Consider the following 66,571-nt stretch of genomic DNA (forward strand, 5'->3'; position numbering starts at 1 on the left):
GGTAAAGATATGTAACAAAGAAGTGGACAAAACTTGGAACAGTGCCATCATTTTGTCTAGCAGCAGTCTGTTAGTGCTACATGCCACCACTATAGGTGTATGAGGTATCACCTACACCAATTAGTACAAGTAAAAATAATTGTATTTGTTATTCAAAATTAATGACCATACTTTGCAATTATGTATCAAGATGATGGGTTTTCAAACTGCAATTCTTGTTTTTCCGAATCCCTTACTCCATTGATGTATATTTCATTGAAAGTGTTATTCTGAAGGAACATTTGTCTCATAGCAAAAACGATATGATATATATACAAATGTGAATACTGTAAATAAAGTTCGCTCAAAAGAGCATAGTTCTCATCAAAATCCCTATGCATGTATGACAGTAAATACTTGAGAAAAACGATTACATACATGAAGCTGTGGAATACTTGGCCTCAAAGAACAGACTTCTACTCAGCAACGTTTATACTATGCCACATTAATCTTTATTCATTAAAAAAATTCGAAGAAACCATCCAAACAAGTCCAAGTTTTTCAAAAACACCCTTCCATAAACAACAAAGTGTTGTTTATGGCCACAATTATCCATTAAACACATTCGAATAGTTCACCCAGCTTAAAGGGTTTTGTACAATTGAAATGTCAAATCAGGTTCTTTGTGACGAACTGCACATTACAGTCAATATACAGTGCCCCTTCAACCAGCCAGCCGTTGTCCTTAATATCCCTGACAGCCATGTCAAATAGGGGGCCAATCATTCGGTTTTCATTCTGTTCAGGTTTTACCAAAGCCTCGGGAGGGAAAAGTTCTAAGTGCTCCGCTGTATCAAACTCAACTTTTCGTTGGAATACGGTGTTTCTGGGGTCTAGTGCAGTGATGATTTCAACCGCAATTTTGGGTTTCGCAGGCCACTCCAGTATTGCATCATACTCTCCTTTCTTAAAGACCATCCATAGTGCAATTCTATCTGTCCCTTTGTTGTAAAAGAAGAGACGAAACTGGGCTTTGTAGTTGCTACTGTACACAAATTTGGAATTTATATCATCCCCTAACTTTTGATCACTGGTGTCAAGAAAATCGGGAATCGACCAAATAACATTGCCATCACGGTTGCCTACAGGAAGGTTGCGAAGCCTCTCAGAAGAATGTGCTAAGGCGGCGTCTGCCTCTGCGTTCCTGTGCTCTAACCAGACAAGCCTTTGGGAAGAACTGGCAAGTGCATTGCGCAACTCTTCCTCTTCCATAGAAAAATCATGGAGGCGAAGTTTTAACTCTGTGAGACGTCGCTCAAGACACTTAACTTGTTCAGAAATATCTATGTTGTCACTGAAAGAAAAAATACATTTGTCCATCAGCTGATAAAAGGTTCACTGGTAAGATGATATTGTTCATATGAAAATCGAACTACCATGTCATACCGAATTTTAGGTGTCCACGCCAATTCTGCAAAAGCATAGATATAAACTGAAAATATTTCTTAATTTTTTTTATTAAACTTATGCCGTTTTAAGCTGCAATTTTTTTTACAAATCTTAACCTTGATAACATGTTCTACAACTTGATAACATGTTCTACAAGAAGCAATGTACCCTATAGGGAATATAACATCACCAATATGGGTGCAACTGTCTATCAAATATCATATGCTTAGCTAAAATTCCTTGTAAAATGCATAATAAGCACACAAAAAAATTAATCTGACTATTTGATGATCAATCTTTGCCTGCTATCTGTAATGCGTAACGGCAGTTGTCATGTGCTTTTTCATAATGAGTACGCTTCCCATACTAATTTTCTTTCAATCCCATTATCTTGAATGGTTGGAATCAATGGCCCGTTTAATATACAGTGTATAATACATTTTCTGAAGGCTGATATTGTTATAAACGAAAGTCTTATTCCTTAGCAATCAACAGATAACAAACACCCGTTTGCATTAAATAAAAATATATGTACCGAAGTTTTTCTTTTTTAAATAATATCTAAATGACTTTGTTAATTAAAGAGAGACATGTACATTACACCAAGAACCTGCTTGTGAAGATTAATAGGGTATGACATATAAACATATTACTAGAGACATGAGGAATCTGGTGTCATTTATATATTAAGGGCATTGTTAATTGATCCGTGTTGTTTTGTCGGATAACTTATTTTCGACACCTTGGTTCAGCAAAAAAGTATAACTCACAACAATTATGACATGACACGTTATCATCTACGAGAGTTGATGTTTTGAATTTACGAAATGTTCGCTTTGCGTGTATAAGCTTTTACATAAGTTGCTCTTTAGCTACGATGCCAGTTTTCCCGATTATAAAAACAGATGTTTAGTCAATAATAGACTAAATGCTTATTGATACAAGTGAAGATAAAGCTACATGTATCATGTAACATGGCCCTATGAGGCATAAACTACAGTCCCTTAATGGAAAGGACAGAGACATGCTGATTGTGGTCTCTCGTTTCCGCTTAATACTCTTTAAACGTGGAGTGACAGTACGACGCTAATATAGTAACCGTGAGATCCAGATGCTCCTGATGCTCAGTTTCTTACCTCATGTCGAATGGGATGTCAAAAGTCTGTAGCCTCGACCCTGCACTTTAATTCGATGTCTTATATCTAATAAAGCTCTAGACAGACTTCACCTCATGCCGATTGTGCTTCAGTTAGTCTTTCGCCAGTCTGCTTGTAAAGTTAATACTGTCCCTGCCCGTTTGCCACCCTTCATATTAATCAATAGAAAGGGACTAGTTTGCATATTGTCTGCAGGGTGTTGTTCGGAAAGTGCACGGTACATTCATTGTATATGTATATATGTCTGAACGGATGAATTTCGTCTTTGTGGTAGTGTAACATATAAGTTACACTACCACAATTATTTGGATTGTGGTTAACCCCTTGTATTCCCGTTCTTATACCGACGGCAGTCACTTGACAATATCTTCAGATCTTAGAATTGTTTTTTAAAATAGTCTTAAAAGAGTCATGTGGCTTCTTTAGACTTGATTTAAGTATAAGTTAAATTGCTATGCATGGTAACGATTTAGGATTAGACAGCGTGTCATACTGATGACACCGAGGGATCTTGCGCTCTTTTGATTAATTTTTACTAAGCTATATTTATGACAAATCTGTGAATATTATGCACGAACTGTATATGATTTTGTTTGATTTTTAAGTAGAAAACATTTGCCGCTGGAGATAAAGTCTTTTCATACTGGCTTGATCCTGTTTCATGGGTCCTAATTTGCATACAATATTTTCCGTCATACGCGTATTTATACATTTATTTATATATGGTTAAAAACGGTTAGCTTTTCCTTTTATAAATTTCAAGTGAGACCATAAAAAGGGATAACGGATCTGTTTAAAATTCTGAGTCACAAAGTCAAAATTCCACACAAAGCTTATCTTAACTCTCGTACTTGGTTAATAAATAGTTTGAAGGGTGTGAAATGTAAATCTGTGACCCTTCAACATGACAAATTGCAGCTGCAACTAAAATCCACATAAATTGAAACGTGTGTGTTAGGGTTTGATTTTTGGTAACGTACCTGTTTCGATTTATGAGACATCTAAATTTTTCTTTAAATAATTAACAGATTAAGTGGACAAAAAACTTTAAAATCTCTTTCTTGAAATGCTTAAGACAGTAAAAAATACAATCATTTATTTAGGTGAGATCTGGGTGTAATAAGTAGGGCCTACTATAGAAATAGTATACATTAACAGTGAGACACAAAATGGTCCCCATTGCCAGAGAATGGATCTTAAAAGTTTGTTAAACGTACTTCAGAATAAGATTTAATTAAGTATTTAATACTATTTGATTTCCAGTGCTACAAGTAGCAGTAGCTCTGGATATTTCGAACGCATCTTATATCATCTTTATATACATGAAGCTGTGGACTACCTGGTCTCAAAGAACAGACTTCTATACAGCAACGTTTATACTGTGCTGCATTAGGCACCAAATTAATCCTCGTTTATTTAAAAAAAAAGACCATCCAAACAAATCAAAGTTTGTCAAAAACACCCTTCCATAAACAACAAACTGTTGTTTATGGCCACAATTATCCATTAAACACATTCGAATAGTTCGTCCAGCTTAAAGGGTTTTGTAAAATTGTGCATCAATGTCAGATCAGGTTCTTTGTGACGAACTGCACATTACAGTCAGTATACAGTGCCCCTTCAACCAGTCCTCAATATCCCTGACAGTCATATCGAATAGGGGGCCAATTATTCGGTTCTCATTCTGTTCAGGTTGGACCAAAGCCTCAGGTGGGAACAGTGCCAAGGGCTCCGCTGTATCAAACTTGGCTTTTCGTTGGAATACGGTGTTTCTGGGGTCTAGCGCGGTGATTTCAGCCCCATTTAGTGGTGCAGCCTATTACGGTCACGTCTTATAATTAGGATCTGTAACTGTAATGGCACTGTAGTTGACTGTACTTACTTTGCATTGCCAGGGTTCAAGGGAAAGAGCCAAAAGGAAAATGATACTTTATCAGTATAGAAATATAACATTGGTAAAAAAATGATTATAAAAACATTATCCTTGCCAATATTACATGTACAGGTAATTCAGATACTTGTATCGTTCCCAAACCCAGAGGAAAAACAGATTAAAGGATTAGAAAAATCACGTTACCTTTCTCTGGAATAATAAACCTGATAAAATTGAAGGAAACATCATTATAAGCGACAATAAGGCTGGGGGCTTGAAGACGGTAAGTGTCAGGCACTTCATAAAATCGTCGGAAATTCCATGGGAGAGAAGAAGTTATGTTTCAAAATAAAAAATTGAAAAATATTGTAACTTAATATGTAGACACTAAGAGACTTATAGCATGTGGTACAGAATATTTTTCAAAAAACTTAAAGAACATAAAAATAGATTCTTGGAAGATGCTTTAGCAGCCTGGAAAGAATTCTGGTGTGTTATTATAATGGTCAGAAAATGAAGGACTTTGGTAACATACCACTCTTTCTTAACAGAGATATACTTGTTGGAAATAAACCTATTTATAAATATCTAATCAAATAAATAAATAGTATGATAAAAACATTCTATTTAATAATAATATAGTGCTGGACTCAGGAGAATTTTATGACTTTAAAGCGTCCAGGGATTTCCTTATCAAATTTTATCGAATATCGTAAAATCAGCTTGGCTATTAAAAATGATTTGGTGGCGTTCCTGAAAAATTGGGAAAATGGGCACGCTCATATTAGCCGAGCACATACTGATACTAGAATTGTTCTAGAGTTATAAAGCTTTATTATAGAACTTAAAGTTAAGTAAGTGTTTTTGAGACATCGAAAGGTATGAATCAATGAAAGGAGACGTAAGACTTGGATGAAAATGAATATCCTGAGAGTTTAGATGTGTCACAGTCTCCCAATAGGGGGCGTTGTCATAGCTTATCACAGCCACCTGTCCGAGAACAACAAACTCAATTCACCGACGCCGTGGATCCAGCTCAAAACAATGTTTTCCTCAAAACTTAAAGTCATAAAATGATGTTTTAAACGCTGCCAAACGAATTGTGTACACAGGTTTATTTCGAGGACTGGAGATTGTTTAATTTTTTCATGATCCCGGTACCTTCCAGTACTGCATCAAAACGGTGGCAGTTCTAAAACTTGGTTGGGACTGACGATCTCTTATTCATCACAATAACAAATACTTTCTCATCACTGCATATATTTGAAAACGAAACTATTCACTGTTATATCAATTATAAACAGCTTAACATTACAACGTCTTATTGAAGTGGCTCCCGCTTATATCTTTCTTATGGTAGATAAATATTGAACAATATTCTTACAGCCATACAGAAAAGCCAGGGTCGTTTTTAAGTATTTAACATAATGTGTACGTTTATTGAATATAATGTGTACGTCTATCAATATTGAGTTATAGAATAGTGAAGTACAAGTTGAATCTATAACTTTCAGCTCTTCCAACCGTCTTTTTTTCCACAAACCTCTTTTAAAAAAGTAAACAGTTTGAAATGAAATTTTCCACACAGAAGAGCAACAGACAAATTGCACACCCCCCTTTCGAAATGTTCGTCAGTTTTTTATTATATGTATCAAATCAAGCAGTTTTATTTTTAAGTAATAAAAATAATGAAGTTGTTGGTGGTGTTTAGGAATTTTTGCCCTTAATAATTGGGTAATGTGATAAAATTTACTAGTTGGTATTTGATATGAAGGCAATAATGATATACATGTGAAGGCGAGATATATCGAAATTTTATTACTGTAAAGAGATTTTCTTTCTTTTTCTTATACATTGTCGTTTTCATCTGAAATTGCGTCTTCCGCCAGAGAAATAAATGTTCTGGCGACGAGAGCGATTAAAGTACAAACGCAACGCCTTTATTACTTATTACTCCTAAGCCGGTGTTTGACAACCTGTGGCGATAAGAGTGGAACGCAGTCACAGGCTGGTGTCCTGTATTATATCCCGACACGTTTCCGTATACTATTTTACCTGCACATCGATCGATCGATCGATTTTTTTGCTTACAAGTCGAGATAATATTTGAAACGCAATTTGACCTGTCTGATAAAATTGGTGCAACCACTTCACTGTTGGCAAGAATTGGGATTGGATATATCTGGAAAGCATGAACCTTCTAAAATTTTGAACAAATCTTTATTGTCACCATTTATGATTCTCATGTGTAAAGCCCTACAATGGCATCGCACAGGTGACTTTGTGACGCAGTTTGAAATAAAAGGCCTATAATAGCGCAGAATTACGGAACGCTCTGCATTCTTTTTTTTTAGGTCACCACCATTATCATATGATTTGTCGTTATTGACTCAATACTATGTCGATAAGCACAGGCGTCATACATGGTGGTCCAAAAAGAGGTTCCCTTTTTTAATAAGTGACATTTTCAATTGAAAGAAAAACTTCACATTTTTTTTGCTTAGACTTGTCTTAAAGACATTTAAGTTTTGTTTGGTATAACTTTGGGCATTCTCCAGACCTATCCGCTTTGGGTTGCCTTCTAGCGAATACCTAAAAGACAGTGTCTATGCCAACAATCCGTAAACTAATTATGCTCTAAAAACAATATTCAAATGGAGATCAGAATTCTCCATGACATGCTGAACTGTGTCATAACAAACTTCAAAATTATAGTTTACGAGGAAAAAAACTTAACAACACACAAGTTACACACAAGGTCTATAAACTTGCAACCTTTAATTTCAGTAGAAAATGATACTTTAGAGTAAATGGAAACATAATTTTGGACCACCCTCTATAAAATCCACGTATCAGGTGTTTACAGAGTAGAAACAAAATGGAGTTGGAGGGAAAATTTTGCTACATTAACTGCCCATTTTACCCTAAAGGCTACTCCAAACGTGGGACATTTAATCCTTATATGAACGAGTAAGGTAGGAAGGATTACAATTATAATTCTTTTCATAGATATGGTCATGCTAAAGTGTGTGGAATTCGTTTCAGAAGTTTCACATAAAATTAATAGATGGCGCATCATCTGTATAAAATGGCGGGGTGTGCATATAACGTCCTTTTTCTTAAAGAGTTATTTTAAATACAGACCTCCGGTAAAGGCATAATGTACATTGTTTTCCGCAGGAAAACCCATGTTTCTAGGAATATGCACATATAGTTTTATCAAATTCAAGTTCAAAATATATGTTTATTCGATTAAAAAAGGAATTATATAATTTCCACAACAGGGAAGTAAACTATTGCCGCATTCAGAATATACCAATACAATAACTCTGTATTAGTTACAGTATGTAGGGAAGGGTTTAGTTTGTCATATATATATATTCACTAACATTTCTTGAAATAAACATGGCACGTCAAACCCAATTATACAGGTCTCGAAGTAGTTAAATTTAATTACAGGTAACTAGTGTCCCAGATTTGATAAAACTATCCTGGACAGAATGACACTAATTAGAATTCGGGCCACTATTTGAAGATACATAATGTTTTTTTTTTAATTTTGAATAGTACACTTAACGTACAGTGTTCCTTCAACTATACATCCACGTTCCAAAACGTCGCTGGTCTGTATGGTGACCAAATCTATCTTGGGGTTTTCCTCTGACACCGGCTGCTGTAGACCGACGATCTGGCTCAAATCAGCATCTTTAAGATCAAGTTCCTTTTCGAATTTCAATGGTTGGTCGAAAGCTGTGATGATACCAATACGGATATCGGGTCGAAACGGCCATTCCAGCGCCCCGTCGTGCTCACCTTTTTGGACTCGCAGAGAGAATGGTAGGCGCTGGCCTTGGTCACCTTCAAAGTGAACATTCAGGCGAACTGCATAGCCTTGGGCGCTTGTCTTCAGCAGAGGGGACTCCATGAACACGCGTTTTCTCGATGTTCGTACAAAGTCTTCAATCTTCCAAACTATGGTGCCTTTGTCGCTGCCCAGTTCTAGGTCCCAAAGCTGTCTGTTACGTCTTAAAATTTCTTTGTCTTGTTCTTTACTTATGCGTTCAAGGAAATGGATGTAAGCCTGGTCATTCTCCTGTTGCCGATTATACCTTTGGGTGATGAGTGGTAGCACAGTGTTTACGCTACCGATGTTCCTTAGTATCAGTAATACCAGGAAAAACACATCATCCCCGTTATTTGTATAATTGATAAATAATTAATTAAATACATAAATACATACCTCATGTCAAATGTGACACCACTAGTCTTTCTCTTGTCTTTCTCAGGAATAAATTGATAGGAGCTCGCAGTGGGCTATACCAGTCTTATCTTAGCAGTTGGCATTGGCCAAAATATTACTATTCTCATGAGGCATACAGGGTATAGGCGGCGCTCTGAGCATGTTACCAATACAGACTAATACTGTGTAGGATTTGTCCGTCAGATTATAGTAGGTTAACTGGTAAGTTAATTTCGTTCAAATGAAAATCGAACTACCATGTTATACCAAATGTAAGACATGTACGGCACTTCTCCAAAGACATCCTGTATAAACTGACTTTATATTAAAATTGTTGGGGTTTTAAGCTGCAATTCTTGTTTTACAAATTTTAAACTTGATAACATGTTCTGTTTCAAAGAAAACTTAAACTAAAAGAAGTAATGTGCCCTATGAGATTATAATATCACCATTATGGGTACAACTGCCTTAGCTAAAATTCTTGATTAAACACTTTATAAGCGCACAAAACATTTAATTGTCACTATCTCATAATCACTCACTGCTGTCTATCTGTAATGAAGTTTCCATGTACTTTCTTATAAAAAGTAAGCTTGCTGAGCTAATTTTATTTCATTTTCCTTATCTTGAAATTGTTGGAATCACTGACCCGGTTAATGTATACATTTTTCAATGGAATAAGGATATAACATTAGTATAAACAAAAAGGTTATTCCTTGGCAATGAACAGGCTATAAGCACCTTCTCGCGATTAAATAAAAAATCTATATACCGAAGCTCTTCTATTTTGAATATATAGAAAAATTATGTACTTTACGGAAGACATGTGTACATTACACCAGGTACCTGCTGTTGAAGATTTAGAGGGTTTGGGATATAAATACAAAATAAGCTTCCAATTTGTGTATTTTGATAAATATATATCATTAGTCGCACATGTTTTCTGAAGAAGATGCCCCGTTCCAGCCATTCTGGCGGTCTGACGCAAATCCTTTAAGTTGCTCTTTAGCCACACAATACAAGTTTTCCATGTTATAAAAACAGATAGGCAATAATAGTTTAATGTTTTGATTAAATGAAGATCAAGGTATCATCTTACACCCCACTACTCTTGTTGGATGAGACATTAACTGCACGTGCTTTTTTAACAGAAGCAAAAAAACTCATAAGAATAGTACAATAGAACAACTAGTTATACTATCACGAAAGTGATTGCAGGTCTTCACTTGAGGTGGCTTGCTCTGAGAAAAATCCTCGTTAAGATTTGGTATATTAATGAAAGCATTGTAAAGAATGGGACTCGACGCGCACCCTTGTTTTACTCCCGCGCCAAACTCTCGTCCACTGCACAACGCTTTAGAACAGCTGGTGAATAATTGTTATGTGGCTGGCTGAGTTAGTTTTATGCCCATATTCATTAAATCTCTTTCATTAAATGCAATTATGATGACAAGAATAAAGTAAAAGTTACCATAAATACCATAATGACATAATAGTAAATAAATTTAACTTATTATGAAAAAAGCAACAAAATAGTGTAACTCTATGTTGTTTGCCACAGGACGAAGGCACGGAATATTATTTTAGGTACATGGTTACCGGGTATACTGTATGTTTACTTGTGCTGCTATAAGCCTATCTCTAGTCTTCCTATGTAGTAAGTGTATGCAGTATCCCAGCAGGCATAGTGACGGATCAATGTTGAAAACGAGTTGGGACGTTGAATTGCCGTTGATCTACCTAAATTCAACGTAAAATCAACGTTGATCCAGCCACGTCAAAACACCGTCATAATGTGACGTTGACTCAACGTTGTATTTTGGTCATTGACTCAACGTTGTTGTTTGGTCGTCGTGATGCAAGACATGAATTGTAATTTAAAATATTAATGTTTGAAAACGTGATACTATGTTTATCAAAACTGTAACGAACTTTACAAAGTATTAAAAAAGGTGCTTTAAAGAAAAAGAGATATTTTTAGTGTCTTTAGTGAACTAGTGAATTTTCTTTACTTGTTATTCAGAAATACATTCCAATACACTTCCTTGCAAGGTCAGCTAACACTAGGATGAATAAGTCCCTGTAAATGTGATGGTGTGAAGTTAACAAAACAATGTTGACAGTTCACGGTATTCACGGTACCCTGTTATAGATAGACAGGTTGAGGTGACCCTGACTTTCTTATATATATATATATATATATATATATATATATATATATATATATATATATATATATATATATATATATCTAAACCTTGGAAATCCTAACTTAAAGGCCATACATATATACCCTACATATATTCAGCTACAAACATGCCCTACTACTAAACACATCCAGGCTAAAAGGGTGTACCATGCTTAGGTGCAAAACATGCTTAAGAGCTAAATGCGTTGAAAAAATGAGACAAAGCAGGCACTTGGATGTTTTTACAGTGTACGTTATAATTGTGTACCTGTGTTTTGTACCAAAAATAAAAACATTTCGGGTCATTTTAATGTCTTTTCATGCAAGAATGTTGTCTAACAACTGGGGTTGATACAACGTTGTTATCTGACGTTGATCCAACTTTCAAATCCAACGTTTATCCAACGTCTTATCAACGTTTTGGTTCAACGTTGTTTCAACGTTAAAACAACATAATTTGCCCGCTGGGATACTTTTTCAATAAGCATTGGCGAAAGGTATGGCCCTCTTCCCTTGACAATTAGCTACAATTAATGGTGCTCCACTAATTAGTGGCACTCTCGTTTACCAATATCGCTTGCAAGTTGCACAAATAATTTGAAGGTATATGTGCCCTAACCTGGATTTTCAAACCAAATCTAATTTTCCACGAGAATAAACAGCAATTTTCCCTTACTCGCTAACCGTTACTTCACCCAACGTCCGTGCACTTGATCAGATGCTTTATACCATTATTAGATAATTTAGTTCTGAAGGTCCTTTAACCGCCATGTTATAGGGAGACTACAGTCATGGTTATGTTGACAGACTAACCGGGCTCTATTTGACGCCTTTGTTCCACTTTTTCTCGATATATGGACTGTTCATATGGGCGGTATAATGTTAAGATTGCTCAGTACACAGAAATCATCCCGACACAACAACCACTACATGTCTGTGCCCACTTTCTTACCTCATGGTTAATGTGATTCGTCTAGCTTCCCTGGCTAGCCTTCCGCAAGTCTTTCTGCGGAACACGTGATTGCACGTTTTACCTCGGTCCTATAGCAAGTACACTTTGGTCAATACAGTTCGCGAGGGCCTGCGGTTATTGGAAGATTGGAGTTGAAGTCACCGCACCTGAAACTGAAACAATCTCCTCCTTTTCTATTATACAATCTTGCAGCACAAGTATTTATAAAGACGCTGGTTTTTAACTGATTTATTTTTACAAATCTGTCATGAAAAATCGCTTAGGTCCCTTTCTAAAGAAGCAGCATAAGATAAGAAGCTCACCGTGCCCACACCCAAGTTCCTATGCATGTGAAAAGTAAATACTGGGTCGGTATATTGGTAAAAACAGTAACATAGCAGTGAACTATCTTGCCTTTAAGGGAACTGATTTATATTAGGAAAAGTTTATGTTTGCGAAAAACGCACCGAAGGAACCGTCCGAAGAAATCAGAGCTTGCCAAAAAGTTTTGTAGTGGATTAAATCGGTTTTACATGGTCTACTTTAACGCTGGCATTCAAACTTTTCACTACAATAAATAATGCATAAAGTGTGCCCCTGTGTGAACAAAACGTATTTTTGCAATCAGTAAGACTTTTGTAAATCCTATTAATAACAATCTGACTATGGATTACAATTTGGTATTCTTTCAGGATTATTGATAAATTAAAGAGCATTTTGTTCAAGACCTTCTAAGTGGCTAGATAGATGCAGTGCATATTTGAACTGGCCACAAACAATGTATATAAGGTAGAACAAATGTGTACATCCAAATCTACTCTTTCCCATTTATTGCAATGGATTGATCACAGCTTTAGTTTGTTTGCTCATCTATGTTAAGGTCAGATGCTAATTACCTTTACCTTCTCTCGTATAGATACTAGTATCAAACCAAACTGGAAATATTAATATGAATAATTTGGTAGGTAACCGTAGGTTGGTTGCCTGTGTCGTGCAATTCCTACACTGAGTATTAATTTCTTTTTAACAATACATTACACACCCTTTTGATCCATAACTTCGTCAATTTAAAATAAGTTGTTCAACTTGGACAGAATTATAGTAATTTACAACAGTCTTGGCTTTGCATCTGTTTAATATGCATTTATGATTTAACAACTTAAATATTTGAAGCCAATGTGTGATCTGTCTTCAATCTCTCAGTAAGGATATGCATATACATATGATCGACTTACGTGTGTAACATATATGTGTGTTACAACACCAAATCATTACGTTTATTTTCCTACTTTGATTATAACTGAGTTACAAAAAGTGATTGATCATACTTGGCAATGTCAACAATTCAAACAAACTAAGTTTGCAAAGTAATATATGTCTCTGAGAAGCTTTCAATCAACCATATTAGGATGCCGTTATTGCTGCCCAGTTTTAGGTACCAATGTTGTCTGTCCTCTACGCCTTGTTCTTAAAGTTTACTGTCCGGTGATGAAGCATAAGTCGGCCGTGAATGTCACTTTGTATTATGTATAGCATGGAGCTAACGCCAGCGTTGTTCCTTAGTATCAGTTGTACTAGGTAAAACAAATTGTCCTCGATGCTGAATGGCTCACTGAAATGGAAATAGTATCATAGTAAACTTCCTATTTCCATAGTCAAATACACAAATACTGAGGCAATATACCTTATTTGTATATTGAAAAATGCATATTTTTCCCTTGCTGAAAAGGGCAAAGACATGGTTTTAATCAATACTTGTTTCCTCCTTACTCAGAAACTAGGTGTGAAAGTACCACGCACAGTATGGTGCAAGATCATGTTGCTCACTTTTACCTCATGTCAAATGTGTTGTCACTTGCCTATCTCTAGTCTTTCTCATGAGTAGATAAGAGCAGGCAGCGGGCTATAATACTCTATCTGCACGTTGTACACCCGTGAAAGGCACATACAAGGTACATACATTGTATATCTATGTACGTATGAATGGATGTGGCGGTATTACAAATATAAGGAAAATAATGCTGTGATTTACCACAATTATTTTGATTGTGGTTAACCGCTTATTTTCCCGTTGATAATAATGTAGTATTTTTTCTACACGGTTCTCATCCTGACGGCAATAACTTGTCAACATCTTCATATCTTAGAATTGTTTAAAGAGTCACATGTATTAGTTAGGACATTTCTCTAACGTTGGGGTAAATATAAGTTAAATTGCTATGTGTGGTTTCGATCTAGGATTAGGCAACATGTCATATTGATGTCACTGAGGGATCTTGCGCTCTTATGATTAATTTTTACTTAGCTATAGTTATGACAAATGTGTATATGTGTGTTTGATTTTTAAATTGACTTCAGCCTTAAGTAGGAAAATTTGTCTGCTGGAGTCTTTTCAGCCATGTTTATGTTTGAATTTTAACTTTCTTGTCCATTTCAAATGATGGGTTTATAGATGCCAAATTTATAGTTAGTGAACCTTTTTTTTTTATAAAAAGCAGCATTATACCAAAGCAAAGTTAGCAATGCACATCAAGACAAAATTAGAACACACTGATAATATAAAGAATATGCAGATACATTATTGTTCAAACATATGCACTTTTCTTTAATTTCATTTTTGAAATCCTTTCCCCAATTCCTTATCTAAGATAATGTTGTTGAACACATATCACTATATGCCAGTATATATAATCAATATTTCATGTAATCAAGGGATAAACTAGAGTTATTACTTAATGCTACAACTATTAGTTTAAACAATGCAATACTGAAATCAGAGTGCTTTTACAAATTTAATGTGAAAACACTGTAAATATTTATCACGATTATAGAAGACAGATAATAGACAATTCAGGAGTCCAGGACAATGAAAATCCAAGTTTAACAGGAAACCTCCAAATAAACTATTATAAAATATTGACATGCAAAAAGTTCTTAAATTTCTTGGAACTTGACACAATAATGAGAGGTTATTCTGAAGGAACATTTGTCTCATAGCAAAAACGATATGATATAGCAAATGTGAATAATAGGTTATCGCTAATAAATGACAGTAGCATATGTACACAGTGTTGTAACTTTTTAAGCAGGCTTAACCCAATAACAAAAATACCATTAATATTAATGATCCAAAGTGTTTCATCAAGTGCTCCTCTAAATGTTTTAGTATCCGAGTAAATCAGGCCCGTAATAAAAGGGGTAGTTGAAAAACGCCCTTTTTGTTGGAAAAAGATCCGCTCCAGTTAAAATTTTATCTAGGTACACTATAGTTTTATGGTAAAAAAAAGAGTCCCCTTTTTGAAACTGCTGGACACGTGCCTGATAAATATTCACAGCATCGTAAATGTGATTTGCACAAAGTGTCTGACTTAATTATACAATTCATTTGAACATACGCCTAACAAAATGCAATGCTGCATAATACTATTTCAAAACACTAAACCATCACCTCAGATATATGTACCAAACAACAACAAAAATCTGAATATACAGTTTCATCTAACTTAATATAACATACACTTTGATAAATAGTAAGTAAACAAACACATAAAGTCACTTAAAGTAATCCATAAAGTCACTTTATACTATCATTCAGGTCTTTGTGTGAATCAAACCAAACATTTTCCTTAAATTTAGTTTGAGTCACACAAAACCACAGCAATAATACAGTTGTGATAATGATATTCATCGTAAGATGTTAAGTAGATCGATGGATTAGTTTGGGGGTAGGGGACAGTTAACTAGTGTCCTAGATTTGATAATACAACCCTGGACAGAATGTTACTAATTAAAATTGGACTCACTTGTTTAAGTACTTAAATGCTTTTTTTTAATAGTGCTCTTATGTTTAAGAAAGTATCTTTTAACTTTGAATAGTGCATTCAATCCACAGTGTTCCTTCAACTAAACACCCACGTTCCAATATGTCACTGGTCTGTATGGCGACCAAATCTATCTTGGGGTTTTCCTCTGACACCGGCTGCTGTAGCCCCACGATCTGGCTCAAGTCAGCCTCTTTAAAATCAAGTTCCTTTTCGAATTTCAATGGTTGGTCGAAAGCTGTGATGATACCAATACGGATAACGGGTCGAAACGGCCATTCCAGCGCCCCGTCGTGCTCACCTTTTTGGACTCGCAGAGAGAATGACAGGCGCTGGCCTTGGTCACCTTCAAAGTGAACATTCAGGCGAACTGCATAGCCTTGGGGGCTTGTCTTTAACAGAGGGGACTCCATGAACACGCGTTTTCTCGATGTTCGTACAAAGTCTTCAATCTTCCAAACTATGGTGCCTTTGTCGCTGCCCAGTTCTAGGTCCCAAAGCCGTCTGTTACGTCGTAAAATTTCTTCATCTTGTATTTGGCTTCTACGGACAAGTGAATAGATGGAAGTTGCCTGTTGAAGAAGTATCAGACGGTCGTACATCTGATCGCAGATGGCTCTTTGGGTAGCGCATAGCAGTAGTAGTAGTAGGAAACACACATAGTCCTCGGAACTGAATGGGTCACTGGAATGGGTATCGCAGTTTATATAACCGATAACATTTTCAATAATTTTGATAGCTACGTTTTCCGTTGTTCATGTACACTAACACAATAGAACCATTTTAAAAAAGTACATAGCACGTCTCTTGGCACGAAAGGGTTGAAAGCACCAAATGAAGTTTGATTCAAATGTGGTTTTACGGCATCAAAACGATAATATTAGATCTTATCAGCAGTAACAAGAGCGTTCCGTAAAAAATGTATTTTAGAAAATGCTGTCTTGGGGTAATGCTAAGAAGTTGCCAAGGAAATATCCAATTTTTGGATGTCGAGGAATATCTTTCCTCAGTCTGAAGATTCTTGCTCTTCATTCTAGCCTGACAGTTAACCGTTAGCTCACATGGTTACTGAACTCACTGTAAAATGTACCAACTTCAGTATTAACATCAGAAATGTATTCTACAACCCCTAAAACATAAGAAAAGACATATGACACACTATATTGGTTTCTAAAATATGAGAGAACCTCCTTAAGCTTACTTACCTCATGCCGATTTGCCACTGTTATGACTTTCTCTAGACCTCGACTTCCTTCATTCAAGTTTTTCAATGCGATTAATGATAGAGCTCCTAAATGCTCAATTAAATGAGCCCAAGTGATCACATGACACAGCAAGCTCAGCGTTGACTCTAAAGGTCAACAAGTCTAATGTAAGTAATATTGACAGCCACGAGTCAAATGCCGGGAAGGTGTTACAGACTGACTGAATTGATTGACATGACCTCGTCCTGCTTAAGCGGAGAATGTATAAGTAGGCTATGTAAGAAATTGAAGGTAGAAGAAGAAATGTAGATAAGGTAGTTGGGAAATGACAAAAAAGAATATGAAAGGACATGAAAGTTGTTTAGTTCTTACCTCACGTCAGTAAGATAAAGCCAATACCATCGTGACCCTGTATATATACAGTGTATATCACTGTATAGATGGTATACAATCTCCCCTCATACCAGGCCTGCTACGTGTGTTACAGAATGTGGAAATAGGCCTACATATATTATACATTTTGAGAACTTGGTTTTCTACACGGTTCTTATCCCGGCGGCAATCACTTTTCAATATCTTCAGATTTTAAAATTGTTATGAGGGTCAAGCAGCTTCTTTAGAGCATTCCTTTAATTACTATGCCTGGTTACGATCTAGGATTAAGCAACACGTCACTGAGAGATCTTGCGCTCCTAAAATTAGTTTTTACTAAGCAATATTTATGCCAAATCTGTGAAAATTACGCACCATCCAAAACAAAGTGCAAATTTATATAGAGCCATCCGAAGAAAGTCCGAATTTATATAGCCTGTTCTAACGCAGGCTTTCAAAAATTCAATACAAAAATATGCATAAATTGTCCCCCCCCCCCCCCCACTTAGATAAAACATTTATTTAATTCTTTTTGCAAATTCTCATTGCATTCATTTTTCCATTAATAACAAACTGTGAATATAGGTTAAAAATAGGTTTTTCATATTTGGTCCAAATTATTTATAAATTAAGAAATATTTTGTTCAAAGAGTTCTAAAGTAATCGTTACGGTATGATTGTTATCCAATTCCAATTGAAAATGCCATTTTGCGACTAGATAACTTCAGTGTATATTTGGACTATCATATGGCTACATACACTGCATTTCCTTATGATTATTAAGCAAGAACAATTGTGCATATTCCAACTAAGGAAGATCTTTATTCGCTAAGGCTCCTTCCCGCTGATTGTGACAGCTTAATTGTTGCTTTCTTTTCTATTGATCTATCACTATGTCGCCTTGCAGTTCAAATCACAAAAACTGAATGTCGGCCCGTAGCCAGCAATTTCAGAAGGGGAGTTCTTTTTCTGAAGAAGTGGACCTTTTTCCATAAAAACCTCATGTACCTAGATCAAATATTACCCAATGTGGACCTTTTCCCAGCAAAAGGGGAATTCATTCGAACCCCCCGAACCCCCCTCCCTGGCTACGGGTCGGAATGTTGCCCCTTTTTCAGGTTGTGTCAGTACAACACATGCAGTATGACCCACTTTAACACGTACTGTTTACTTATGATGTAAAATATTGTAAATTAGTCTTCTAATAATGGTAAAACACGATTTTTATTTCATGTTCCTTTCAAGATAAAAAGTATGGTTAACATGGTTTGAAATTAGGTTGCACGTAAACTTCTATGCCATCAAACCGGCGGCTTCTTATCATATATATTTATTAAGCTGGTAAAGATACTTTACAAAGAAGTGGACAAAACTTGGAACAGTGTCATCATTTTGACTGGCAGCAGTCTGTTAGTGCTACATGCCACCACTATAGGTGTATGAGGTATCACCTACACAAATTATTACAAGTGAAAATAATTGTATTTGTTATTCAAAATTAATGACCATACTTTGCAATTATGTATCAAGATGATGGGTTTTCAAACTGCAATTCTTGTTTTTCCGAATCCCTTACTCCATTGATGTTGTATATTTAATTGAATGTGAAGGAACATTTGTCTCATAGCAAATATCGATATGATATAGCAAATATGAATACTGTAAATAAAGTTCGCTCACACTTTTTATTCATTAAAAAGACATCAAAACGTCAAAAGAACCATCTAAACAAGCCCAAGCTTGTATAAACACCCTTCTGTTGGTTATGGCCACAGTTATCCATTAAACACATTCGAATATTTCGTCCAGCCTAGGGTTTTATAAAAATTGTGCATAAATGTCAAATTAAGTTCTTTGTGATGAACTGCACATTACAGTTAATATACAGTTCCCCTTCAACCAGCCAGCCGTTGTCCTTTATATCCCTGACAGCCACGTCGAATAGGGGGCCAATCATTCGGTTCTCATTCTGTTCAGGTTGGACCAAAGTTTCAGGTGGGAACAGTGCCAAGTGCTCCGCTGTATCAAACTCGACTTTTCGTTGGAATACGGTGTTTCTGGGGTGTAGCGCGGTGATGATTTCAACCCCAATCTTGGGTTTGGCAGGCCACTCCAGTATTGCATCATACTCTCCTTTCTTAATGACCATCCATAGTGCCATTCTATCTGTCCCTTTGTTGTAAAAGAAGAGACGAAACTGGGCTTTGTAGTTGCTATGGTAGACAAATTCGGAATTTATATCATCCCCTAACTTTTGATCACTGGTGTCAAGAAAATTGGGAATCGACCAAAGAACTTTGCCATCACGGTTGCCTACAGGAAGGTTGTGAAGCCTCTCAGAAGAACGAGCTAAGAAGGCGTCTGCCTCTGCGTTCCTGTGCTCTAACCAGACAAGCCTCTGGGAAGAACTGGCAAGTGCACAGCGCAACTCTTCCTCTTCCATAGAAAAACCATGGAGGCGAAGTTTTAACTCTCTGAGACGTTGCACAAGATATTTAACTTGTTCAGAAATATCTATGTTGTCACTGAAGAAAAAAAATTGTTCATCAGATTATAGTAGGTTAACTGGTTAGATAATATTGTTAAAATGAAAATCGAACTACCATGTTACACCCAATTTAAGGTGTCCACGCCAGTTCTTCAAAAGCATAGATATAAACTGAAAATATTTCGTAATTTTCATCGAACTATATATTGCAGTTTTAAGCTGCAATTAATTTTTGCAAATCTTAAACTTGATAACATGTTCTGCAACTCGAAAAAGCAATGTACCCTGTGGGAAATATAATATCACCAATATAGGTGCAACTGTCTATCAAATATCATATTCTTAGCTAAAATTCTTTGTAAAATGCATAATAATCGCACAATAAATTTAATGTCACTATTTGATGATCATTCACTGCTTATCTATCTGTAATGCGTAAGGGCAGTTGCCATGCACTCTTTTATAATAAGTACACTTCTTATGCTGATTTTATTTCAAGAATTCAATTATCTTGCAGTGGTTGTAATTAATGACCCGGTTAATGTATATATTTCCTAACGGATTAAAGATAATACAGGCAAAAACGAAAGTATTATTCCTTGATAATGAACAGGTAATAAACACCTGTTCGCATTAAATAAGTTATACTGAAGTTATTCTCTTTTAAATAATATATAGATGATTTTTTTCGTTAAAGAGAGACATGTACATTACATCAAGAACCTGCTTGTGAAGATTAATTGGGTATGACATTAAACATACTGCTAGAGACATGAGGTATTTGGTGTCATTTATATATTAAGGACATTGTTAATTGATCCGTGCTATTTTGGTGGATATTTATATTCTGTTGTACAGATTATGCTATATTACCTTGATAATTAATACAGCTTTCTACTTCCACGCTACATTTTCCACAGTCTTCCTAATTGAAGAATGTTTGAAAGTCAGTATTTAAATCAAGAAGCACAATTTGTGTTAATCTTTCTCAATTGTGCGTCTTGGTTTGTGGAAAATGGTCACTTCACATGTATCCGTTCTTATCATTATCTTCTCCTATCACAATAATTGACTAGCTAGATAGTGAAGTTTTGAGATAAGTTTTCAGATAAATTGACCAAATAATCCGCTCACAATAAGTACTATAGTGGTTAAAGGTCTTCACATGAGGTGGCTTGCTCTGAGAAAATTCTTGTTAAGATCTGGTATATCCGAAGAAAGCATTGTAGAGAATGGGACTCGACGCCCAATTTTGCTTTACTCCCGCGCCTGAAATTATTGACCAAAGCGAATTGTATCGTGGTGCATTTCCCTATGGCATGAACTCCTAGGAATAAGTGTACCCTGGGAATGCATGTCCTGTCTCCCATTCCCATTCCTTTTGTCGTGACACACAATTTCCTGGGATTAATGTCCCGCGGACACCTATTACTTACTATATATTCAGTATTAGTCAATCATTATTGAAATCATTATTGACATTATTGTTCTTTTTTTTGCTGGATCAATACATTGAAATATAATAAAGTTTATGCCCCTTTCCACAATCAAGCAACGATTTAGCTGTTTCACGTTCATTTAATTGCAAGTTGACAGTCAATTGTTAACAGGGTAAAATTAACTTAATTGTTATTTAGATAAATCTATTCGAAATAGAAGATCCAGAAAACATGGGTTGCAGCTTTAAAACCCAGCGGCATTGAATCAATTTACATCTGTGAGGTGATCATTTGTATATAAAAGTACATGGAAATGGGGGTGGGACAACCTCTTTGATCAATGAATAAAAAGTTTAAGGTTCTGTATTAAACCTGATACAGATAAAAGCTGCATGAAGTTGTTTACTGCCTTAAAAAAACTGAAAGATTGGATTTGCTTGGTAAAAAGCTGAAAAAAATATGTGAGCTGGGTGATAGTCACTGTTTTATTTGCTGCCTTCTCAAGATAAATAAATTAAATAGGGGTAAGATCTGTCCCTGTCATTTGCTGTATTTATCCACAGTTGCACGCCCATATACCATAAAATAAACGTGTAAGTTCAAATTCTTTCCCTGTAAAAGTCCTGTAAAAGTTCGTTAAAATGTACAGATTCCTTTGTTAAAAAGTACATTCCCTGTCTTGCTTTTTCCAAATCTTTCATGGTGTTATCACTCCAGGTAAGACTATTGTTCAATTGGACCTCTTTACGAAAAACACTTTTTGTCATTCAAAAGTATATCTGCGATCAACAGACCAATCTTTTATTCATTTCTTTTGAATCAAACAATCCCCTTTTTGAAAATAGATATGTAGCGCTGTTATAACCTCAATCTCAATCTTGTATGGTTTATATGATTCTATAACTTTTGAACAAGGTAGCAAGAAAAATGGGAATCGTCTAAAGAATAATGCCGACACGGTTGACAAATAAAAGGTTGTTAAGCCCCTCAGTAGCATTTGCTTAAGTGGCGTCTGCCCCTTCGTTCTTGTACGCTAAGAAGTCTAGCACAGTGATTTATTAAGTCTGTAAGCTGCATTTTTGTTTTCAAATCTTTTAAAAGCTCTTAGATCCCATCTGAAGAAGCAACATGAGATAAGAAGCTTATCACCCAAGTTCCTATGCAAGTGTAAAAAGTATATACTGGGTCACTATATTGGTTAAAAAAAGGTTACATAGCAATGGACTAGCTAGCCTGAAGAAACTGATTTACATTCAGCAACGTAAAACTGTGCTGCATAAGACAACACGTAAAGGGCATCGAAGGCACCATCCTAAAAAATCATCCAAGCTTGTTTTTAACTATTTGAAAATAGTCGTCGGACATCAGCTTTACATAGTCTATTCTAACGCTGACATTCATATTTTTCATTTCAATAAATAATACATACATTGTGTGACCCAATGTTAAATAAACATTCTTTTTGAAATCAGAAAGGCTGTTGTTCATAAAACCATCCTTCCATTAGTAACAAACTCTGACTATGGATAACAAATAGGTATTTCAAATTCTGTCGGGATTATCAATAGATTAAAAAGCATGTTCAAGAAGTTTTTAAGTGATCGTTATGGTATAATTGTTTCCCAGTTTCAACATGCGACTACATGCAGATGCAGTGCATACTTGGACTGGCCACATATAATGTATTTCTATATGTCCAATGGGATTGATACACGTAGAACAAATGTGCAAATTCCCCTCAGGCAGATTCTAAATCTGCTCTCTCACAGTTTCATTGCCATAGGACCGAGGTCAACGCTATATGACTGCAATGAAGTATGATTCCACGATATATGACTATGAATAAAAGCTATCGATAGACCAATTATATTGGATTTTAGCGAAAAACGGGGCTTTGCTATGAGAAAATTCACCGGGAAAATTCTTGGGGCAACATAAGGCCTTCAACGGACCGTAATCAGTTGAGAAACCTTTATCACCATTTTTTTCCATTTTAACGGGGAAGTATGCTCGTTTACGGGCGTAATAGTTACATGGTTATGCACAGGCGAATCAGAACTCTAGGTACACTGCGATAACTTGATTTCATGCCATATTTTGGCATTTTCTCGCCCCACTTTCCTAAATTTCTTACTGTCGCCTTTCAGGAAGGAAACATACAGGGTACATAAACACTTAATTTGATATGATTCATGAACTGTAATAATTTTTTTAATGTCCTGAATGCCAATAAATGGATGCAAGCAAATTGAAATTGCCAACAAGCGTTCATTAAAATCTCACCTCATTTTCACTTAAACAACAACTCCGGCGTTCAGAAAAACTGCAAACCGACCAAAAACCACAGAACTTGTGCTGCATATACTCTGCACGTTGACCAGCGCCATATTAAAGTGGATACATGTCATGTCAGTCGTGTCATGTATTGATTATTCCTCCATACGTCATTAGCAATAAGGTATTCAATTGGCTCATGAAATTATATACTCCCTGATTGGCTGAACCTATATAATAAGGGCGGAGTCAGATATATTTTCTGTCCAGCCTCCATTTTTGACCCATCAATGAAAACTTTAAAATATGACCGTCTCCCGGAAGTCGACCTAAATCCGCCCCTGTTATATTAGCTTTTTTCCAATAACAAAACAAACCAGCTCACAAATAAAATGGGACATGTGCATGAATGGAACACCGCATGAACAATCGTAACATCTGTACTATTAACTGGAGCAACGAGTTATTCAATTGTCCGAACCTATCATCAATATATGTACATACATGTATATTGGCTCTTTTCCAATAGCAAAACAATTGATCATAACAATCTGTCTTCAATCTATGAGTCAGAATGTGCATGTACATACATTTATGATCGACATACGTGTTTTACATACATGTGTTACATCTCTACTGTGGTCCTCAAATCAAAGTCGGAACCTTGGTCCTAAATTTTTCCAAGGCTAAATAACTTTGTATTTATGCGTGGTACTATTAACTTATAAACTGTTTAATTTCATAAATTACATATAATAAAAAGTTCCCCTGATGAGCTTTCCGACAAAACGGCAGTTTAGTAAAAATGGTTATTCTAATTCATTATTTTATGATAATAATAATTACAGTATTATTATTCAGCTCCTCGATAAAAGAGTAGAGCACTGTTTTAATGAAAAAGTTAATATCTTTATGGGAAGAGGGCTAAAATTTGCCGATGGAGCTGTGAACCAACATTTCAGTATACATATATGTATACAATATATGGAACGCATTCATACATGATGTCTTATTTGTCAAATACAACACGGCCGAGACTATTGTTCTACGCGCCATTCGGGTTTTAATTTACTGTAACTACACATTACAGCCGCGCAGAGATTTTCATATCCCGAAATGACTGTTACTATTTTATTGTTGAGCAACTGAAATTACCTTATATATATCAATATCCGTAAAGATTCATATGGTCATAGAGTCAAAAATGATACATGTGTGATTCTAGGTAAATTCCCCTAAACTCATTTATATTTTCATATCATTTTACCTCAAAGTTATATTGTTCATTCTCTCTCTCTCTCTCTCTCTCTCTCTCTCTCTCTCTCTCTACCTCTCTCTCTCTCTCTCTCTCTATATATATATATATATATATATATATATATATAATTTATTTTGGGGGAGATGTTGTAGATAATTATGTATGCTTGATTTTTGTCAAACAAAGAAAATGCGCCACCCGTGCACTTGACAGTAAATCATAACCTCTACTTATCACATTTCTATTCTGAAATAAATAATGAGGCTAATGGCTGCTTGTTTCTATTTTCAGCTAAATAAGATCGTCTTTATGGACCGGTAATAAGGAGCATCTGTCAGACATTATGAAAGTGCAAGGAAGATCCATCTATACACTCCACGGAACACCCAGCCAACCGTCCACGTGGGTTTTCAACTACAAACATTACTTTCATACCCATGCTTTAGTCAGAGGTGTTTTTCTGTGTCTGAAATATAAAATCAACCGCCATTATAGGGATTTGTCGTGGTGCATGCACGTGGTAAAATAGTTTTGGTATGAATATATCAGGTTGAGAGTCATTTTTATCTATTGAGAAAAAGCACAATTGCTGATCATTTTAAGCGATCTATTCCTCTGTTTCCTCGAGCGTCTGGCTCGGGTAATTAAGTTTTAAATGGTTGTAATATGCCAAATTTAATAGTATGAAATGAAATGATACGGGTACATTGTAACGGTATCGTTCATGTAAAACATTTAATAGTTATTTATCAACCCGTAGATCTTTACACTTAAGTATAATTTAAGTCTTGTTCCCTTGACATTAGATGACTACATATTTTATTGCTACTGTATGAACTAATGTTTACTCAAAGCAAAGTGATCTATGTCAAAAAAAAAAAAAAAAAAAAAAAAAAAAAAAAAAAAAAAAGAAATAACCTCTCTACCTTAATGCCGCGCCAACAGCGAACATTGTGTTTAAATAAAGAAGGTGCTGGTCTGTATCATTTGATTCGAGTCAATTGCTTTCCTGATATTGTAAATTATATGATTTTTTAGGTCATGCCCATACACTGATCTAGCTTGAACGTTCACTTTATCAATAATAAGCACCGCTGTATTGGAAAAAAACTGTGGTGTGGACCAACAAAACGTAAAGAAAACAAAGTAGAAAGCATGCTAACACACAATAAGACAAGGTTGCGTGAGCACCATTGCGCTGGAAAACATGAGATGAAGTCAAAATACAATACCCACCAAGGCATGTTCACACATAATATTATCACGCTGGAAAAATACTGTGACTTCGAAAATATAGTTCTTTGATGCGTGGACACGTGAGCACTCGAATTCTCAAAACATGAAAACATTCGCACGGAAAGGTCACAATCTGGCACTTCAATTGTGGTGGCAGAAAGGTGTAATGAACTATAACTCTCAAGGCCTAATCGATTTTAATGAATACACCAAGAATACATTATCGTTTTTTACTTATGTCAATTTCATATACCTATTGTCTCTTACATTTTGTGTATATACTATAGGGTTAAATGTTACATTGATATGAATCGTGACCGTTTTAACTTTCCCACGTCACGTAAGCACCTTTTACATCTTAACCCAGGTGACATCGAAAAAAATCCTACGCCGGATTTAGACATCGGTATTTAAATCAATGCAGTACTACCATACTTAAGTAGTATCTTACCATTTAGTGCTATGACAGTATTATCCGTAAATTGTTAGATCTTGCAATCCACTTCCTTATGTCGATTTTTTTTCCACTGGACCATTTAATTCTAAAACTCTTATCAAATAGAAAGGTAAAAGGCGACTAATGTGCATTTAAAAATATTTAAAAGAATTTTAAAGTCAAGTGCTTCAAAGCTCGAGTCTAGTCCTTTCAACTTTCCATTTGATAAGAGTTAACTACTTTGATGGATTAGTTTATTTAAAACTTCGAACTGATACACTTGATAAACACACAGTGCTCAAAATTTGTCACGTGCTTGGACTGTATAGTATTTCATCATAAGTAAATAAATTAGATATATTAAAACAAAAACAAATCTTTAAGGAGGGATTTCAAAATTCATAAATAAGGGCCCATCCCTATTGAAACTATCATTCTTCGCAGATCGTACCAACTTTGAATGTATTTACATTAACATGCCTCCTCGTTCCCAACGTACCCGTATAATTATCAATTAACCTTATTGCATTCAGCGAGAGTCGCAGCGGAGTTTGATCGAATGTCGCAGAATGTCGATGGACGTAGTTTCATTGGGAATGTGTCGTTCTTACTTAAAAGAGCATATTATTTTGTGCTCTTCAATAATAATGATAATAAAATGAAAAGACTAGAGCAGCATATTTTTGGAACACATAACTTTATTCACAAATTCGTAAATGGAAATTATTACAGTTTTCCAAATATATGAAATACAAAGTTCAAGGTTGTAAACGTTCTTTAAAACAAAACTTCCACTTTGAATTATGTAAAAGCTTGCTTAAACAATCATTGCATTTCTTAAATTTCAGTCTCCATTTATTATAAATCATACATTTTCATGTTTATGTTTGAATTGTCACTTTCTTGTCCATTTCAAATGATGGGTTGAATGCCAAATTTATAGTTAGTGAACCTTTTTTTCAAAGCAGCATTACATCAAAGCAAAGTGAACAATGCACACCCAGACAAAATGAGAACACACTGATAATATAATGAATATCCAGTTACATTATTTTTAAACACTTTTTTTAGATTTCATTTTTGTAACCTTTTTTTTAGATTTTTTTTTCTTTTTCTTAAGAGGTTTGCTTCCCCCATTTCCTTATCTAGGATAATGTTGTTAAACACATACCACTATGTACCAGTATATATAATCAACATTTCATGTAATTAAGGGATAAACTAAAGTTATACCTAATATAACAACGTTAAGTTTAAACTAAGCAATACTAAATCAGAGTGCTTTTAGTAGTTTACAAATGAGAAAACTGGTTATATTTCGCCATTTGTGCACAGCCTGTTTACCTAAGTAATTTCTTTCTTCATAGGGTTCTAAAAAGCAACTTCATCTCCTGGTGTACATAAACCTTCTGTACCCAGTTATGACTTAGTCTTAGTGCTTTTGCCAACACATACTATATCATTGAACTTGACATGCCACATTCCTTACTATTTTTTTAAAGGTGAGTAATACATTTTAACATAATATTATAACTTTAATCACACTGAAATAATGAAAAAAAAAACTTATTTACAATATCTTGTTTCTGGGAGATGATGCACACTAGGCGATATGGATATCGAGCTCAAGAATGCTTTTCAAAGCATCTCTCTCCATGAAACCGCATTACAAAGGACCCAAGTCAGCCCTTTTAAAATAGCAATATATGGAGCCATGTGCTTCGATTTCCCTAAAGTCTATACTCTGAATACAAAGCACTTTGTCCATTCCCAATTTTTGATAACATGCATATCAAGACAAACAAAAAGACCACTGTAAATATTTATCAGGATTATAGAAGATAAAGAAAAGACAATTCAGGAATCCAGGACAATGAAAATCCAAGTTTAACTGGAAACCTCCAAATATACTAATATAAGATAATGATATGAAAAAACTTCTTACATTTCTTCTTGTTACCTGACACAATAATGAGGTTAAAGAAATAAATAGATTATCACAAAAAGTAGCATACTGAGTGTTATAACTTATGAAGTAGGCTTAACCTAGGAACAAAAATATTCCTCCATGTCAGATTAATGATCCAATGTGTCAAAGTGCTTCATCAAGTGCTTTAAATAACTTAATATCCAAATAAATCAGGCCAGCAATAAAAAGGGGGGGTTGGGGGGGGCAGCAAATGAAATGTCTTTTTTGTTGGAAAAAGATCCCTTCCCGTTAAAATTTTATCTATGTACACTAAGGTTTTATGGTGAAAGTTTACCCTCTACCAGGGCTAGTGATAGATTTTTTACAGATATTCACAGATCTGTCTCTAGCTAGATAGCTGGTCATTTAGGGCTCAACTCAGCCCTAAATGGCCATCTATCTACCTAGAGATATATCTGTGAATATCTGTAAAAAATCTATCACTCGCCCTGGCAGAGGGTAGTAAATGGTCCTCTTTTTCAGAAAAAGAGCCCTCTTTTTGAAATTGCTGGCCATGTGATAAATACTCACAGCATCTTATAATGTGCACAAAGTATCTGACTTGGCTTGATTATACAGTGCATTTGAATATATACGTAACAATTACAAAATAAAGCAATACTGCATAATACTATTTTAAAACACTAAGCCATCACCTCAGATATATGTACCAAACAACAACAAAAAATCTAAATATACAGTTTCATCAAACTAATATAATTTACACTTTGATATATAGGAAGCAAACAAGCATAAATATAGGCAAGGCAATTCACACAATGTTTCTTTTTTTTTTTTCAAGTCAATTCAGACTATCATTCAGGTCTTTGTGTGAATCAAACCAAGCCACATCCCAGTTGTGATAATGACCTTCATCATAAGGGATTCAGTATATGGCTGGGTTAGTTTAGGGGCAGGGGGGGGTGATCATAAGGATACATCAATTTCGTGTCAGCAGATCGATTTCCCACTCACAAAAACCACCAAAATATTTCAACAGCTCTGTTCCTGTAGGCCACATTCAGTGGACTAACTAGTCCATGGGTCAAATATGGCTACCCCACTTGAATAGTTCCCAACAAGGAATCTATTCAGTGTCTTTTAGCAGATTAGACAGCAAGCTTTTTAGTTGGTCACCACAATTGGCCCTAGTTAGTCTTCTCTTCTGAATGCAGCCACAGATAGGCCATTCACATTAGAACGTTACACTTGTGCGCGTGCGCTTCATTGTAGACATCCAGTCTTGACCGCGGTCAGGAGTTTACTCCGATTATACTCACCTCCCGATCTGGGTTTATTTTGACCGCGGTCAGGGCTACGTCGTCCGTTCACATTAGAAAAGTTAACCGCGATAGGACCGAGGTCAGGCTTTGACCGCGGTTAAAAGTGCTAGTGTGAATGGGGTAAGAGTGTCACAGCATTCTTAAGCAAGGAGGAAGGAGCAATCTTAACCAACAATATATGCACTTTGGTGCACTGATCATGGGTATACAATTACCAGCATTAAATGTAAATTCTTAGAACAAATACCACAGCAGCATTGCCTGCTTTTCTGGCCCCAGTTTCACAAACAAACTTAAGTCAGTTCCAGTGGCTATCATCTTTGTTACCAATGTTACATGGTCACATGCACACATCTTACCCTATCTGGAACAGTGTTACAGCACTCTCATGGACACATGCACATATCCTTAGCCAGGGCACTGACTAAAGTTTGTTTTTGGAAACAGGACAGGGATAGGAGAAACCTGCTCCATGTTTATTACATGGCTACTTTGACAACAAAACACCACGGTAATGGTCAATTTCTGATTAGTTTTCATCTGGGTCATACACTGAATAATAAGAGGTAGATTTAAACACTAGCTACCTGAACATGAGGACCCAGGTGAAAACTTACTCGCGAAATAGAACCACCATCAGTGCTGGGAGCTATTTTACATACACTTTCACCTCAAATCATTTTACACAAGACAAAATGTAATATACTCATTTCTACAAGGGCCACCTTTTAGTATTTTTTCTCTCAATGGACATTTTTACCGTGGTCAGTAAAAATTCAGAAACAGGAAATCATGCACATTTTTTTCACAGATACTACTGTATGGAATTTTTCTTAACATTATCACTGAAGTATTTAACACACATCAGCAATATCACAAAGACCATTAAGTAGCTCTGCAGTGTGAGTAACTTACACTTTGTGGTTCTTCAAATACTGTTAAGAATACATTCTACATTGGCCTTCTTGGGAGATCCTGCTGGAATTTCAAGTAATGATCCTTTTCAAAGCACCCTGAGCTTCAGAGATAACTTGACACTAACCTCTTCACTGTAGTCTATCTTCATCGTGTCAAGTTACTTGATAGACTACAGCGAAGAGGTTAGTGTCAAGTAATCTATGAAGCTCAGGGTGTTTCAAAGGTGCAGCATTTCTCATTTTCACATTTCCTACAATAGAAAAACTTTTGGCTTGGTCCATGCTCTCTCTACTAATTTTCAAATATATTTGTTATTTAAAGTTCTTACCAAAGTCACCATATAAGTTTGTTGGCTCCTTACACTACCCACTGTATGAAATGATCAATAGGAGTAACGCTGCACAAATTTGAAAAAAAAGTCCATCAAAATTGTGCTTGTCAAATGATTCAGCTACTTGCTAAATTTAAGAAAACCTCACTTACACTGACAAAATATTACAATTTTTGTGACCATAATCATTACTTTAGAAGGAACTCCAATGCAAGAATGAATTTTTCATTAAAGATAACTCCACAAGCCAAGGGTAGTCAGTTATCAAAGGCTTTAACCTCCACTGTCCTCAGTAGGACAACCCTATTCTCCTCCAGGGGTCCAAAAACCCCACTAGAAACTTATCATATCTTATGCTGGTGGCACAACAAGAGGGGGTGTGTATATCCGTTAAAGTAACTGAATTCAGCAGGAGTCCCTACAGAGCTGGATGGATCTATGTAGATTCTGGGGTAGCGCGAGCAATTTTTTCCCTTAGCCAAATCACCACGTTTTTGTCAATTTGTAATCCAAATGGTTCTAATTTGACTAAAATTAGTCAAATCAAGCCCTTTTTGTTTAGCAAATTTTAGTCAGTTTTAGCATTTGGCTAAATTGGCGAGTGTTAGTGCTACCCCAGATATAGATACCGGTAGTTTCAATGGAAATGAGCCTTAAGCTTATATTGGTAAATACATTAAGGAATGCATTTACTGACGATAGACCGACTCTTCATAGAGTAAGTCTTCCCTGTTGATGGTCCAATCACAAAAAAATCAATGTAATCCTCCTGTTCTTTTACACCTAGTATAGGTCTGATTTTTGGGGAATAATAAAAATTCATCAAGTGCCTTAGGTACCCTTAGCAAAATGAAAAGCTTGGTATTAATGTTCTTGCACATTTGCAAGAAAGTTAGCAACAGGCCTGATATTTTGCTAAAGGTAAGCTTATCTCGATCAGCCAGCCAGTAGAGAATAATTAGGCCCTTTTCACATTGCTTGGTGTACTCATCTGTATTGCAACTTTCAATTTTAATTACAATGCATTTCCCTTTTTCTTGCTCCATTTCACAAGTTTGCTACTACCTGTTTTGGACAATCAAAATTTATCCAATCAATTGTGTGAAGTGCATACCTATGCATATAAGGCCCAGACATAATAGCCAGGCCATTAAGTTCAGGGCTGAGACTGAGGTTAAGTTGAAAAAAAAAAACAGAAATTCAATGGTAGAAGGAAAAATATAATCTATTTAAGTTGTCAATTTTTCGAATTGTTGCAATCTAGGTACACTGCACAATATGAACAGGGCCTTATGTTCAATAGGGCAACCCATCTTCAGTATAAACACTCCTTTGTAACTGATCCTGTAATTGGGCTAAGTAAAAAAAAAAAAAGTACTGCTGTACCGGTATACACATAGACAATAATTTTTCAATGGTATTTCTACCATGAAAAGCTCTTGCAAGGTGCACTCACACATGGGTTATTCATTTCAGAATTTGGGGTTGATGCCAACAGAAATCTTGTGGGACATCCCATAGCTCCTTATGATCATTATTTTTCAGTGTCAACCAAAAATCAAGTATTATAACTTGGTTACATATACTGATGCTATGACGCATACACACATACAAGCTTGGCTGGTACATTGTGCAATAAAAAACTCCCCCCCCCCCCACCCCTAAACTTAATTCTTCTCATTTCTCATTTATATTAAGTTATAAAATGATCTTATTGAAGTGCTCACAGTTTTTGTCTTGACCACTACAGGAATATGACATCTTAGGTCTTAATTTCACGCCAGCTGTGGTCAAGACAGAAGTTAAATATGACTCAAAATTTGTTGTAAATGTCATGTGGTCATATGACACTGAACATTTGGGCAGTTCCACACTGTTAGAGGACAAAGAACATGTTAAGGTTGTTCATTTTCTCTATGAACAACTCTTTTCTTGTTTTTTTTTCTTCTTCTTTTTCAAGCACATTAAAACTTTCTTATTTTGGACAGAAATATTGCACACATCAGTTTTTGTGCCTGAAATGGAGAGAAACATGTCCATACATAGTACAGAACTTATCAAGACCCATTTTGTTGAAGCCTTAAGCCACTTATGCAGACCTTTGTTGATTAAAGGTTCATGTGCATTCAATAACCTTGCTCACATCCTACTAATGTCCTGACTGTTCTTAAAACTCAGGTATTTGACTGTATATGTATCTTCAAAAAGTATATAATATGTAAATAAATCATAATGAAAAAAAAAAATGAAAAGTACATATCAAATAATAACAATAACAATAAAAATAAAAAATATATATTGCACAATGTACTGGCCCATGTCTGTGTATATGAGCGTAATAGCACCAGTATAACACCAAATTTTCCTTACAATGAAAGATATCAAAAATGTCTTTTAAAATCCCTGTCCTTGACCATTTTTCCAGAAATGTAGTCCTAACCCCTAGGATCTCAACACTAGTGGGCTTGATATCAAGACATGCATACATAGTCTTAGGCAAAATCTGCTCAGTGATATCAACCTGAGCAGATTGCAGGGCATCCATAAATGTAATACTTATTAAACTATGGCTGACACTGAAAAATGCAACCCCCCTCTGCCCTTTTATAAATCCGCAGTATCCACCACCACCTTCAGAAACATAGTGTCTTCTTTCACGTATGCTGTTCCTTGTTTTTCTAACTGGGTCAGAGCCATGAAGAGGGGGCAACCACTGGCGATGTTCATTTCTGAGGTTGGACGCTTGAAACTGGAGCTGGTAGGATCCGGCCTGAAGGCGTCTATTATGTGCTCGCGGTTGTTCTGGTCCAGCAGCATGAAAGTGACCTTCTGTTTGAATGGCCAGCGGAGGAGGGCATCGTAATGACCTCTCATCACCACGAAAAAAAGGCTAACATGGCTGCCCTTCCCCATCCCATCACCATTCAGGTAAATTCGACAGCACATCTTGTAGCCGTGGGGACCAGTGTAGAAGGATGGGGAATACAGGCTGGTGACTCTACCTGATAAATAAATAATTGAATACGATATTTCTGTTACACATCATTTTCAACATTTGTCATTAAACGGATGCCATCAAGCAAGTTGTCATAATGCAGTAACAAACTATTGCCATGAATGCACTTAATTCCATTGTATATATATATATATAGGAATGTTTAATACACAACAGACAGTTTTTTATAGTTTACAAAAACTAATGATATGTCTACTTCACATACAAAAACACACATCACAAAATAATATTGTACATGGTGCAAACCACATACTGCCACAGTAACATTAATATCATGATCATGGCATGACGTATACTGCAACTGTAACAATAGAAATACCAAAGCACTTATTTAATTCTTGTCCAAATGTCATCTCTTAATGCCAAAATTGTAAACGTCCCAATATCACACGCACAAATAAATAGATAAATGAACAAATAAAAAACAATTTAAAAATTTACCTGTAATAGCATCATGGCGTTTACGGCTGAAATCTGAAATTTTCCAAATCAAGATCCCATCAAAGCTTGCATTTTCCAGGGCTTGAATGCGCAGGTCTTGCTCAGCCATTGAAACATCCTTCAAGGCGATGACTCTTTCCAAGGACTTTATTTTGCGTTCATTACCCTCCAGTGCCTCTCTATCAAGACGTCGTTGTCCTTCGTAGTTTTCCAACTGGGTGCTACATTTTTCTACCTCCCGATTAAGAACTGCCACAATACCTTCAAAAGTGTTGACTTTGCTGTCTGTTATCCCTTCCTGTGTCTTGAGTTGGTCTATTATCTGGGAGATGCCACTGTCAATAGATGGGGAGGAGGACGCAGCTGCTAATGCATAAGCCGTGCCCGAGTCCGCCTCCACCCGTGACCTTTGTGACATCACAGTGACCTTCTGATTTAGATCAGCAACCTTGGCCTGACACACTTTCATGTTGGAATCCAAAATGGACAAGCGACCTTAAAAATACATACAGAAATATCTTCATTAGAACTTATAATAATACATCCATTAAAAAAATTCTAGAATTTGTATCATTAGAAAATCATTAATCAATTCAACAAAATGAAATTTTATCAACACATCATCAGAGACAATGAGTTTCTAACTTTTTAATACTTTATCCTTTGTGAGATGATTATCCAGTCCAATGTCAATCACCTATTAAAGCTTGTAGATGTTCCTCTTCACCCTGCTGGCGCTTCTGTTTAATTTCAGCCTCCAGCTTTTCCATTTTCTCTCTCACCTGATCAAGATGGAACACAGCAAATTGCTCCATGTGCTGGCCTTCCTTATTAACTTCATACTGAAAACAGTGTTTTTAAATTAATGAAAAAAATCTTTAATCCAAAATTACATAGCCCAAAATATTATCAACAGAATTTTTATGTTGTTTGTGTCTATTTTCACATCCTTACATATATGTATAGTGTAAATATAATGCACTTGAAAAGAACCTATTGTTAAACATTTTAATAGCCCTTAAAGTCAGTTAAATTAAAAATATATCAGACAGAGAAAAGTTCTAACAGCTTTATAATCACTAAAGGACCAGGACACCCACTAGCTAAGACCATGAAAAAATCTTTTTAAAGCTAACAATGTGTAATTCAATTTTTTATAGTGAATATAATATAACAGCTGGATAAAAAACAACACAAAACGTGAAGTTGATGGTTCTGTTTGCCACATAATTTCTTTTAAATAGTGGTAATTTTTTTAATTGGATGCCCTGTACTTCCAAAATTTGGTTGAGAGATATCTTCTTAAAGTCCACAGCTACACACCTTTTCCTTGCAGCCAAATTTGCACAGAGCTTTATCCCTTCTGCATGTTTTCAGGTGATCAGGCATCTGCAGGTGGAAAAGAAAGTTGTGCCATACACAGTACAGGATTTTAGAATTCAGGACAAAAATGAAATAAACTAAATAACAAAAAGATGCAATTTTCTGATACTTTTGATGTACATGTATATAAAATGCACAAATCTACCTAAAATGGTCTGGCACATATAGATAAAGCAGGCCTGTAGCCAGCCATTTCAAAGGGGGATCCTTTTTCTGAAAAAGTGGACCTATTTTTGACGAGACTGCCACAAACCTAGATCAAATTTTACCTGGAGCAGCCCATTTTCCTGCAAAAAGGGCAGTTCATTCAAATACCCTTGGCTACAGGCCTGTACAGAACTCAAAAGATACCAGTGTCATCAACAATCTACATGTGGCACATAACTTGACTGGAAAATGTTGTAAGACTAGATCTACGCAATCAGCACAAGATGGCATGTCAGGCAAGCAATAAGTCACCTGGCATCAAAAAGCAGAGAACAGCTACCAGTTATCAGCAAGCTACACAGGAGTACATTTAACAGCAGGTAAAGGTTTGTGCTTTGTATTCCTTGTAAGCCACAAGGCAAGACTCAGTTGACAATGGCTCAGTAGTTTGTTGACACACTGTAATATCATTTAAAACTAGAAAAGCACTCTGACAGCGCAGATCTCTGCCAAGGCAGCGATTTTTTTATTATTGGTTGATTATTGATCCAGATCACCACCAAAAACTAATCACTTCTAAGTACCAATTTCCCACCTACCCTGAAAATTTCATCAAAATCAGTCCATAACTTTTTGAGTTATGTTGATGACAAACAAACAGACAGACAGACAGAATGGGGTGAAAACATAACCTCCTTGGCAGAGGTAAAAAAGGGCATGTGAGGTTACATTTAGGACTAACATCAACATTTCATAAAGTCACATTAAAACAATACTTCATAGGCATGTCAAATTTTTCTACATTTTGTTGATTTCATCCTCTCTACCCCCCCCTCCCCCCCCAAAAAAAAAAAAAATAAAAAATAAATAAATAAATAAAAATAACACAAAGTATTTCCAGACAGAAAAAGATTCTTCTACCTTGTCACGTGGTATTTTCCGTGGAAGGTTGTCGCAGAAATCACATCTGATGGGGAACTTGGGGCAAATACCATTGTGGCTCTGAAGGAAAACATTTAGTGTCAGTAAAATTTTAATTGCTTTCTATTGATAATTCATGGGAACATACAAGAATATAAAGGCTCTGTAAACAATGACAACTTTTACCTATCAATGTATGTGGTAATGATATCTGTTGTTTGTCAAAAACATTACATGCATATTCTGCTTTAATCACCTTTCCTTTACTATTTTAAGTTAAACGGTTCTAAGAATAAGACAGCAAAGGCATCAAATGTACAGATGGAACAAAGCGACAGAATCCAAACAGGCTGGTATTCCATCTCAAGTTGTGTTTAAGTCTAATGCATTATTTCTATAATAAGTAATGTGACAGTGCACAGAATTGAGTTGTTGTCAATTTTGCTGCAAAATTACATGATGCTTAACAGCATAACCATGACCATTTGTGTTTGTTTTCTACAAATAACATAGATATTTAGAAAATGTATCAAGCATAGGATTTTAAGCTCATGGATTTTCAAAGTCCTGCATGTAAATCTGGATATGTGAAAAATTTGAGTTTCGCATAACTGCAAACTTTAAAGAAAAAAATGCATTTCTTCAAGACAAACAATCCAATAAGCCTGGTTTTCTAACTCACGCTGTATTTCAGTTTTAAGAATCATTTTTGGAAGTTTCAGAATAATAAATAACTTGGTTTTCCTTTAATGGTCTTTAAGATGTTTTTTTCATCAATTTTGATGCAATATTCAAAATGCTTAACAGCATATATTTACTGACAATTTTTAATTATGTACTGCACTTTAACATGGACATTCATAAAATGTGACAAGGAAAGGTCTGCAGGCCCACTGAAGTTTAAAGTCACACCTTGGAAATGTCAACATGTTAAAAATGAACATTTTACACAGAAAAAATAGATAAACTCAAGAATAATAATCTGATCAGGTGGATTTTCGAACTTGGCCTGTATTGTAGTAAAATTGGACAGATTTGCAAGTTTAAAGATAATAGGTTTTGTACTTAATTTGTTATCTGTTCAATCAAGCTGATTTTTTAGCTTATTCTGTATTTTACTATTATTCATCAATTCTGCAAGTTTGAAGACAAGCCAGTTTCCAATTATTGTGTTATCTCTGAAGAAACACATGACAATGAAGAAAACACAACTGTGTCAGACATTTAAAATTTCCATTTTCATATTACCTACATACCCAGTTGTCCTTAGCAATGAAAGTCTTGTTACAGTATCTACAAGGTACGGACCTCAATGGACACTTGTCTCGCTTGTGTTCTGTTAGAAAACGAGGTGACACTTCCTGTCCACAATCTGGACACTTAACCTGGCGATATTCACAGGTTTTCTCATGATTCTGAAAATAATACATTAGTTTTATCAATTTAAAGTTTAATGGAAACGTGACCTGAAATAGATTTGCTCATTCTAAGATTAAGTAAACTTTCCCTTTCTGTGTGAATAGAGTCAAAATGTGCAAAAAGTATTAAACATAAATGTAGGAAATTACAAATTCATGTACAATGCATTCACTTCACCTAAAAAGGTATCAAATAATATTAGCTAATATAAGTTCCTACATAATAGTAACTCTAACTTCAAATTTGAAATAAAATTTCGGCAGAGTTATGTATTATTACTTTTCACCACAAAGGAAGAAATATTCCATTCATTCCCACATCCAAAGTAGCTAGAACTTTTAAATCATACCACAAAGAGCCCGAAACTTCCCTTTCCCTATCACTTCAAATTTTCAATGTCTTGACACAATCAGCATTATTTTGAAAAGAATTCTCACTCCCCACATTACTGCTCTCTATTTTGTTAACAAGATCAAGAGAAAAAAAACTTTTACTAAAGAATATGGAATTCACTGCATGAAAGTTACCTCAACTGTAAAGTTACCTTTCTGAAATCACTGAATGTGCCACGAAAGCTGCACCCATTGTTGCTATTGCTACATGTCACTATCAGTTCATCAAGCTCCTTTCTTGTAGCATTATCTGGAAATGTCTGAAAAATATGGAATCATTTTAGGTTTTATATTTACGGCCTTCAATGGATATCCATTCCTTTCGACACATATGCAGACATGCTGAAACTGTCGGTCCAATCGGTCATGACCAGGAAAATTTGTCTGGACCGGTAAAAAATTGGACGTGGTGGTCCAAAGGACCGACTAGAGTTTTAAGAGCCACACTTTTAAATTTATAGTCATCATTTGACATACTTCCCTAATAAAACTAGAGGATCAGAGAGGCGATACCGCCTCCGAATATTGTACCACCAGCTGGAGCAAGCGCATTCGTATAAACCCCCACATACACAAAATAAGGGACACAGCCACCAGTTTTGTGCTTGACAAGCTGTAAAAATGCAATCAACAAGAATTTTTAAACTATTGCAAAATATATATATATGGTACAATCAAATTTAAGTTCTTCGTAAGGTAGGTCAAGGGTCAATTTCAAGGCCACAGTAAATTGCCAGTATATGACTTCCTATTCAAGTTCAAGAGTAACTATGGACCTATCTCTGTCAAGTTTGAAGTTAAAAGAGAAAGAAATTAGCAGAGTTCAGTTCATGATAAAAAGTAGGTCAAAGGTCAATTTCAAGGTCACACTTAGATTGCCAGTATAGGACTTCCTATTCAAGTTCAATAGTAACTATGGACATATCTCTGTCAGTTTTGAAGATAAAAGGAAAGCAAATTTTGCAAAATTCAGTTCATGGTGAAAAGTAGGTCAAAGGTCAATTTCAAGGTCACATTTAGATTGCCAGTATATGACTTTCTATTCAAGTTCAATAGTAACTATGGACCTATCTCTGCCAGTTTTGGAGATAAAAGGAAAACAAAATTTGCAAAGTTCAGTTCATGGTGAAAAGTAGGTCAAAGGTCAATTTTAAGGTCACATTTAGATTGCCAGTATATGACTTCCTATTCAAGTTCAATAGTAACTATGGACCTATCTCTGCCAGTTTTGGAGATAAAAGGAAAACAAAATTTGCAAAGTTCAGTTCATGGTGAAAAGTAGGTCAAAGGTCAATTTTAATGTCACATTTATATTGCCAGTATATGACTTCCTATTCAAGTTCAATAGTAACTATGGACCTATCTCTGCCAGTTTTGGAGATAAAAGGAAAGCAAAATTTGCAAAGTTCAGTTCATGGTGAAAATTAGGTCAAAGGTCAATTTTAAGGTCACATTTAGATTGCCAGTATATGACTTCCTATTCAAGTTCAATAGTAGCTATGGACCTATCTCTGCCAGTTTTGGAGATAAAAGGGAAGCAAAATTTGCAAAGTTCAGTTTATGGTGAAAAGTAGGTCAAAGGTCAATTTTAAGGTCACATTTAGATTGCCAGTATATGACTTCCTATTCAAGTTCAATAGTAACTACGGACCTATCTCTGCCAGTTTTGGAGATAAAAGGAAAGTAAAATTTGCAAAATTCAGTTCATGGTGTAAAGTAGGTCAAAGGTCAATTTTAAGGTCACATTTAGATTGCCAGTATATGACTTCCTATTCAACTTCAATAGTAACTATGGACCTATCTCTGCCAGTTTTGGAGATAAAAGGGAAGAAAAATTTGCAAAGTTCAGTTCATGGTGAAAAGTAGGTCAAAGGTCAATTTTAAGGTCACATATAGATTGCCAGTATATGACTTCCTATTCAAGTTCAATAGTAACTACGGACCTATCTCTGCCAGTTTTGGAGATAAAAGGGAAGCAAAATTTGCAAAGTTCAGTTCATGGTTATAAGTAGGTCAAAGGTCAATTTTAAGGTCACATTTAGATTGCCAGTATATGACTTCCTATTCAAGTTTAATAGTAACTATGGACCTATCTCTGCCAGTTTTGGAGATAAAAGGAAAGCAAAATTTGCAAAATTCAGTTCATGGTGAAAAGTAGGTCAAAGGTCAATTTTAAGGTCATATTTAGATTACCAGGATATGACTTTTTATTCAAGTTCAATAGTAACTATGGGCCTATCTCTGCCAGTTTTGGAGATAAAAGGGAAGAAAAATTTGCAAAGTTCAGTTCATGGTGAAAAGTAGGTCAAAGGTCAATTTTAAGGTCACATTTAGATTGCCAGTATATGACTTCCTATTCAAGTTCAATAGTAACTACGGACCTATCTCTGCCAGTTTTGGAGATAAAAGGAAAGCAAAATTTGCAAAGTTCAATTCATGGTGAAAAGTAGGTCAAAGATTAATTTTAAGATCACATTATAATTGCCAGTATATGACTTCCTATTCAAGTTCAATTGTAACTATGGACCTATCTCTGCCAGTTTTGGAGATAAAAGGGAAGCAAAATTTGCAAAGTTCAGATCATGGTGAAAAGTAGGTCAAAGGTCAATTTCAAGGTCACAGTAAGATTGCCAGTATATGACTTCCTATTCAACTTCAATAGTAACTATGGACCTATTTCTGCCAGTTTTGGAGATATAAGGGACTTAATGTTATAATTTTGGAGTTACCATAATGTGCCTTAAATTTCGTACAGAAAAAATTAATTAAAATAAAGAAAATGTCATTTTGATCAAAATTCTTGAAATAGGAGGTGCTCTGAAGTTTCAGAAGTTCAAATTTGATGAAATAATGTCATTTTCTAACACAAGTTGTCTGCTTTGCCAAGCCTTATGTTTTATTTTTCCAGAGTTCAAAATTTATTATCCATTACCGTACTGTACATTTTGCTTTTACCACCAATATGTACTTTTTGATACAGCGTAACTCGAAAACCGTATGGAATACAAAAAAACCGAGACCACCCCCAGTGTTGGGCTTAACATGCTCTACAAAATGCAAAAAAGAATGGGTCTCTAGCATTAACGGTTCCCGAATTAGAGACAGTTTTCAGTTTCGGTATCTTATGGCCGCTACTCCCGTGAAAATGCACCGATTGACCCCAAATTCATGGAGATGAAAGATGACCTGAAGGGTAACACTTTCCAATAATATTATTGGTTAAGTCTGTGTGGTCTCTGAATAACAGGGCAAAAAAAATTTTTTTCGTAAAAAATTTCATTTTTTTGAAAATTTTGGCCCATTTGACCTTGAAGTAAAGGTCAAAGGTCAAATCCAAGGGTATATTTGAAATCTACACATATGACTTTTGGAAAGCCGTCTATAGAAATTTTTCCCATAACTCCTTCCGTAGGGTAGATAATAAGCATTTAATTTTGCCATTTTTAGACAAGGGTGCATTGCAATGAGTGCCACACCCAGACCCCAATACCGACAAAGCCCAAATTTTACGTGGAACGAGTTGAGATTATAGGTGACCTAAATCCATGAGATGGGTATGGGGGCCCTTACCGTCTAGGAGGAGAAGCGGTAACGGTAGCCGTCCGGCGGAGCCGGCGGAGCCAACGGAGCCGGCGGAGCCGGCGGAACGATCCGGACGGGACCGAAACTATGTGTACCGCCAGCGCTAACGCTGGTGGTACAATTATATCAAACCCAAAGCGTTTTTTCCCTTCCATTTCAAACCTATCACATGCACAAACAAAGTAAGCTACCTAATCATACTGGTAGTATCTGTCTCAAACGAATAGGGTTATTTTTGGTCTGACAAAAATCCATTCAGTCAAGCAAATTTTTCATTACTGCCAGTCCAAATGTCTGGCCACTCTGAAAAGTTTTCAGCACGTCTGCAAATGATATGCTTTTAAATAAACAGCCAACGATTTTTCTAAGATAAAAAAAAAGGATACTTCAAAATTGCTACTTTTTACTGCTTTAACTCCCTATTTTAGACATTTAATAAAGTAGCAATGTATAACTGGAAAACAATTTTCTATCTTTTTAAGCAACAAGTTGCCAGAAATTTAAGCATGATTACTTGTCAAAGTTGGCATGGTGAAAGTTGGACAAATTGTAGACAATGTTCAGGCCTGTTCAAACCGTACACTCATGAAAATGTTTTTATTCAAGAAAAAAATGTAAATTGACTTGAAACAAAATAAGATACTGTTGTACTACATGCATATACAGGTAGGCCCTTTAAAATAATGCAAGCATGAAAACATATTTTTGCTCTGTTTACTAATTACATGAAAACTTTAATGGCAAAACCCAAAGAAAGTCACGTGTAATCATCACAGGGAAAATGATAAGAATTATGCGGCAATGTTTAACAAATAAATATAATATAATGAAAATAATCAAAAGCAATCATGTAATCATTAAAGGTGGGTGTGCTGATACTTAAGACCAAAGTTAGGAACTCCAAAAATATTACTGACTACATACTAGCCTGCATGCTTAAGTAATTATAATCATAAAATCACAGGAAGAAAACATTGTGCCTAAAACCAAGTCACAGGATGATCTTTGGCATTATAAGCCTCTAAATTCTACAAAATATCAAGTAATAATAAATAGGCCTTGCATTAGGACTTTTTGTATTGTATATTTTACATTAATTATTACTGAAGGTTCTAATAATAACCAAGAAGTCTTTACTAAAAAAAATCAATTTTTACGAGATTACAATTGTTTGGTACCATTGCCTTGCTTTCAAAAAATTAGAACCTGTGCTCCAAACACATAAGTAGATGTTAAAAATTTATATTGACCAATATCTCCCACACATAAGAATATCCCCACTGAATTACCTTCAATTAACCTTCCTCAATTTTAAATGCATTTTGCAGTATCGTTTTCAATCTGCCAACTGGACCATTTTATGTATAAGAGTGGAATAGGGGTGAAAAATTTCCTTGGAGCAACACACAACAATATAAATACAATGGGATTCCTTTATAATGAAGGCAAAATAAATTATATTCTATGCAAAGTAGGATGGATTTACTGTTCATACGTACAATCCACAGAACATTTCCAATATATTTTATCAAAATGACACCAGAGTGCAAATTAAATCAAATCAAAGGGACAGTAAACACGGGCAGGCTTTGTCACATTTCAACATTTGTTTATTTCAATCAGCGCTATTCGCGCATGCGCAGTCATTTGACTCCTGTGCCAATTATACTCAAATGTTGATTATCAGCCAAACAGACCTCCGCAGGTTACTTAATTTTTATGAGTCAGTTGGAATTAAAGAGAAATAAAATCAACACTCTAACAAATAAAAAGAACAAAAAATGTTTTGGTGTGTAAAAAGAACTCCTATAATTTTATACTGAAATGCTAGGTCGCATGCTGTATGTTTACACAATTTCTGACAAAGTTTATCTTTCTGCATAGGTAAACATGGAGTGTAGAAGTAGGTCAAATAGATTGTATTGACCTAGCTTTTGTAATTTGTACTTCGGTATGGCATATGGTGGTAGAAATCAATAGATGAGTAAGCTGCAAACTGCCACAGTATGCACAACTCCATCTGCCAAACGTAGTCCCATTTCCATTTAAGAAATATACATACAGGACATACTAATTAATTTAAGATTTTATTAGGTTGAACAAGAATGAATAAGCAATGTCTTTCTTGTACTATACTAGTATTGATAAGTTTATGTTGAGTATATCTACTTGGCTTATTGTATCTGTGTTAAAAGAGACTTACATCCACAAATATTAAATTTGCTGCAAGTACATGTATCAAATGTTGTCCAGAATCAGTACATGAGTTTTGCAGGGACATATATTCAAAATCCAAGTATGGGAGAATGATCTCAATATTTTTTTTGGCTATTTCGGTTGTTTATGGTAAAGATGGTTGAACGGATCTATAAAATTTCTAAAACATGTATATGGATCAAACATGGCTATCATGGACAGACAGATCAATGTCTTGTTGGCCATTTGCCAGCCACCTAAAAGCATTCAACAACTTAAAAAGCCTTGCAGTACATTCAGGTTTCCTGCAAAATATTGTCCGTAACTAAACAATTAACTGAAGGGCCAAAGGGCCAAACAAAAATAAATTTGCAGAATGGCAACCAGGGTTTCAGATGCTCATTATTCTAAGCATTAAAGCAGAAAAATGTAAAGAATTCATTAAAATGGATTTTAAAATGTAAAGCTATGAATCTATAGTAAACATTAATTTATTCAAATGGACCTCACATTTCTTTTGACAAAATAATCAATGACTGAAACAAAAGTGGCAATTCAAAAGCAGTTTCAACCATAAAATAGCAATTGATTTAGAAGAGTTTTATTTATTGCACGATTGTTTTTCAGTTCGCGTTTCCTTATACTCTCGAAAAGGCATAAGCGCATGCGCATTGGACCAGGCTACAAGCTTGCCGCCATTTTTGGAGGAAGACTTTTCATCTAAGATATTAAATATTTCCTTCCTTACATACAGCCTGTCTCATGACTTTGCAGGTATGTCAAGAAGCAGTTGTTAAACAATGAATGGGCTGAAACATGAGCAAGGGAAGTAATCATCATGCTTATGTTTCTTTTATGCCATACCTGGTCCTTATCGAGGGCTGAATCATCTCCTTCAGCTAAACATGCCGGGCAACTTGTAGTACAAAGGGAACTGTTTTAAAGAAAATAATATAACTGAAAAATTGATGGGTTTATAACATACTGGGTGAGTAGGGCTGTTCTACATTGTACTTTAAGTACTAAATCATTTGCAAGCAGCTACTCTCAGCAACATCTTGACCCCATGAATTAAAATTTTCAAAGATATTAAAATACTTGAGGATTACAGAGGCATTACATCCTCTTGGCATTGTACCACCAGCAGGAGTAGGTCATTTCAAGTTAAAGGGAAGGTATGGATGTATTCATGTTAGTTGTGGAGACACAGGGTTGAATAAATGTGGTGAGAGTATTTTATTAGGATAAGTAGGATAAAGGTCAAATTCGAGCATAGATGAAGATGGTCAATGTGTAATTATAAAATATGCAATTTTTTGTAAGAGTTGTAAATGTATATAGGGTATAGTGTTTTCCATCATGTTAAATGTATGCACTAGATGTTCATATTGCATCAAGTGGAAGTGCCAATAATCAATATGTAAGTGGTGACAGGAAATGTTTGAAAATAGTAGATGTTTGGAATTATGAGTAGACTGTTGTTTTGAGTGGTTGTGGATTGTTGGAGTACCTTGATTGATGTTAGGACTTATTGCCTAAATAGTGAAAAGTGTTAGCTACTAGGTAATTTATGGAGATTGGGTTTCAGTGACTTGAAAAAGGGGGAAGCAGACAGTGAGTGTGAAAGTGGACATTTAATGTGAAAGTATAAGTATTTACACGAAATGTTGTTTACAGTGGACTTTTTTTTTGGGGGGGGGGGGGGTGGGGGAGAGCCCAAATGATGTTCTGTTTGAATTATTAAAATGTGCTTGTTATGCATTTGCTATGGTTAAATACAGCATGAAATGAAAACTAAGTGAGAGATGGAATTCAAGGCCACATTTGAATTCCAATATGTGGCTACTCCTATTTAAGGTGAGAAGTAACAATGAACATATCTCTGCCAGTTTTGGAGACATAAAGGTAGGAAGTTTTGCAAAGGGCAGTTCATGGTGGAGAGTAGGAAAAAGTTCAAATTCAAATCAAGGTCACAGTAAGATAACTTATATATATATATATATATATATATATATATATATATATATATATATATATATATGGCTGCCTATTCAAGTTCAATAGTAAATACTACAGTAAGGTCATCTCAGCCTGCAAGGATCGGAAAATTTGCAAATCCAGTTCATGATGAAAACTACTTCAAATTAAAGATCACAGTAAAATAGCCAATTTATAATTTCCTATTCAATTCACTAGTAACTATGGATGCATCTCAGCCAGTTTTGATGATTGAAGAGTCTGAAAATGTGCAAAGTCCAGGTCATTGTGAAACGTAGGTCAAAGGTCAAATTCAAGGTCACAGTAAGATTGCCAATATATAACATCCTATTTAAGTCCAACAGTAACTTTGAGCATATCTCTGCCAGTTTTGGAATATTTCACATTTAATTTTCACCATTGAACAGTGTGATGTATTTTTTGATCCAGGTGGAAAAATGGAAACAGTGTTGCACTTAAAGTTGCAACAAACAAAAGGTCTCTGGCTTTCGTGGTTTAAGATATTACAAAGAATTTGCAGTTTTAACATGTATTGCATTGGCTACTTCTCCTGTGAAAATGCACCAAATGACCCCAAACTCAGGAAGATGAAAGGAGACCCTACAGGTAACTCCTTAATATAATATGAAAGTTTAGGTCCCTGTTGTTTCTAAAACTTGACAAAAATAAAGGTCAAAAGTCAAATCCAAGGGCATATTTGAAATATCCACACGTCAATTTTCCATTGCAACTTTTCCCATAATTCCTTATTTAGCATTTATTTTCCAAAAATTTGGAAAAGGGGGCATTGCAAAAAAAAAAAAAAAGCCACAAATTGGCCAATGCACCAAAAGATTCTAAAACTAGGTGAATCAAGTTGAGATAATATGTGACCTTAACCCAAGAGATGGTAACACAGGCCCTTCTAGTCTAGGAAGAGAAGCAGTTATGGTGACATTGTGGCAGAGTCGGTGGATAAAACGGGTTAGGACTAAAACTGAATGTACCCCCAGCGCTTACGCTGGTGGTATAATAATCACACTTTTTAAGACTGTTAAATCCACTAAATAAATTCATATCACAGACCATGTTATATAAAACATTAAAATGTTCATCCAACAATTAACCTATAAATGTTTCAAATTAGAATTAAATGTACAGTATATTATACCTAATAAGTCCATGAAAGCATCCTTTACAATATCTGTGGCCACAGAAGGACTGTATGGGGTCATTCAACACTTCTTCACAGTGAGTGCAGAGGTACTTTTTATCTAGGCTCGGACCAACAAAAATACTCTGAGGGTATCCATGTTTTACAGAAGGTTCGAAAATTCCTCCGGTTGCCATTACAATACATTGTACTTGTACCAAATTTAAGGCTAAAATCTGAAATAAGATGTAAAAAAACATATACTAGTAGCTAGTTCAATTATAATAAATAGAGGTACACCAAACAAAATCATACTCCAGAAGCAAACGGAACATGCACTATTTTCTATAAAATTAAAATGTCCTCTGCAGAATCATGTTGTCATTTACATCATTACCCCCAACCATTTTTAACTGGTTTATCAAATCCCTCCGCATTCAAATAAGTGAGAACTGCTCTTGAAAACCTGTTTGTGTGAGAGAGAGCATGTAAGTGTGATTTGGGGGGGGGGGGGGGGGGTAATTAAGAATACTTAGCACTAGAAGCTCTGAACATATAAAGTAACATATAAAATGTTTAAGGAGAAGGACTAACAGGGAAACTTTATTATGCCCCACCCTAAACTACTATGAGCCTATCCAAATTAAAAATTTACACCCACTGCCTGCAAATAAAAAGGGATAGGTACACAAATGTCACTTCCTCCTTAGATGCCCAGCACATGGTAATCTCTAATGCCTGTTCATAAGTAACATGATATATACACTCAGTGAAACGCAACACTCAATTCTGGGAGTTTTTTTATTTAGTTATTATTATTATTATTATTATTTTTTTTTTTTGGAGGGGGGCAGAATAATTTTATATTTGAGACCCGCCAGTTTTAGATGGGCCGTACATCCATTTCTTATCCTTAGGCCAACTTTTTAGGCATTTACACATTTTTGAGTCCAATAACACAAACAAAACAATAGAGCAACCCCCCCCCCCCCCCCCTCCCAAACCAAAAGTGACAGGAACTGCATCATACTGTCAATAGTTCATGTGACCCCCGTTGGCATCCTGGACAACGGTTATTCCTCGCCTCATGGATCAGCAGTAGTGCCTGAGTTGATCCTATGGAATCGCCACTCGTTCTTCCACTAGTGCTGCCCTCTCTTGAGTTTCAGGAGGATGTTCACATCGGCGGACACGCAAACAAAGCAGATCCCATACATTTTCATTGGGATTTAAGTTGCGACTATTGACCATATGATGCAATACCTCTCACTTTTGGTTTGGGGGGCCAGGGGGTGCTCTATTGTTTGGTCGTGTTATTGGACTGAAAAATATGTTAACGTCGAAAATTTGGCCTAAGGATTAGAAATGGATGTAGGGTTCATATAAAACTGGCGGATCTCAAAAAACTCCCAAAACTTAGTGTTGCGTTTCTTTTTTTCCTTGAGTATATTATCATGTTGCACACATTTTTGTAACTGTTCTGGTATTTAGTCTAAACATTACAGTTTAAATGATTTCATTGGGATCTTTACTGTGCCTTGCCTGTGAAAGTTGTTTTATTGGGGCAACTGTGCTCCCCCCCTCCCAGGCACAGCCCCGTTGTGGAATCCACGCTCGGCTGTCACCTTGATTGGATAGTAAACGATTGTCGTAAAACCGCTAAATGATATTAAAACCGGGTGCATAAACTTGAAAACCACCTAGGACAACCTTAGACTGCCACATTAATCCAATACAATGCAAAAATAAACTATAACAAGTGGTTAAAGCCTTCAAACCGAATGTCGTAAAGTCCCCATATACCTCCATAGAGACAATAAAATAGAATGAGCTTCTGAAACAAAACTCGGCCAACTTAAACATAATAATCGAAATAAAATACTGCCGGGCATCGGAGCGGCCTAAAACTTGGCACGCTTACCGCTAATACTGCAGGCTACATCATCCCGTCGCTCGTTTGTAAATTCCGTGCATGGCATACGCACAATCAAACCGTAAAGCCAAATATCACCAAATATCACCCCTGATGTTTATCTTGGTCCTCTCAACAATCCAATTCAGGAAATGACGTAACCGCAGAGGTCGCATTGTCCAATGGCATGGCTTCTTTTTCGTAATGGCAGGTTAGAGTGGACCAACTTAAACATCAGAGGTGGAATTTTGATTTACGGTTTGATTGTGCACAGAATTTACAAACGGGCGACGGGATGATGTAGCCTGCAGTATTAGCGGTAAGCGTGCCAAGTTTTAGGCCGCTCCGATGCCCGGCAGTATTTTATTTCGATTATTATGTTTAAGTTGGCCGAGTTTTGTTTCAGAAGCTCATTCTATTTTATTGTCTCTATGGAGGTATATGGGGACTTTACGACATTCGGTTTGAAGGCTTTAACCACTTGTTATAGTTTATTTTTGCATTGTATTGGATTAATGTGGCAGTCTAAGGTTGTCCTAGGTGGTTTTCAAGTTTATGCACCCGGTTTTAATATCATTTAGCGATTTTACGACAATCGTTTACTATCCAATCAAGGTGACAGCCGAGCGTGGAGCACACGAACGAAACGTAGTGCCTCGATATGAAACCAGACAACTTTTGTGTTTTTAATCTCCAAATACGAAAAAAAATCAATTAAGCTAATAAATAGGCTAACGTTAAGAACGTATTATATCGTTTGTTTTATATTAATTATTATTTAAGATCATAATAATAAACAAGTCGCATTTCGATGTACTCCATGCTATAACCTTTATATAAAAATAGCAATTTTTACGAGATTACAAATTGTATCGCGTTGTTTGGTTCCATTGCCTCGCTTTCAAAAATTAGAACAGGCGCTCCAAAATCGTAAAACGAAGTTAAAAATTTTATATTGGCCGAGTTCCCCCACTGTTAAGAATATCCTCGCAGCATTATCTGCAGTTAACCTTCCTACGATTTTCAATGTATTTTGCAATGTAATTTACAATCCTCCAGGTGAAGAATTTTACTAATCAAGAGTAGGGGAGGTGTGAAAATCCCCATTGGGGCCACATATAACACTATAAATACAATGGGAATCCCCTTAAAATGAAGGTAAAATAAATGTTTTTCTAAGGAATTCCGACGGATTTACTTACGGATTTACATAAAATCAATAGAACATTTCTAATATAAATTTTCAAAAAGACACCAGAGAGCTAATGAAATAAAATCAGCCAGACGGTCTTTGTCAATTTCACCAACTTGTTTATTTCAAACAGCGCACTTTTCGCACATGCGCAGTTGTTTGAAGCCTGTGCTCGAGCGTGGTGGAATCCACCAAAATGGCCACTTTGACCTGATTACTACTTCAAAATGTGTCTCGCCAGAAAATTCAATAAGACTTCTTTCTGGTGCAGAAATAAGTTTATTCTTACTATGTAGAACTCAAATGCAACCTTAGAGGATTTTGCTGTGCATACCTAGAGGTCTATTTCGGCCAATTTCTAGCCATTTCTATGTTTTAAAGGACTGCACTTCATACCTGTACTAGTAGCTCCTGGGGAAATACTCAAAGTTGATCTAAGGTTTAGCCGTCGTGTTCATTTTATTCTTTAACTGCTGTGTACCATTATGCTATTATTATTATAATTATCAACATTGAAAAATCGCAACGTATTACTCACCGTCAGAACAAACACTGCGCAGTTGCAAATAAAATTAAAGCCCATTGGATAAAATTGTTATCTTCTGGATAATTATTCTTACGATATCGGTCATTTTTAACCATTGTATATGAATAAAATTAAAAAATAATTATCTAGAGGCTAGATAACTTTGCCCACATGATAGCAAGGAGTAATAACTCCTTGATGATAGCAATTGTCAAGAGGATAAGAATTTTAACCAATGGATAGTATTTTCTGCGCTATGCAGGAAAGATAGGTGGGCAAATGGGGGGCGTCTCGATAGTCCGAAGGTTCATTGGTCCGAAAAGTGGAAACATTTTTATCGATTTTTTATTCGAGGGTTCATTGGTCCGAAGGTTCTATAGCGAACATTTGGACCAATGAACCTTCGGACTATTGAACCTTCGGACTATCGCTACGGGGTGTCACGTGAAGAAACCGTCGTCGTAAACCGTTCGGACGGATTATTCACGCAGGGGTAGCAGTCTGTTGACTTACAGTAGGCCTACATAGCTGCACATGCATTTCCAACATTTCCCCGTAGAGAAAGTTGTTGCATTATCTAACACACTATTTCTTTTTTATGAAAATTACTTAACTCTGAATTGAAAGAACATTGTAGGGTGAAAAGTTTTATTCTACGAGTCTTAGATCTGCCACGTTTTTCACACAGAGCAAAACAGTTCAGTCACTATCAAAAGCTCACTTCCAACATTCCCCCGTAGGCCTATACTGTAGTAATAAGATTATCAAATACATACTCTCTCATGACGAAAACAACTGAATTATGAATCGGAAAATCATAGTTCAGTGCAAAAATAGCGCCTACTAAGGACGATATCGTCATACCGGAAGTTACTTCTTTCAATCTACCCTCAATGCGCATGCGCAGAACGGTTTCGTCACGGCACGGGTCTATCACGCCACACCGGGAAATGCATCAGTCAAAGTCATGACCACAAACGACTACATACGTCCACAAACATAAAATGGTTGGGAAATCAGTTAATATATGTAGGCAGTTGCAAATAAAATTAAAGCTACCCATTGGATAAAATTGTTATCTTCTGGATAATTATTCTTACGATAGGCCTATCGGTCATTTTTAACCATTGTATATGAATAAAATTAAAAAATAATTATCTAGAGGCTAGATAACTTTGCCCACATGATAGCAAGGAGTAATAACTCCTTGATGATAGCAATTGTCAAGAGGATAAGAATTTTAACCAATGGATAGTATTTTCTGCGCTATGCAGGAAAGATAGGTGGGCAAATGGGGGGCGTCTCGATAGTCCGAAGGTTCATTGGTCCGAAAAGTGGAAACATTTTTATCGATTTTTTATTCGAGGGTTCATTGGTCCGAAGGTTCTATAGCGAACATTTGGACCAATGAACCTTCGGACTATTGAACCTTCGGACTATCGCTACGGGGTGTCACGTGAAGAAACTGTCGTCGTAAACCGTTCGGACGGATTATTCACGCAGGGGTAGCAGTCTGTTGACTTACAGTAGGCCTACATAGCTGCACATGCATTTCCAACATTTCCCCGTAGAGAAAGTTGTTGCATTATCAAACACACTATTTCTTTTTAATGAAAATTACTGAACTCTGAATTGAAAGAACATTGTAGGTTGAAAAGTTTTATTCTACGAGTCTTAGATCTGCCACGTTTTTCACACAGAGCAAAACAGTTCAGTCACTATCAAAAGCTCACTTCCAACATTCCCCCGTAGGCCTATACTGTAGTAATAAGATTATCAAATACATACTCTCTCATGACGAAAACAACTGAATTATGAATCGGAAAATCATAGTTCAGTGCAAAAATAGCGCCTACTAAGGACGATATCGTCATACCGGAAGTTACTTCTTTCAATCTACCCTCAATGCGCATGTGCAGAACGGTTTCGTCACGGCACGGGTCTATCACGCCACACCGGGAAATGCATCAGTCAAAGTCATGACCACAAACGACTACATACGTCCACAAACATAAAATGGTTGGGAAATCAGTTAATATATGTAGGCCTATATACATTGAACATATTAAAAGATATTTAAACAGCACACAATGCCTTAAAATGTAAACCTACTGAAAGATTTCAAGAATAAGATCTAGAGAATGAGGTTGTGTCAGCACAGTCCGGGAGCCACCGGCTCTTATATTATCTGACGGTTATTTTGGAAAATATTAGATTTGGCCTCGTTTTCAAAACGTGGAGCGAAATCTCTACAATCGGCGATCCTCGGCTGATTCCGCAAGCTCCATACTAACCTCGGATGTGATAGATGGAGGAATATGTATATGGGTATGGGCCGCCCATACAGCTAGTGTACTACCTGATTTTCACAAGATCCTTTAAGAACTCTGAAACATCCTTATTTTTGCAGCACTTACCATAAACACCAAACAATAATTAGATATGGGCAAATCGGATTGCATACATGCAGAAATTCAACATGACAACGATTTTCAACGTCGCGGGATTTTTCCCCGTGACGTTCTTTGTCGGGCTGTTGGGCGATGCAGCAAGTTATTTGAAAACAAGCTAACTGAAAATAAACACAGTTTTGCTCCTTCAAGCTTCGTGACATAACGTTTCATATTCGTTTCATATCATATAGGCCTACCCCGTATTTTTGTATATTCTGCTCAAAATGACAAAAGAAAAATATTATCTTACCATGCAGTAGGAAAATCCGATCAACTTCGCACTCACGGCTCCACTCCTGTAAATAAAGCTTACATATAACTTTATAGTTAATAACCATACAAGAAGTATATGTAAAATCTACGAATTTCATTACAAATCAGCAATTTTAATGAGGCTACTGTCTCCTGTAGATGAATGCCTCTTGCAGATGAGCATAATAAGCATCTTTATATATAGGCTAAATAATTAACAGGTGAGCCGCCAGTTTGTTCGTATGTCAGGTGTAATTAAATTATGGATGTTATGGATCAAGGTAAATAATATTAAACCTACAGGCCTGGCAAATTAAATTCCCTTTAAAACATCTGATAATGCATGTATAACTCCTCGTATAGCCTATGCAACAGTAGGGTTTTTACGTGCTATCCAGATCCACACCCCTCAATAGCTAGCTCAATCGATAGACATCCTTATAGTCTAGATGACTGGTGCAAAAATTGCTCAAAAGGTGGAAAAAGCATGAAACTTGGCACAAATGTTCTTTGGACTATGCTGATCATTTTCAAGGGCAGTGCCCAAAAATTCAAAACGTTGCTTAGCAACCGTTGCTAAGGAAGTGATTTACCTTAGTAACAAGATTTCTTGTTCAGTTTAAATGATTTAAAAAGGCTTTTAATAATGTTTCAAACCATCAGAACTATCACCATACTATTTTAAGACATTGAAAACCCAAGAAAACCATCGCAACAGTTGCTAGGCAGCATATTACCCTAGCAACAAGTATTTAACATAATATATTTAATAACATATATTAAATAATATATATACAGATATTTCTGTAGCACTTTACATACCCTCCAGTTCCTTCCCATCTTTCTGTTCCCATTCTACATATAGTAACATGTTTCTTAATTATTAATAAACATAAATAGTGTATGCTTGCACAAACCCAAATACAAATATCTCCGGAGATTTACCAATGACCACACCTAAATTATTTTTAGCGGGGCAAATGATGCACATCCAAACATTTTTTACATGTGGACAATCCCAAAAAACCTACAGAATATTTTCCCTAGTAGTATTGCAAAATTCTCAAATTCATAAGATGAGCATAAGTATTGAATATTCTATAATTTATTCTGAATTGGAGCAACTTTATTTTCTTGTGATCCGTTTCTTAAATGTAGGTTCCCAATTATCAGTACTCAAGGTTTATTTTAAATATGTCTGCCATTCACCTACACCTTTACCTGGTGATATAATATGGCTTTGGAGGATTTTCTGCGAAAAAATATCTGGATGGTTCGGTAACTTGTTTAATTGAGTCAATTATTTCTTGGAATGCTATGAGTAATTTCCTTCTATGGGAAGAGATAGCCATTCAGATGGTAAGCTCTTTAGGATGCTGAATTAGCCCAGAAAGTTAGTGTTAAGGTTGATTTTTTGTTGAGTTCCTCTAGACAGAGGGAATTTCAAATGTCATTTAAAATATCATTGATGTAAAAATAGAACAAAAACATTTTTACACCATCTTTTATGGAAAATAGTTTTTCAATTTCTTTCAATATTTGAGTTTTGACATAATGGTCGTGATAGGATTTCATCTGGGGTTAAACTGAAATTTTCCTGAATTTCGCTCAAAGAACCAATAATCTCTGCCAAAAGGGATAGGAAGTTGCTTTTGGTATTTTTAATCCACCTTTTGTTACTACCGATTCCTGACATTTTACCGAGAAAAACGCTCTCCACTTACTCTTATTTTTTTTTATTTAGAAAGACTTTAAAGCCATGTAAAGTTTAGGGCCTTGGGAAATGTTTTATTTGTTTCCATTTTTGTAATCAGACGCTATCCTTGCTCATTTTATTTTGTATTTTTTTCCATTCCTGATAAAGTTAAATATGATATGCATATTTTTAAGTATTGAGGGAGGGGTGGTGGTGGCAGGAGAGTTTATACATACACTACGTAAGATGAGAAATACTAAAGATTTAACCACTGCTGACTTTCCTATTATTGAAAGGTTCTTCAGAGACCAGCTTTCCAAGATTTTTTTCATTTTGTTCAATATTTTCTAAAAAGTTTTTCACATTGTATTTCGTCAGTTTCTATTCTCTACCAAGTAACTTAAATACACCCGCATGGCTCTATTTTAATTCTTTTTGTTAATCAATGAATTTCAAAAGTTTCTGTTCACACCCAAAGGCCGTTAGATGCCATATCTTACTTCCACCAAGGCTGCTCTACAACAATATAAGAGTATTCTTGCGAGATGAACATATCTGAATCAGCACTACGGCGTCATGTCATCAGATACCATGTGGTTACTCTGGTTGGACTTGTGCGGAACAGTGGACCCTTGTGGACACGTTTGCCAGAAGCTATTGACCTGCCCAGAGTTGCTCCTGTGTGCATGTAGGTGCAGATGTAGAGGCTGACAATGTGCAAGGACAAAATGCACTGTATGTTGCACATACAAGGGATAATTTAACGTCTTAACTATTGCAAAGTTTTATAAAGAGTCGTAAGGTGATAAAAGCATGGGAATGGCAATGTATTTGATAGGATGTGTGTAAACACACTAAATATTGTTTCAACTTACTGGATTTAAAGTATGAACATCTTGCTCAAAAGTGTAGTTCTTAGCTAGCATTATAAATTTGCCTTACTTAGTGGACTTACGCAACTTTAAATGCTTGTTGCTAGGGTAATATGCTGCCTAGCAAACGTGGCTAAGGTTAATTTGGGTTTTAATTGCCTTAAAATAGTCTAGTGATAATTCTGATGCCCTGAAACATAATTATTAGCATTTCAAAACCATTTAAACTGGACAAGAAAGGTCTTATTAGCTTGTTACTAAGGAAATTCACTTCCATAGCAACGGTTGCTAAGCAACGCTTTGAAAATTTGGGCACTGCCCTTGAAAATGATCAGCATTGACCAAAGAACATTTGTGCCAAGTTTCATGCTTTTTCCACATTTTGAGCAATTTGGCCAAAATATAGCACCAGTCATCCAGACTATTAGAAATAGATAACTGAGGGAGAACTCTGCAAACATTAACGATCTCACACTATCTTTGCAGCGTATGTAGAACGCCATCACTGTGCAAACGTTACAAAACTTTTTGGCTCCTCGCACATGTACGCGACATGGACATAATAACGTTATTATGTCCAAGGACGAGACTAGTGCGTCCTCCAATCCAGAAGATACTGTACAAAATTTTAAAAAGTGGTTTTGATTTTTTATATAATTTATTCATTGGTTGTACAATAAGTAAAAATCCTTTTAGAAATAGAATAGGCCTTTCTGTACCGCTTTACGCATTGCGTTAGGAGTGACACTTTTTTGTTAAAGGGATAATAACTCTTCGTTTTGGCCAAAAAATGAATTTTCCTAGAGTAAACAACAATTTTCCCATACTTACCAATGGTTAATGAATCCATTTTTGCATTCAAAGTTAGTCGCTGGTTTTTTTCTAAAACGGTTGGTTTTTTGTTAAAATCTCTTAAGAGATTTTAACACAGTATAGCCATCAATGGAGGTCACGTGGTCTAAAGACAAGCTCAGATATCAGAATAATACCTATAACTGCCGTTTTTGTGGTAAAACACAACATATTATATTTCTATGAGTTATTCACAATGTTTTTACTGTGAAATATAGATCTCATACGAAGAGTTATTATCCCTTTAAGGGAGTATATAAACAAACGTGGCATTTAATATGTAATATTTCAGTTTTAAAGGTATACCTAGGTAGAAATGCGTTCTTTTAAAAAAAGATCTCATGTAAGATATCTAGTGTGAAGTCAGGTTTGTCTCTACTGATTAACTGAATACAAAGTCTGTTGTACTGATTGTGTAATATTCAGTGATTTAACTGGGTAGTGGTGGTCAAAGCTTGGCTTTGGCGAAGCATGGTTCTGTCAAAAAAGTATCCATATGTCGGCAACTACTGCATCGAAGAATTTGAAATTTTGCATGCAAGCAGTCGGTTTGGCAATGCGTAAAATGAGTTAAGCAGTGTTTTACAAATTTGTTAAGCTGTGCCAGAATGGCGCGGAAAAAAAAGACATTGCAAGACAGATTATTGTGTCAAACGGAATGGTCTACACATTTTTGTGGAGTTATGCCCAGACTGATGCACTACACAGAGACCATGCCCAATGTATCGTCATCTTACCACCAGGATACAGGACTCTGTCCTTCGGGATTTGCTGCAAAAACCACCCAATCCTTTTTGAATGAGGGGTAAATTGTCACCAAAACGCGTTTTTCAAGGCTCTTAACGAACACCAAACTTGTCAGGATACCAGGCGACCTCTGAGGAAGTCACTGTAAACAGCGTCGTCTGTTTCTCTAATGAATTGGGGACCATGGCAGTTTCTGGGTAGAACACTGATACCGCGTGGCTTCATTTTTATTGAGGTCAGATTTCACCTGTACTGCTAAACTGGTCAGAACAGAGTTTACAGACATCCTGAAGAGGCATACATGCTACTTCCTAAGTGACTAGGGTCATTGACAGCGTCAGTGTTTGGAGTTGATACCATACTGGTGCCAAAACACCAATGGAATTTATCGATGAAAACTTGAACCAGATCAAATAAAGTAATAATCTGGGAACCACTTGGCTATGATTTGATGGGGGGCAGGGCACCTAAGGAATGATTTTAGGTTGCACGATGAGATTGCCAGTTCACACAGAGCATTTTAATAGCAGATAACTTGCAGAGCCAAGGGAATGAGCAGCTACCTTGGTCACTAAAATCACGAATATTGGAACCACATAGACAATGTGTGGGTTGTTTATTACTCACCGAATCAATGGTCTGCATGTCCTACAACAATCGGTTTTGTTTATTTGCAACAGCATATCCCGAAAGACAGTGGGTCCTGTACCCTGGTGGTAAGATTTCAATACATTGGGTGTGGCCTCTGTGTAGGTACATCAGTCTGGGCATTACTCTATAAAACTGTGTGGGCCGTTTCGTTTGGGGCGATTATCTCTCTGGCAATGTCTGTTTTTTACAAGCCATTCTGCCGGGGTTTAAATAATTGTAAAGCAATGCATAGCTCATTTTACTGCAAAACCGACCACTTGCATGCAAAATTTCAGATTCTTCTATTCAGCAGTTGGATACTTTTTTGACAGAACCATGCTTTGCCAAAGCCAAGCTTTGACCTGCCCAAAGGAGCACTACCCAACTAAATCACTGCATATAACATAATGCAACAGCCCAACAAACCTGGTATTCAGTTAATTGGAAGCGATACACATGACTACACACTTTTCCATTCACAGTTCTTATATGAGATTTGAGGGTTTTTTTTATTTATTTTTTTTTTATTATATTTTTTTTTACCTAGGCATACCTTCGAAACTGAAATATTCCATATTAAATGTCAAGTCTGTATATATCAGGGGTGGATTGAGGCCGTCTTCTGGGTCTTCTAGAAGACAGTCAGATTTTCAAGTTTACATTACATTGATTTTTGACTGTCGGAAGACAGTCAAAAATGGAGGACGGAACAACAAAGATAATTTGGAAGACTGTCAAAAATTTCTCTGGATCCGCCCCTGCGTATAATACCCTGTTGTTCAAAATGATTTAAAAAAAAAAGATGCAGAAAAGAGGTAATTTTGTCAATTTTATGCATTAATTATTTTATGCAGTAATGAATAATGCTTATAATAGCACAGTCAATCAACAATGAATTTTAATCATGCAAAACAGCTTACATGGTCAATAACAGGGGCGGATCAAGAGATATTTTCTGACAGTATTCCAAGTTATCTTTGTTGATCCATCCTCCATTTTTGATGGTCTTTCAAAAGAAAAAAATAGGTACCCGTCAATGTAAACATTAAAATCTGACCCCAAAGGAGGGTCTCAATTTGTCCTTGCAATAACATTACAGTGTCAATACCATTAGAGTTCAAATTCACATAATGAAAAACCTTATATTTGATAAATGATGACAGTGTGTAAAATATCACTACATAATATTTAAAGACTTCAATACCAATACAATTGCTAATGTGGAAATACAGAAAATATGCAGAGTTTCAGGTGGATGGAAGTTAAAAGTCATATCTTTAAAATGTCATTGTTTGAAAAAAATAACATAAGAATATTCTAATAAACCTGCAATTCAAACTTTTAATCTGGCTGTATTAACATGATATGAATAACCCCATTAAGTTTGAGAATAATACCTGTAAGGTACTGTTATTCAATTATACCATTAATGTTGGCATGACACAAATATATATATATATATATATATATATATATATATATATTTGTGTAATATTAAACAACATTTACCTGCATAATTATCACTGCTTCCTATCACTGTTATCTGACAGAGAGCTTAACCTGTGGGAGTTTACAGGGAAATATCAACAAGTGCGTTTAGTGTTATCTCATTTAATACCCACTTGAAACTTAATTAGGCAAGTGACTTTATAGCTCTGAATTTAGCTAAGGATAAACCCAAGGGAAAATTACACCTTGACCACCCAAATGTGACTAACAAAGGTCTTTTAAGGCCCATAAGTCAAATCAGAAAATAATAATGGACAAAATAGGAGACTGTCAATTCTGATGCATAACTGCACAGCCAACATCAAATTTTAATTATGCATAACAGGTAATACCGATAAAAGTAAAGGCAGTGCCCAAAATAGGGCTTTCTTCAATTTTGATGCAATATTACAAAATAACAGCAAAATGACCATCAATTTTTTATGGTAAGATAAAAATATAATGGATATTCAGAAAATGTGACTTGCAAAGGTCTTTAAGCCAATGGAAGTTTAAATTCACACCTTGAAAATGTCGTTTAGTGAAAAGTTAAATTTTCACAAAAACAGTATAACTTCCAGAAAATTAACTAATGAGACAGAATGCTGTATTTCAGTCTTTTGCTTGTTTCCTGTAAGTGTGAGAGAGAATAAGTGACATGGTTTTCCTTTAACGGTCACTATGAAGGCAATGCCCAAAATAGGTTTTTTTTTTTTTTCAATTTTGAAGCAACATTACACAATGCTCAACAGCACCATGACCATCATTTTTTTAAATAATAAAATTAAATTGTTATGGATTTTTAGAAAATGTGACTAGCAAAAGTCTTTAAGCCCATAGAATTCAGAGTCACACCTTGAAAATCCCAAAATGTAAACAAAAGAACTGTACTGAAATAAGTTTATTTCCGTTTACAACACCTTTTTTTACATTAAATTAAATAATCACTTTACTGTCATTTTTACATGATCAACTGAGAAAAGTGTTGTCAAAGGTAAAATATCAATAGAAAAACTTTAAATGCTCAACTTGCTCCATTCTGAGATCCTTAACTTATTGAAAAATTGAATCTGACGAACGGCAATGATAGCTCATTTCCATTTTTGGCACCTTATTACACAAAACACGATAATAGGTTTACCGTTGTTTTTATATAATCAACTAACACAATTGTTAAGAAGCAGAAAATCAAAACAATACCTTTACCTATCTAATTGGTTCTATAAAGAGACAGTCAACATGCTTAAGAATCAGAACCATACAAAAAAGGCAGAACTTCATCAAGAATATATATGTATAGCGGCAAAGCATTCCTAAGGATAGGTTTTTAGAGTTTAATCTGGAATAAAATCCCAGGCAATGGTTAAAACCTGGTGGTAAGATGACCATACCTTGGGTATGGCCTCTCTGTAGGAACATCAGTCTGGAAATTACTCTATAAAACTGTGCGATCGTTCCGTTGGGCGTAATAATCTGTCTTTTTCACGCCATTCTGCCACAGATTTTCAAGTTTGTGAAACACTGCTTAGCTCATTTTACGCACTGCATAACCGAGCGCTTGCATGCAAATTCTTCTTTGCGGTAGTTGCCGACATATGGATACTTTTTTTGACAGAACGGCAGTAGTCGCCGACATATGGATACTTTTAAACAGAACTATGTTTTGCCAAAACCAAGCCTTGACCAGTCCAAAGGAGCTCTACCCAATTAAATCACTACATATTACACAATGCAGCAGTGCAACAGGCATGGTAGTCAGTTAATTGGTAGCGACACACCTGACTACACACTTCTCCATTCACATATCTTGAATGGAGTTTTCGAGTTTTTTGAAAAAAGAAAGCATTTTACCTAGGCATACCTTCGAAACTGAAACTTCCATATTAAAAGTCGTCTGAATATATATTTCCAAAATAAATACTAGTTCATGGGCGAAGAAAAAAGTGTACGTTTCCTGTCACTGCGCACGTCGATCACTTTACCTCCTTTTGCGGCGTTTGCAAGAATGGAAAATATCAACCACTACACACTGTACTCCAAATATTTTACAATTGCAAAATGGAATAGCATGTTCATTTCTAAGCGTAATTTCCAGCCAGACCTTATGGACTATTATGGTCAAGGTAGCAACGTCCTTCGAAATAGGCCTTCCCCCTAACATGATTCGTAATATGGCTTTGAGCTATCTTCTGTTCAAATATGTGACCTACGTAATTCTAAATGGTGATTGATGGGAAAGAAAGAATACTAAGCCAAAATATCAAAAATTTATGAAATTTATAAAATTTAAATTTTTTCGAGGGTATGACAGTTATTTTGAACAACGGTGCTTTAAGTACAGTCTTGCCGCTCTTTGCTGCCCACTCTTTGTCGTTTTTTTTTTTTTAATTTTAAAAAATATATTCTTTGGTCGTCAGAACATTGCCCATGTAGTAGTACATGTACTAACTGTTTTATATAGTCAAAGAAAATATATGATTCCTTGATATAGTCATCACAGGTCTGTTTCCGATGCAGTATAGTTTCGAAGCTGAACTAAGAAATATGGGCAGATATCTGATAGATCTACTGGGAGGACACTAGATTTTTATGACAGTTTTATGGTATTTTCAATTCTTTTTTTATGTACAGACACAGATTGCCATCACCTGCGTCTGTCGTCGCCGATGCCGATGCCGTCGCCGATGCCGTGCACTTTCCTTGTAAACACGATAAGTGGAGGACAGTTTTACTTTTTGGCTTTATATTTACAGAGCTGATGAATATTCATAAAACGCAGGTCAAGTTCGAAAATCAGCATGATCGGGCCATTATTGTAGAAGTTATGCTGTTTTTTATTTTTTCAGCATATATGCAACCCTGTAAACACATTTTAAGGAAAACCGTTAGGCCTGTTGTCATGAAACTCACAGGAGTAATCAATCTTACTAAAACGCAGGTCAAGTTCATAAATCGGCATGATCAGGCCACTATTTTAGTAGTTATGCTGTTTTTTCATTTTTCAGCATATATGCAACACTGTAAACACAATATAAGAAAAACAGATAGGCCAATTGTCATTAAACTCACAGGAGTGGTCAATCTTACTAAAACACAGGCTGAGTTCGAAAATCAGCATAATTGGGCCATTATTTTAGAAGTTATGCTGTTTTTTTCACATTTCCTCAAATTCAACTCTTAGGCATATTAACAGTCTCATTATTGAACTAATAAGATACATAAAAGTGTTTGTTTGACATTTCCTGCATGTTTACAACATTGTTAGTTGATTATGTAAAAATGATGGTAAACTTGTTATCATGTATTGTGTAATAAAGTGTCAAAAATGGAAATAAACTCATATCATTGCTGTTTGTCAGATTCAATCATTCACTTTGTTCAGAATCTCAGAATGGAGGAAAATGGACATTTAACACTGCTCTTTTGATATTTTTCCCATCTCATCAATTTTCTTAGTTGATCATATAAAGATTGCAGTAAACTGTTTATTTTGTTTAATGTTAAAAAAGTGTTAAAAATGGAAATAAACCCATTTCAGAATAGTGCTGACTTGTTTACATTTTGGCATTTTCAAGATGTGACTTTGAAGTTCCATGGGCCTGAAGACCTTTGCTAGTCACATTTTCTGAACATCCATAATACTAATATTTTATTATTAAAATTGATGGCCATTATGCTGTTAAACATTATGTAATATTGCATAAAATTTCAAAATTTGAAAAAAAGACTATTTTGGGCACTGCTCCCATGATGACCATTTAAGAAAAACCATGTAACTTACTGTTTTCAAACTTACAGGAAAGAAATAACGACTAAAATACAGCTTCAGAAGGCAATGCAGTCAGTTTGGTAATTCTTACTGTTAGTTAAACAGTTTTTTGTGAAAATTCAATTTTTCACATTTTGGCATTTTCAAGGTGTGACTTTGAAGTTTCACGGGCTTGAAGACCCATGCTAGTCACATTTTCTGAAAATCCATGATACTAATATTTTATTATTAAAAATTGACGGTCATTATGCTGTTTACCATTATGTTATGTGGCATCAGAATAGAAGAAAACACAATTTTGGGTGCTGCTGCCATTATGGGAAAACCATGTTACTTATGATTTCCAAACTTTCAAAAAAGAAATACAGGCCTAAAATGCAGCCTGAGTTGGAAAAGCAGTCTAATTAGCTTCTTTTTCTGGAAGTTATACATTTTCAAAGTGTGAACTTGTTACACATTTTACTTACATTGGTATTACCTGTTGAGCATAATTAAAATTTGATGTTGAATTTGCAGTTTAACATAATGTACTTTTGCATCAGAATTGACAGTGGCCTATTTTGTGCATAGTTATTTCCTGTTTTTTGTCTGTACATTTGACAGCTTTGCTGCCTTGTTTTTCTATTTATCTATTTTGGTCCCCAATTTATATTTGTATTCAACTCAAAATATGTGCTGCATGTTTCTTTGCCGATCGAGATATGTAGTGAGGAGAAATTTTTGGCAGCTGCGACGGAAGTGTGCGGTCATTTTAAATAGGCCACCCACTTCTGTCGTAACCAGGGGTAAGAAACGCGCTACTTGAATGATTGTGGTGAGCACGGAGTTCAGTAAGGTGTGACAGGTATAGTTCTCTGCTGGAAACCTTTCCAGAAATCCGTCTTATTAACGATAACAAACGGCCTCAAACGTCCACAAGCATCAAAAGCATCAATGTCTATATACATATATTTGACATAATGTGGTACTTTTTAAAAGCTTGAAAACAGTATAGTGTCCTAATTTGTAGATCTATTGAACAACAACAGAAGGGAGGCCAATTCCACTTTGAAAGTAGCATTAATACATCCTATTAATATTTCCTATCTGATATAGCAATTTATGAGCTTTCCAAAACATTTTTTTTTCTGAAAATCAAGCAAGCCAAGCCGTAAAAGTTGAAGCCAAAAGTGTCACCTAATTGCCCAACCAATTAAAAAAATAGCATAACTTTGAATAGAGTAAAATATCCATTTGAAATTTTGTCCAGTTACACTACACCTCAAGAGTTGACACCTTGGGTTTCAGGTGGACACGAGAAACATGCACACATACTAGTTGTTCAGTGTGGGGCTCAATGTTCTCCACCACCTTGTAACCTTCGTTGGTTACTTATTTTTAAGAGAACGGCGGCTTAAAAACTCAGAACAACTTCAGTTGTAATTCATAAAGATCTTTATTCTTTCCAGACGGGCTACAGGCTGTCACGCAGGCAGGGACAGTCGTGACGATCTCCCGGGGTCTCTCTCTTTCTACTTCAGAGGCCCAGTTTTTATAGGGAATCGCACAGATTCCTGCGTGCCGTGAACTATTAGTTTAAACGTAAATAACTGCATCCGCTATAAACAGTCGATCATTATAACTAGATATTGGTTACTGTTGCCCTGAGCATGGATATATTATCTGGGAAACTTGCGTATATTCATCAATAACGGGATCAATAGGCCTATAACAAACAAAGGTCTAAATTACAGCAAGATTTATTATAAAATACACACCATCTTATTTTGGTAACCATGAGGAACATCTGCTGCTGGTAACTTAAACATAATTGTTCTTGTGGACGCGCGTCGGCACTTGTGGTCGCTCAAGGACGCAACCATATATATAGCCTATATATAATTTTTAAAAAAAGTCTGGTTACGCCGCTGCCGTTGTCCGTTTCCCCTTACTTGGTAAGGTGACATTCGCACTACAGGCCTTTACTAACCCAAATACTCCGAATATAACCCTTTGTGTACCTGTACCTATGGCCTAGGTCCCGACTACGTTTTTCACGCACGGTTTTTAGGTTCCTTGCGTCCGGCAAGGACGTAGCAAGATCGCACGTAGCGGCTGTTGATCATGTCGAAAAGTTAAGCCTAGGTCCCAACTACGTTTTCGACGCACGGTTTTTTGGTTCCTTGCGTCCAGCTAGGACGTAGCTAGACCGCACGTAGCGGCTGTTGATCATGTCGAAAAGTTTCTACGTGCTGTTTGCGTCCTACAGAAGTCGCACGATGGACGTGCTCCTCACGCACGAACTCCCACGTTTTCCCCATTTTTTGGCCGTAGACCACACGTGGCAGCCCATACGTTCGGTTGGGACCTAGGCTTTACTTGATTCCCTCCCTGCGATTTAGCTACGTCCTAGACGGACGCAAGGAACCTAAAAACCGTGCGTCCAAAACGTAGTTGGGACCTAGGCTTATGAGAACCTGCGACCTACTTCCATTCTTAGGACAAGGCCTACCATTCCTGTCACACTACTCGTCAGCAAGGTGTGCCTACCTTGAATGGAGTTAACTTAAAGGGATAATAACTCCTCGTATGAGATCTATATTTCACAATAAAAACATTGTGAATAACTCATAGAAATATAATATATTCTGTTTTACCACAAAAACGTCAGTCGTACCTGTTTTTTTTCTATCTGAGCTGGTCTTTAG

At 35.8% G+C, this 66,571-nt stretch overlaps 3 protein-coding genes and 1 long non-coding RNA gene across 5 annotated transcripts; 1 reads left to right on the top strand and 3 right to left on the bottom strand.

Moving 5' to 3' along the window:
- Window positions 1–648: 648 nt before the first annotated feature.
- On the bottom strand, window positions 649–2,569 carry LOC147762883 (TNF receptor-associated factor 1-like). Its single transcript, XM_087007922.1, has 2 exons — window positions 2,565–2,569; window positions 649–1,333 (listed from the first exon to the last, which is right to left on the bottom strand). Exons 1-2 carry the CDS (start codon window positions 2,567–2,569, stop codon window positions 649–651), a joined length of 690 nt encoding a protein of 229 aa, XP_086864048.1.
- Window positions 2,570–6,789: 4,220 nt separating this feature from the next.
- LOC147762884 (uncharacterized) lies at window positions 6,790–25,612 on the top strand. The gene is made up of 2 exons (XR_015333430.1): window positions 6,790–7,433; window positions 24,987–25,612. It is a non-coding gene; the product is annotated as an uncharacterized LOC147762884 (long non-coding RNA).
- On the bottom strand, window positions 14,505–23,707 carry LOC106156830 (TNF receptor-associated factor 2-like). 2 transcript variants are annotated; one of them, XM_087009805.1, is made up of 2 exons: window positions 16,865–17,469; window positions 14,505–16,343 (listed from the first exon to the last, which is right to left on the bottom strand). In XM_087009805.1, the coding sequence occupies exons 1-2, from the start codon at window positions 16,867–16,869 to the stop codon at window positions 15,701–15,703; spliced, it is 648 nt and encodes a 215-aa protein (XP_086865931.1). In that variant the 5' UTR covers window positions 16,870–17,469; the 3' UTR covers window positions 14,505–15,700. The 2 variants fall into 2 exon arrangements, with proteins under 2 accessions (XP_086865931.1, XP_086865930.1); XM_087009804.1 differs by lacking the exon at window positions 16,865–17,469 and adding an exon at window positions 23,447–23,707 and having other exon boundaries at window positions 14,506–16,343.
- Window positions 25,613–27,045: 1,433 nt separating the features above from the next.
- LOC106156836 (TNF receptor-associated factor 2) lies at window positions 27,046–47,726 on the bottom strand. Its single transcript, XM_087008474.1, has 9 exons — window positions 47,514–47,726; window positions 45,230–45,299; window positions 38,740–38,847; window positions 38,033–38,191; window positions 36,777–36,857; window positions 35,649–35,714; window positions 35,023–35,167; window positions 34,326–34,820; window positions 27,046–33,870 (listed from the first exon to the last, which is right to left on the bottom strand). The coding sequence occupies exons 1-9, from the start codon at window positions 47,690–47,692 to the stop codon at window positions 33,473–33,475; spliced, it is 1,701 nt and encodes a 566-aa protein (XP_086864600.1). The 5' UTR covers window positions 47,693–47,726; the 3' UTR covers window positions 27,046–33,472.
- Window positions 47,727–66,571: the final 18,845 nt, after the last annotated feature.

This window comes from Lingula anatina, chromosome 3 (assembly GCF_051362555.1).
Source record: "Lingula anatina isolate TDL-2025a chromosome 3, LinAna3.0, whole genome shotgun sequence".
In the NCBI taxonomy this organism is placed as follows: Eukaryota; Metazoa; Brachiopoda; class Lingulata; order Lingulida; family Lingulidae; genus Lingula; species Lingula anatina.

Bases quoted from the DNA above. Each gene is read 5' to 3' on its own strand.
- LOC106156836 (XM_087008474.1), bottom strand. From the start codon at position 47,692: ATGGCAACCGGAGGAATTTTCGAACCTTCTGTAAAACATGGATACCCT. The intron at 38,848-45,229 runs GTATGGCATAAA...CATATTTTTCAG, and splicing joins CAGCCCTCGATAAGGACCAG to ACATTTCCAGATAATGCTAC. The intron at 33,871-34,325 runs GTAAATTTTTAA...TTTATTTATCAG, and splicing joins ACGCCATGATGCTATTACAG to GTAGAGTCACCAGCCTGTAT.